Source organism: Melospiza melodia, unplaced genomic scaffold (assembly GCF_035770615.1).
Source record: "Melospiza melodia melodia isolate bMelMel2 unplaced genomic scaffold, bMelMel2.pri scaffold_35, whole genome shotgun sequence".
Taxonomy (NCBI): domain Eukaryota; kingdom Metazoa; phylum Chordata; class Aves; order Passeriformes; family Passerellidae; genus Melospiza; species Melospiza melodia.
This window is the reverse complement of record NW_026948670.1, coordinates 1,790,641-1,862,493: the sequence shown is the minus strand read 5'-3', so window position 1 is coordinate 1,862,493 and position 71,853 is coordinate 1,790,641. Positions and strand designations below refer to the sequence as shown.

Here is a 71,853-nt window from a genome sequence, read left to right as displayed (position 1 = left end):
AGTCACAGGTTTTTATTATTCATTCTTTTAAAGCCTTCTGATATCTCCTTTCTCTTTCTTTAGTGTAGTTTTAGTATATAATTTCTTTTAATATAATACTGAGGGAACCCAGGAAATTCCTCTGGCTGCCCTGGAGGGCTCCAGCCCCTGCATGGGGGGCTCAGAGACCTTGGCACAGAGCCCAAGACACCTGTGCCTTTGATTTAGCCCTTGGAAAAAACAATTACCAGCCTTTATAGGAAGGATTACAAGTCAAGAGAGTTTAGGTAGAATAATAGTTAGTTTGTCATGGGGCAAAAAATAGATTTTTGAGATTTTTAGAATGAGGGCTTGAAGTCCCAAGATAGAAGAATTTAAGCGTGCCTTGCTTTTCCTTCCTTCCTTCACTTCCTTTCCTTCCTTTCCTTCCTTTCCTTCTTCCTCCCTCTTTTAAGTGTTGTTGGCATATTTAGATTAGTTTAGAGTAAAAACTCACTGTCTAATATAGGTGATAAGCATTTAGAAGTTATTGTAAATATTTTACACGTAGTTTTTAGTATAAAAAGATAACACCACCTCAAGGACGGGCAATGTGCCTCAACCCAACCTGCCAGACAGACCTCAGTGAGTAAAAAAAAAATTATAGATAAAAAACCAATAAACAACCTTAAGAACAAGAATAGAAGAGTTCTGACTCCTTCTTCTAATGCCGGTCTGGGAAAAGAGACATTCTGACACATCTTAGGGTCCCTATGATCAGCAGAGATTCTGAGATAATATAATATAATATCATAAAATAATAAATCAGCCTTCTGAGGACATGGAGTCAAATTCAATGTAATGTTAACCCCTCCAGTGCCTCAGTCCTCTCTCAAGTGAGAAAAAAACCCCAAAATACAAACATGTAAAAGAACAGCATAAAGACATCAAAGGTGGTGTAGAAGAAGTCCCAAATAAGAAAGAAAAAGAAATTATTTGCTTTTATGAGCTAAAATCCTCTTAAAGGCTATAGAGAAAAGACTATTTTTCCTTACAGCACATAAAGCTATAAAGAAATAAGAGTGTATAAAGTTGATAGCAAACAAAAGCCTCCATACTAGAATAAACAAATGCTAAAATAGCTGTAATCCTAGAAAAAGTTAAACAGAAAAAATGCATATTCCTATGCTTCGGGAAAAAAAAAGAAAATTTCTATTCCTAAAAACAAAAATAATTTTAAAAATAGACAATAAAGAGAATTTTCACCTTGAAACAACACATCTTCAAAACAATACCCCCTAAATCAACATAACCCATTAACAAGCTATAAAAATGCTTATAACAATAAGAAAAACTTCATCATAGCAAAATTCCCCAAACAACTGCTGTTTGTAACAAATTAAGAACCACAAAAAAACTGTTTCCTTTGTCTCTTATAAAAAAGTCTCCATAACCTTAACAAAAAAGACTTCTCTCCCTCAATAAACTAAAGAAAAACTATTTTAAAAATTATAAACTAACTAAAAATCTTAAGTGTAATTTCTTCACATTATCAGTGAGGAAGAAAAGTTTTGAGAAGAAGAAAAGTGTTCTAAAAGGTTTGTTTTAGTTCTTACTACTTTTTTCCTTCTAATTACTTTTAATAACATTTTCTTTATACCCTCTTGAAGTTTTAAACCTGCTTTACCTTTCTCCTAGTCCTATCTCACAACAAAAAGTAAGTGTATCAGGAATCAGCCAACACCAAACTTACCACATTCTTTGGTACATCAGCAAAAAAAAAAAATTCAAATTAAAAAAATCTTAAATTAGCAAACCTAAACCACAACGCAAAATTGGTGTTTCCACCCAATTTCAAACTAAAACTACCACACACCCTGCACCCCAGGGGTCCTCCTGCACCTTCCCCTCACCTGGGGTTCTCCAGGGTGACATTCCGGGTGCTGTTGGATATCTGGATCTCCACGGTCCTCTCCAGGAAATTCCACATCTTGGCATGCGATTGGCTGCTCCAGGGGGACAGAATCTACTCCTCCCGTCTGGGGTTTCCTCAGCTCTGGGATCTTGGCCTTGGAGACAGAATTTTCTCAGCTCTGGAGTCTCCTTGAATCCGTGATCTTCTCACTCCAAGGTCTCCTCCTCAGCTCCAGAGTCTCTTTGTTCCAGAATCTTCTTCTTCGATCCAGGATCTTTTCCTCAGCTCTGGGGTCTCCTTGGGTTCAGAATCTTCTCAGCTCTGGAATCTTGCTCCTATCTCTGGAAATTTATTGGATCTGGAATCTCTCAGATTGGGTGTCTCTTTGGATCCAGGTCTCCTCAGCACTGAAATCTTCTCCTCTGCTCTGGGATTTCCTCAGTCCCAGGCTATCCTCAGTACTCCCTGGATCCAGAATCTCCACCTTGATCTCCTTTGATCCAGGTAGACCCTGGATCCAGCATCTCCAGCTCAGCCCCCAAATTTCCCTGTGATCTCCCCCTCTGAGCACCTTCTGGGTCTCCACGCTGCTGGGAATGTCCTGGGGCAGGCAAATCCCTCCCCTGTCTGAAAAAATCCTAGATTACAACTTCCTGGTGGTTAAATAGAACCAACTTCCTGGTGGTGAATCCGGGGCAAAGTCCCCCAAGGCCTGGCACCTTTAGCTGGGCTAACTGGTTTAATTGGCTGAATTGTCTAATTGATTTCTCTAATTTATGTAATTTAATTCAGCTCAGCTGGTTTAAATGTGTCACCGACATCTTTTCATAAAAATCCTTTCTTTCCGATTTTTTACCCTTCTGAGAAGCTGTGGCCTCAGCAACAAAATGTAAACAATGGTTATCTGCTGCTGTGGAATGCAACAGGTGGATCCATGATTGGTCTCATGTGGATGTTTGGATTTGCTGACCACTCACAGCAGAGCTGGGTCTCACTCCCTGCTGAGACACAGCCCTTTGTTATTCATTCCTTTTCTATTCTTAGCTTAGCTAGTCTTCTGAGAACTTTTCCTTCTATCCTATTAGTATAGTCATAATGTAATATATATCATAAAATAATAAATCAAGCCTTCTGAACATGAGGTCAACATTCTCGCGTCTCTCTCACCATGCAACCCTTTCAAGCCCTGTGACAATTGGTGAACCCTGAGTGAATGAGGAGGACAAAACCATCAATTGGTAACCCCAGAGGAGAAATTGCTGCACTGGGTAAACCCCGAATGTGTGACATTGATGGTTGCCTCACAAGTGACCACAGAAGTGGATTCTAGCCAGGAGCTGAAGAACTGAAGATCCAGATTTGGACAGAGTTCACAGCCAAGGCTGACCACAAAGAGAACCTCCTGAAAAGCCTCCAGGAAGATGTTCGGAAAATGCAGCAGCACAATGGAGCTGGCCAGAGCATGCTGGACTCTTTCAAAAGGTACTGTTGGCTTTTCCCTTCCTGACGATCCTGGCCTTCACAGGTTGTCATAGGAAGGGGACCAGGACACCAGGTGGTTCATCACAGGTCCAGTTTATTAAAGAAAGCATCAAACACTTATACAGCAATTAATAAGCTTATGAATATTCTGTAAGCCAAGCAATCTATTGGTTAAACTATACCATGAACTCTTCCTCATTCCTTAGGGGTTACATCTCTCTTTTCTCACGTCTCTTTCACTGTTTGTTATCCTACTGCAGCTAGGCCCAAGGACACGCTATCTCACAGGTGCAGGACTTGGAATTGGCCACAGCTTTGTATTTTTCCAGTCTCTAGCAGCTAAATTCCCAACACTTCCCCTGTTGTTATTTTTTAAAAAAAATCAAAGTTCTGTGGGCTAACTGTGTCACTCTCTTTGCAACACAAAAATAGGCAATCCTAATAACTAAACAATATTCTCAGCTAGTAAGGTTTCTCTCTTACAAGGGATCTAAGCTAGGAAAACAAACCAAAAAGGCTATCACTATTTATAGAATATGCTATATGACAGATACAAAAAGAATTCTATGTGCTACAAGGCTCAAACAAAACTCAGGTGTGCTAATACAACTTACAAAATTAAGCTAAAGGAGTAACATGTGCGCAGGTTTCACCTGTGTCAATTGTCTGGTCAGTTTGCTTTCTATTCTCAAACAGCAGATATACTTCAAACAGGAATGGCTCTACTTACAAATTCTTATGATTGTTTTTTTTAACTAAAGTTTCTCTGATGTTCACAACAACACTTTGCACACAAGTCATAAAATAAACGCCTATCATAAAAATATAAATTTATCTAACATCACTTAAACTTAATAGTACCTAGACTTAAAATACTTAAACTTAAAACATTTAAATTTAACAAAACTAAACCTCAACAGTATTTAACATTGAATGGCACTTAATAGATAATTTAACTTAAACTACTTAACAACAGATAAAACTTACTATAGAAATAAAATACAGCATTTACTATAACTTACTTACAGGCCTGATTCTAAAACACTAAGCTAAAACAAGTTTCTTCACGTATTTGCTGCAGCATTTTTATACTTGAATGCACTTAAACATAAGAAGTTTTTCAAGGTATACCTGTGGAAAAATTCTTTTAAATTCAGTGCTTGCTTTTACTTTTATCACATCTAAACAAATCTTAAAAATACAAAAAACACACTCATTGCATCTTGCTTCTACAACCACTTTAACACATTTTTAACATTTTTAAATTTTTTCAAAATATAATTTCAGAGTTTAATGTTCTACTGACTGAGTTAGTTGGGCTTCTGATATTTAAAGTCTCTTTTACAGTCTCTGCTAGGAAGAACAAAAAGTCCTTTTGAGTTAGGTGAAAAACGTCTTGACCGTAATGGTCCTCGGTGTCCTTTGTTTATTATCACTGGCTTCTTAATTGCAGTAGGAAGCTTTCTTTTGTTGACAAGAGTTACATTTATTAAGCTGTTAGGTCTCACACTGAAGCTTTTGCCAGCTGCGGGGCGGAGGGAGAGTGCTCCCGCTGGAAGAAGCGCTCCGGTCCCGCGGCGCTTGTGTCGGAGGGGGCGAACCCCCCCGAGGATGCCGCCGCTGCTGCCGCTGCGCCCATGCCGAGTTCGGAGCGGCACAGCCCTACAGCCGCCCTGAGCCACGGCTGCTGCTGTGCACTCAGAGATATGCTGAAGTGTATTGTATATCACCTGCCATGGCTTGCTCGGTTTCTTTGCTGACTTATCATCTTCTAACACTGCTTCCCACAGTATATCCCCAGATTTTCTCCATTCCGAAAGTTCATGTGGGTTAAGGAAAGTTTCTTCAGCATAAAGGTAGGCTAATAACAAATCTATCCCCTTTATCCCTCGCCATTCTAGATACGTGGCGAATAACTTATATGCTGCTTGCCATTTCATACCTCTTTCGTGAGCGCTCTTGCAGCTTTCCAGGCTTCTGGCAGCAAGTATGGCTCAGATCACCGATGTGAACCCCGAGGGTGCCTCAAAATTCTGGCACCTATGATTTAAAATATATTATGTTGTTCTCATTTACAGAATACACCCTGTGGGAAGAGGGATCGAAGTGTTTATTATGCTAATAGCAATGAGTATGTAAATAATGAGGCAAGGGCAGAATTGACAATCAACCATCTAGCTGGAGAAGGACAACACAGCCTACCAGATGATCAAGCAGCAGGTATCCTCAGAGAAGTATTGGATGATATCAAAGAGATGGCTTTGAAAGCTTTAATCCAGGTATTGGATGGCAGCACCCCCAATTTGGACTACCTTGGGTGGCTGCAGCTAAAGCTTTAGGACAATCAGACCATCTTGGGTGCCTGTTAAGTAAGTAAATGTGACCTCACTCACATTGCGTGGCCTGATCTCAGACATAGAGACCATCAGACATGCCACCTTGCAGAACAGCAATAGAATTTTTATTCTGGGCACATGGGCATGGCTGTGTAGACTCTGAGAGTATTTGTTGCATGAACCTCTCCAGCCACAGCGAGTCAATCCACAAGAGCATTCAAGTACTGAATGAAGAGTTCAAGAAGCTTCAAGTGGAAAACAAAGACTGGTTCAATAAACTCTTCCAATCCAAGGGATAAAAGGGTTGGATGATGTCTATCTAAAACAGGACATTTAATTTTCCTAGTTGTTGTTGTATTGTTAATTGTCTCATGTTTGTTTAGATGCTTTTAGAAAGTCTTACAAAATTCTTTCAGTTTTGTCTTTGTTGTAAAACAGAAAGCGGGAAGATACCCAACACAGGCTCCTCATGGACTCATTGGAGGAGAGAACTGGAGGTCAGGATGGCACAAAAACCTCTCAGACACTCAATTTTGGAAGGAAATTCCTTAAAAGTACCTAAAAGTATACCTAAATCCATAAAGTACCTTAAAAACCTTGAGTATCTAAAGCTATTAATGAGCCCCACTGAGTGTCAGTACAAAGCTCCCCAGGGACTCACTAAAGCAGATAATTGGGGCCATGATTGTAAAACCTCTCACAGAGTCAGTATCAAAAGGGAAACACCAAGTACCTTAAAATAACTTAAGTACCTTAAAGCATAAATGAGCCCCACTGAGTGTTGTTACTGAGAAAGCCTCTCCAGGGAATAATTACAGCAGATAATTGGAGGCCATGATTGCACAAACCTCTCAGAGACTCCAAGGCAAAAGCCAAACCCAAAGTTCTTTAAAAAACCTGCAGTCCCAGGGAGCATGAAGGAGCCCCCAGGGCCATTCCTGAGCAAGGCTCTCCAGGGACTCCTTCCAGCAGATCCTTGAGGCCACTGGTATGTGGGCTAGGGGGGGATGCTGAGGGCAGGACAAGGGGCTGACAGTGCCCAGCCTGGCTGGGGCTGTGCCAGGAGGCCCCAGGGCCTCAGGACAAGGTGTCTCCTCACAGCCCTTGGTGGCACAGACCCTGCTGCTGTGCCCCAGGGCACCAAGACTTGGCTTCTCTTTGTCCCCACCTGTCAGCACTGCCTCCAATTCTCTGCTCTGCCTGGGGCCTGGGGACACTTTCTCATTTGTGCTCCTCAGTGGGACCCATTAAAAGTCCAAGAAACTTTGGAGTTGGATTCTGCCTTGGAGTTCTGGAGAGGTTTCTTCAGCTCCCTCTCAGGGACTCATGTTCAGGGCCTCAGCACAAAGCCCCACAGGCTCATTAACGTTCTTGTGCTGTGTCTGTGCTGCTGAGCTGGGCTGGGCTCCTGGCACAGAGGCAGCTCCTGGTAACCAAGAAGAGCTTCAAAAGCACATTTCTCTTGATGAGAAGCTCTTCTGCCAGCCCAGCAGGGCTGGAGCACTGCCTGCAGCCACCCCGGGCACAGCACAGGGGCACAGAGAGCTTCAATCGGTCAGGGCTGGGAAGGTGCTGAGAAGTGCCTGGGGCAGAATCACTGCCAGGCCTTGGCACAGGAATCTCTGGCTGCAGGACAATGCAGCTGCAGCTCCTGGAGTGAATTCCTAAAGCTGGACCATCCCAATGCCTACAGACCCTGTGAGTACATTCTCTGATTGTCTCTTGTGCAGAGCAACCAGGGGTGCCCAGGGCTGTCCTGCAGAGCAGGGTCCTGCAGTCCAGGGCACTGTGCTGGGGCAGGGACTCTGCTGCCTGCCAGGGACAGCTCTCAGCCAGCCCTGGCAACTGCTCCCAGCACGGGGGGACAAGATCTAGGTGGAAGGAGACAGCTGGTGCTGCTTGGAAGTGTTCTCCTTGTGTCTGGAGGTTGCTGCATTGTTCAGGACTGCTCCCAGCAGGGCATTTAACTGCAGAGCATTTCCAAGTAGATTATACAGGGAGCACGGCAAGGCAGGGGCTGCATAAAAGGGAAAAAATTATTAATCTACTGCTTTGGGTTGCTGGGATGGAAAATTGCATGTAGATATTCATCTCTCAGTTCATGTTTAGAAAAAAATAAATAATTTTATCTCAGCTCTGAATAAATCAAGCAGTGACAGAAATCAGCACAGGACCCCTCACAGGCAGTGTCAATATCACTTCTCCAGCCTCCTCAGGGTTGCACAGATGTTGCCATCAGAGCCTGCAGAGCCAGAACTGCCCCTGGGCAGGGAGGGGTCTGCAGAGCAGAGCTGAGCCCCCAGGGCTGGGCTGGGCTTTGGCAGCACTGGCAGGTCATAGCCCTGGGCACAGGGAAGCAGCTGCTGGCAGGGACAGCTCCAGGCAGCAGAGCCCTGGGCAGGCAGAGGGGAGAAAGTGCCCCCAGGCTGTGCTGGGATATTTAAAGTCCTCTCCAAACACAACTATTCCATGGTTACTTTTCTTACAGATCCCCATGCCAAGACACAGCAAATGTCCAACAGCAGCTCCATCAGGCACTTCCTCCTGCTGGCATTGGCAGACATGCGGCAGCTGCAGCTCCTGCACTTCTGCCTCTTGCTGGGCATCTCCCTGGCTGCCCTCCTGGGCAACGGCCTCATCATCAGCGCCGTAGCCTGCGGCCACCACCTGCACACGCCCATGTTCTTCTTCCTGCTCAACCTGGCACTCACTGACATGGGCTGCATCTGCACCACTGTCCCCAAAGCCATGCACAATTCCCTCTGGGACACCAGCACAATCTCTTACACAGGATGTGCTGCTCAGCTCTTTTTCTTTATGTTCTTCATTGGATCAGAGCTTTCCCTCCTGACCATCATGTGCTATGACCGCTACGTGTCCATCTGCAAACCCCTGCACTACGGGACCCTCCTGGGCAGCAGAGCTTGTGCCCACATGGCAGCAGCTGCCTGGGCCAGTGCCTTTCTCAATGCTCTCATGCACACAGCCAATACATTTTCCCTACCCCTGTGCCATGGCAATGCCCTGGGCCAGTTCCTCTGTGAAATCCCACAGATCCTGAAGCTCTCCTGCTCCAAATCCTACCTCCGGGAACTTGAACTCATTGTGTTTTCCATTTCTTTACTATTTGGTTGTTTTGTGTTCATTGTTGCTACCTATGTGCAGATCTTCAGGGCTGTACTGAAGATCCCCTCTGAGCAGGGACGGCACAAAGCCTTTTCCACCTGCCTCCCTCACCTGGCTGTGCTCTCCCTGTTTCTCAGCACTGGGTTTTTTGCCTACCTGAAGCCCCCCTCCATGTCCTCCCCATCCCTGGATCTGGCCCTGTCAGTTCTGTACTCGGTGGTGCCACCAGTCCTGAACCCCCTCATCTACAGCCTGAGGAACCAGGAGCTCAAGGCTGCTGTGAGGAGACTGCTGACTGGATGGTTTTGGAAATATTAAAGAGCTGGCCTATTTCTGCCAATCATTTGTAAAAAAAGTAATTTTTTATACTTTTTGTTCATTTGGTTGTGGGTTTTTTCTTTTATTTACTTTTTTTAATCTTGTCCACAAAGAAAGGTCACTTTTTATGCCATTTCCCATTTTGTTTCTCTCTACCATCCTATGGTCACAGACTGTGTCAAAGAGGGGCTATGCCCTTGCTTCCTTTAAACGAACTAAAGGATGTACCAGCAAAGTTTTCCGCAGAGATGCCCTTTTGTTGCCTTCTCTGGAGCTGCAGCAGCAATGTCTGTGTGCAGAGCTGGGGCAGATCAGGGCTGGCACAGCAGCTGTGCCCAGCAGCAGCAGCACTTGGTGTTGCCAGTGCTGCTGCCATGGCCCTGCCCCGCTGCCCTGGTGGCCCTGGTGTTGCTGTAGGGCCTGAGTGCTCTCGGGGCCGGGCACAGCCCTGGGGGTGGCAGTGCCAGGGCTGCAGCAGGGACAGGCCATGGGCACTGCAGGGGCAGCGCTGACGCCTGAGCCCAGGCCCTGGGGGCTCCAGGCTCCTTGCCCAGGCTCTCACAAGAACATGGACAGGCCAATGCTGAGCACAGAAAACCCCCGTGAGCAGCCCCAGGCTGGCCATGGGCAGGCTGGGGAAAAACAGCATGGCTGGGGCTCTGCAAGGGCCCTGGGGCAGATGGGAAGGAGTAACAGAGCAGGGGCTGATCCATCCCCAGTGCGCTGGACAGCCCAGGGCAGCGTCCCAGAGCATCCTCATGGATCTGCCAACAACATCCCCCCTCTGCAGCCCTGGCCTCTCCCCCAGCTCACACAGGTGCCCCATCCTTGCAGGCACGGACATGGCAGCACTGGCTCAGCTGCCCCTGTTTGCATTGCACACAGCAGGGGGAGCACCCCCATGCTGTTGCTGTGGTGACATGAACCTGAAGGAGCACAAATGCCATCAGCCCTGGGGCCAGCAAGGGCTGGGGGATGCCAGGGAAACCACTCAGCTTTGTCCTGGCCTCTGCAGTCAGCCAGAAAGTTTGTTCCCATCAGCTGGGAATTTCCTGTCCCACTGCAGACACTGTTGCTCAGAGCCAGGGCTGGCTGGCATCCACCCCAAAAGTGCCCTGAGCATTTCCCTTACTTCACCTTTGCTTTCTGTACTCTTTGCTTGTAGAAATTTCTTCCTCTTGCTCATCCCTGTTCCCTCCCCTGCAAACAGCCAATCCCTGTTTGTCCTTTCCTCTCTGGCCCCACTCCTCATTGCAGTTCCTGACTTGCCACCATGGGAATGTCCCTCGGGCAGCAGGATCATCCTACAAGTGCTGCAGGAATTGTCTGCAGGCTCCTGCAGTGCCTCCTGCTGCTCCCTTGCCAGAGGCACCCCAGGCCAGGGGGGCACATCTGGGCTGCTGTGTCTGCCTCTGGGGCTCCCTGTTCTGGGTAATGAGGAGGAGCTGCAGAGGCTCTGCAGGACTGACAGGATGGGCTTTGGGGCTGGCAGGAGAAGCTGAGGGACCTGGGCTGCTGGAGCTGCTGAAGAGGAGGTCCAGGACTCATCCTGCAACTGCTCCAAGGGTGGTTTCAGAGAACCCCAGAGTCAGCAAGGCCGGATAAGGCCTTGGATTCATACAGTCCAACATGTGCCCTGGCACCGCCTTGTCTACCCTGAGCTTCCTCTTCTCCAGGACAAACAACCCCAGCTCTCTCAGCCACTCCTCACAGCACTTCTGCTGCAGCCCCCTCACCAGCCTCGTTGCCCTTCTCTGGACACGCTCCAGCCTCTCCGTGTCCTTCCTAAACTGGGGGGCCACAACTGTACACAGAACTCAAGGTGCTGCCCAAGCAGTGCTGAGCAGAGGGGAAGAATCCCTGCCCTGCTCCTGCTGGCCACACCCTTCCTGATGCAGGCAAGGAGCCATTGGCCTTCTTGGCCAACTGGGCACACTGCTGCTTCATGTCCAGCCTGCTGTCCATCAGTCCCTGCAGGTCCCTTTCTGCCTGGCTGCTCTCCAGCCACTCTGTCCCCAACCTGCAGCACTGCAGGGGTTGTTGTGGCCAAAGTTCAAGATCCGGCACTTGGACTTGTTCAACCTCACCTTGTTGGATTTGCGCCCTGGATCCGGCCTGTCCAGGTCCCTGTGCAGAGCCCTCCTACCCTCCAGCAGATCCACACTCACACCTAGCTTTGTGTCATCTGCAAATTTGCTGATGCTGGACTCAGTCCCCTCATGCAGATCATCAGTGCAGATATTGAAATCCACGCTGGCTGGCTCTGATCCCTCAGCCATCCTGTGGGTGCCCTGGGATGGCACTCAGCGTGATCTGTTCCATAACCTTGCCGGGCACCCAGGTCAGGCTGACAGGCCTGGAGTTCCCCAGATCCTCCTTCCAGCCCTTCTTGGGGATGGGCTCACATTGGCACCTCCAGCCCTCTGGGCCCTCCCTGCTGAGACAGCACTGATGGTAAATGATGGAGAGCAGCTTAGGGAGCTCATCCACAGCTCCCTCATCCCCCTGGGATGGATCCCATCTCCTCCCAGAGACACCTGTGAGCATCTGAGTGGCTCAGCAGGTCTCCAGCTGCTTCCTCCTGGATTACAGGGGGCTGTTCTGCTCCCTGTGCCCATCCACATGCTCAGGAGAACTCTTGTCCTGAGGACAACCTGTCTGATTTTTGAAAATTAGGACAAGGAAGCGGTTAGGTACCTCAGCCTTTCCCTCATATTTGGAAACCATATTTCCCCCAATAATGAATGGATATTTGCCTTGTACCTCCTTTTGCTATTAATGTATTTATAGAAACATTTTTATTATCCTTCACAGAAATGGCCTGGTTAAGCCTTAAGCTTTCACCTCTCTAACTTTCTTTCTGCATGACCTAATAACATCCTTAAACATTTCCTGAGTTACCTGCCTCTCTGTCCAAAGGTGATGCACCTTCTTTTTTTACCCCAAGTTCCTGCAAAAGGCCCATCACGTACAGAACGTCACCTCTTGCCTAAGGTACACCTCACACGAGAAAAATACAAGAGTCTATAAAGTAAAAGAGGGAAAGCAATCTAGTAAGGTAACAGAAGAAGAGGCTGAGAAGGCTGACAAAAACTGGGACCCCCTTGACCACTTACTTCCTCCTACCCTTGCAGTACCTCAAATCCTTCCTCCAATTCCTCTTGCTGTAGACGCAGTTCCTTCTCCTCTCCCAGTTGTCATTCCTTTACCACCTGCTAACCCAGTTATACCTCCACCACCTTCCCCTCAACCCTCTGCTCACTCTCTTTACCCTTCACTACTGTTCCCTTACCTCTACCATTTCATGCACCCCAATTCACCAGCAAGTTCCTGCTCTGCCTCCCACAGCACAAATGAGAAGCCAAACAACATCTCAGAATCTCATGCCCAAGAGTGAAGTTACCCAGTCAGCCTCCACAGCTGATGTTGTAACACCCGGTCCAAAGTGGGTAAAGTGGAAAAATTGTTCCCCCTCAGAGAAGTTCCCATGTGCAGGGTGGCCAGTGAGATTGGCCAGTAGGAATAGCAAATCAAATAATCCATTTTTAGCCCCCAATATTTATATATGGGGAGAATTGAACTCCACCTTTAACATCCTATTTTCCCCAGAAAGGACTCGATTAATAAGAACTGCAGGAATGAAAATTTGGGAGCAAGAAAACCAACCCAGGCCCCCAGGTGACAAAAAAAAAATGCCTTTAGTGGAGCCTAGCTGGGACTCTAATCAAGAAGAGGGGAGAAGGAACATGAGAGATTACAGGTCCCTGATGACCAGAGGGATAAAAGAATCAGTCCCTAGAGGGAATAATACCAGGTTAGCGTTGGACGGCACCCAGGAAAAAGATGAGACCCCAGCACCATGGCTTAATAGGCTAAAGCAAAACTTCCAGATTTACTCTAATGTTGACCCAGACAGCCCAGAAGGCCAATCTTGGGTTCCCTGCAGTCGGGGATGACCCCGAGAATACTTTTTTCTCAGCCTGATGTTTCCAAGAAGGAGTCTGAATTCTTCGGCTCTGGTTTCCAAGGTTGTTTATTGTTTCTTATCTATAACATTTTTTCTCTGGCCTGCCGAGATGTTTTTAGCAGGTCAGACAGAGGCACACTCCCCATCCCAGGGCTGGTGTCTACATTTTATACTATGAACTACGTGTAATTTATTTATCATTATTTCCCAATACCTATCACCTATGTTAGACAGTCTACTTCTACTCTAAACCAATCCTAAAATGCCACCATCACCAAGAACATGGAGACTAAGAAGAAGAAGGAAGAAGAATAGGACAACACCCAAGTCCCTCCATCTTGCCTCCTAGACCTCTATATAAAAATCCCCAAAATACCATTTTATACCCTGTGACAGATTCATTATCACTCTACTTAAATTTTGTGACTTGTAATTCTTCATACAAGGGTGGTAATTTGCTCCATGGGTTAAGATCAAAATCCCAGGTGTCTTTGGCTTCCTGCCAGGACTCCCCAGCCCCCTGCCAGGGATCCCCAGCCCCCTGCCAGGGGCACATGTCCTCCAGGGCACCCAGAGGTGTGTCCTGGGTTCCGACAGGCCAAGTCCTTCTCAAGGTAAAATTTGTCACTACATCCTGGCAAGATATCAGATGAAAGTTAGAAAGAATAGAGGACTGGCAGGAAAAAAGTATTAATGAACTGCTGTGAGAAGCCATAAGAGTATATATAAGAAGAGAAGAAGAAAAGACAAAAAATAAAAATTAAGATTATGGCAGCCATAGCCAGAGAAAGTGTGGGAGCCAACAAATACATGCCAGTAGAACCACTTAGAAGAGAAAAAGGTTTTATTGGACCAAAAGGGGCGAGGGCTCTACCCAGTGACAAATACTGTTATTACTGTGGAGAGAAAGGATACCTAAAGAGAAATTGTAAGAAACTCCAATTAGATGAAGCCATAGCCTGGGAGCAAGAAACTCTAGAGAAAAACTTAAAAAGAGATGAGAAGTATGTGGAATAGGTTCTATGCCCTGGAGAATTGAATGAATCATCTAGAAGAGCCCTTAGTAAATTTTGAGAATGGTCCCCAGAATGATGAATTTGAATTTTTAGTTGATACCAGAGCAGACAAGTCATGTGTGACTAAAATACCAACAGGAATCACAGTCGGTAAAAAGGTCGGCAAAGTACGAGGGGCCAAAGGAGAACCATTGGAGGCCCAGATTATAGAAGATGTAGAAATTACAGGAAATTTAAGAGAGTGTTGAGCTAATTTCATTTACATCTCCAAGTTAGGTTGTAATTTATTAGCACATGATTTACAAATCAAATTGGGAATTGAAGTATTACCAAAAGAAGGAAAAATGGTAGTACAAATAATGGTCTTAACTAAGGGAGACATGGATGAAATCAACCCAAACGTGTGGGTGGGGGAGGGAAAAATTGGTTGTTTGAATATTCCACCAATAGAAGTAGAGCTGCAGAAAGAAATCTCTGCCATTTGGGTAAGGCAGTATCCAATTTCCCCAGAGGGAAAGAAAGGACCAGCCCCAGTAACTGACCAGTTGTTAAAGGAAGGATTCAAGCACCATGCATGTCTCCACATAATACTCCCATACAAGCAGTGAGAAAAGCTGATGGAAGGTATCAATTACTACAAGATTCAAGGGAAGTTAATAAAAGAATGGTTGCGAGGCACCCAGTAGTACCAAACCTGTAAACCCTTTTAAGCCAAGTACCTGAGGAGCATGCATGGGTCTCTGTCATGGATTTAAAGGATGTCTTCTGGGTGTGTCCCCTGGCTGAAGAGTGTCGGAAGTGGTTTGCCTTTGAATGGGAGGACATTGAAAAGAAAACAGCAACAAAGGTGGACACATCTTCCCTAGGGGTTTAAAGAACCCCCAACCTCTTTGGCAAGCTCTAGAAGAAGTCCTAGAACAGTTTAAACCTGAGAACGGGGGACGTATTTTACAATACATTGATGATTTACTTGTATCTGGGCGAGAACAAGACAAAGTTAGAAGTTCCAGTGTACTAGCACCTAAATTTCTTATGGGAAAAAGGGCCTAAAAGTATCACAAAAGAAACTGCAATTTGTGGAACAAGAAGTAACATATCTAGGACATATCATGGGCCAAGGGTATAAAAAGTCAAGCCCCAAGAGATTTTTGGGAATTCTGTCCATCCCTGCCCCAAAGACCAAAAGAGACGTTAGAAAATTACTAGGTTTGTTTGGGTATGGCAGATTATGGCTTGATCAGTGTACTAAAAGTGTTAAATTTCCATATGACAAATTGATAGACTCAAAGCCTGAAATTTGGACCTCAAGTGACGATGAACAGCTTTGGAATCTGAAAATTAAATTGTCCTCTGCCCCTGTACTGAGCCTATCATACCTTATAAATAACTTTGACCTATTGGTAAATGTGGAAGAGGGGACAGTTTGCAGAGTCCTTACATGGGATTGTGGAGGATGCAGGAAGCCAGTCGCATCTCTCTCCAAGTTACCAGATCCAGTAGCCAGAGGGTGGCCAGCTTGTGTGCAAGTGATAGCAGCAACAGCCACCCCAATAGAAGACACACAGAAACTAATCTGAAAGGGGAAGATCCAGGTTCACACCCCACACAATGTAAAAGCTGTTTTAAGTCACAAGGCCCCTCAGTGGCTAACCGACTCCCAAATACTAAAGTATGAAGTCGTCCGAATAAGTACCAAGGGCCTTGAATGTGTCACTTCAAAATGTTTGAATCCAGCCCAGTTCCTCACGGGAAAGCTGTTAACAGACCTGGAGCATGATTGTTTAGAAATTATTGAAATGCAGACTAAAGTGAGAGAAGATTTTGAAAAAGGGAGAGAGAAGATTTAGAAAAATTGTCCCATATGGGACAATTTTATTTACAGATGGATCATCACAAATGGTAGCCAGTAAACAGGTCTCAGGGTATGCAATCATAGATGGGCAGAACATGCAAGTTGAGGAAATGGGAAAGCTACCCTCAAATTGGTGTGCCTGGTGCTGTGAAATCTGTGCCCTGAAGAGAGGGCTAGATTTACTAGAAAAAGACAAAAGAACAATCTATACTGACTCCCAGTATGCATTTGGGATTGCCCATACATTTGGAAAAACATGGGAAGAACAGGGGTACCTTAATTCTAAAGGCAAAAATTTAATACATTAAGAGCTAAAAGAATTCGTAATACAGTCCCTGAGGAAACCAACAGAGATAGCCAAAGTTCACATAGAAGGACATCAAAAAGGGGACATGCTTAAAATGAAAGGAAATTTATTAGCTGATCAAGTAGTGAAAGAAGTAGCCTTGGAAAAAGGTAGTCCAATTAAAATTCTTAAGATAGAAGGAACACCTAGTGGGGAAAGAACAGAGGAAAGACCCACCTTTGATGAGAAAGAATTAAGAGAGTTAGAAAAGATGAGAGGACAGCAAAAAGAAAATGGAGAATGGTGGACCCCTGATGGACAGCAAATTTTAAATAAAGCTCCAGCCCAAAAGGTGATGACATTGTATCAACTCCAAAAAGGAGTTGACCCATTGGGGAATACAAGGATTATGTGACCCCTTTCCAAGGGATCAAATGTGCATGGGAGTACGTACCATAAGAAAGGCAGTTACCAGGGGATGTTTATCTTGCCAACAAATTAATCAGAAACTAATGAGAAGAGTACTGTCTGATCTGGGGGAAGAGAGTTGGCCTTGCGGCCGTTCCAGAGGGTGCAGGTAGACATCACAGAAATGTCCCCTGTCCAGGGACACAGACACTTATTAGTGACCGTGGATCACCTCACCCATTGGGTAGAGGCGTTCCCGACCAAAACAGAGACAGCCCAAATAGGCACAAAAGCAATCCTAGAAAACATCATTCCCCAATATGGGTTGATAAATAATGTCGATTCTGACCAAGGTCCACATTTTGCTGCCAAAGTCTTACAACAAGTTGTTGAAGCCCTGGGAATGAAATGGAGGTTGCACAGCCCATTGGCATCCCCAGAGCCCCAGAAGAGTAGAAAGAATGAATAAAACCATCAAAAACACGTTAACTAAATTAGTTACAGAAACCCAGATGAATTGGCTTAAATGTCTACCCTTAGCACTGTTACAAATTACAACAAGGCCTCAAACAGGTATAAGAGTCTCACCTTATGAAATGATGTTAGGACTCCCCTTCTTGACAACCCCGTAAAGCATGGGAATTTATCCAGAAGGAGAGACAGCCACCCAAAAATAGGTAAAGGCCATCGGAAGGAGATTCAAAGATCTGAGGAAAAAGGGCTATGTCCTTCAAACCTCTCCCTTAGACACTAAGGGACATAACATCAATCCAGGAGACTGGGTGTTAGGTAAATCATGGAACTCTGCACCTTTTACATCTAAGTTTGAAGGCCCTTTTCAGGTCCTACTCACCACCAATACAGCCATACGACCCAAGAGAAGGGGTGGACACATATAACCCAGACTAAAGGACCTGCACCACCTCCCACTGAAGAGTCAAAACCAACCACATCCCCTACTAAGTCTTCTAATGAATGGACTTGACCAATCACTCAGACAATCTAAAGCTAACCCTCCAGAGGAGACCTAAAGACTATTAGAGTGTTTATAGTCAAAAACTTGTTAAGAACTGTTAAAATAATCAAAACTTGTTAAGAACTGTTAAAAATTGCAGTTAATGTTATTTATATTTTACTTTTGAGTTTGAAAAGTAGATACTTTCCTGTTGCATTTATTATTAGTTAGTGTTTATTAATGAATGTACAGTTTTTAGTTTGTGTTGGAGCCTTTGTTTTGGTGTCTATTGTGATTTTGTAGGATTAGAGATAAGAGTTAATACCTCGTTATTTGTTTGGAGTATTTTTTCTATCATTTTGGATACCGATAATTCTTAAAGTCGTCTGATCATTGAGTTCAAGGTTTTTAGATGAATGTTTTTGTGTGAAAAAGTTTAAATACCCCAGTTAACTCCAATCTTAGTGTACAAAGTAATCTCCTATAAAACATCCCTCAAGGCAAAAATAAATTAGTAAAGAAAAGTCAAATGTGTTGACACTGAGAGAATAAAAACTCTGTACTAAAACCAATGAGCTCTTCTGTAGGAGAAAAGCATAACCAGGAGGCAAGGCTGGGTGAGTCTACATTCTGCCTAAAAACAGCCACTCCAATCACTGGGTGCAGCTCAGTAGTTGTAGAGTTTAGGGGAATGCCTCATACCAGACTCCTGGGAATGCTCTTACTGATCTAACTTGTTTAACATCACACTGGGAAGTCAGAAGAGCCCATGTGCTAAATGTTACTACCCCCTTTACAGAGGGGAAGAAACCAGATCTTTTATATGAGTACATACAAATTTAAACTTAAACTGTGCCAACATTCCTCTGTTAGCATCCTGTCTAGGGGAAGGCAAGACTTACTGGATTTCACAAAATACAGCCACTTAGCAGCAAGGACTGCCTGGGGAGTGTCCTATAGCAGATGCTTGGCTTTGCTTTGAACGTAAGTCCAATCAAAAAGGCAGAGCAGACTTAATAAAAGAGAAAGAAGTAACAACATCAGTAAATGAGAAAGAAGACCTAGAAACATCTCGTGGGAAAAACTTGTTCATAGATTTAGTGGAAAAGATCAGTAAAGAGTTAAATGTTACTAATTGCTGGATCTGTGTGATGCTGAATTTTGCCCCAAAAGGCGAGAATAACTGCTTAAGAGACTCAGCTTAAGTCAGATAAGCAGGAGGTATTTTATTGCGACGCATCGGAGAAATCACAAAGTGGATTTCTGAGTTTCTCGTAACAAAGCAAGCCTTTTATACAATTTTGAATATAGGATTACATCAGTTCATATACATAATCATTTCTTTGCATTGCATATTCATAGGGGGCGTGGTGTAGGCGGAGCGTGGGCGGGGACACCTCTTTTGAGGATCATCTTGGTGGTCGTTCTGGTTGCCTTCATCATGGGCTGGGGTCTCCTGATGAGTCTTCCTCCTTAAACTTTTGAACTCCTCTCCCAATTTGGTCAATTCCCAGTCTCTATGGCTTAGCAAAGTCTTTAGAGTCAGTTTGACATTGTTAGCTCTGAACATGCTTAGCCCATCAGTTCTTCTTATCCCTATCTCTTTCCTGTCATTGTGTTCCATGTTTAGCTGATTAATTGCTCTATGTGTTTCCTAATACTATGCTTTCTTCAAATGCCTCACATTCTATGTTTTAACTCATTATTTCTTGAAGACTATCTGTTTTGGAGCTTCAAGGTCAATCACTGAGAACCATTTAAACTCCTCCGATACAGATGTTAACAAGGTATAAGGATTAGCAACAACTGGATGTATGTCTTTCACTATTTCATTAATAGCACTTAAGTCCTGTACCAAACGGTACTTACCATTAGGTTTCTTTACTGGAAAAATTGGAGTATTATACTCCGATTCACATTCCTGTAATATTCCTTGAGCTAAAAATTGTTTCATTAACGGGGCTACTCCCCTCCTTGCCTCAAGCTTCAACGGGTATTGCTTTATCCTCACTGGTCGGGCTCCTTCCTTTAGTTCTACCTTTACTGGCTGCGCAGCTTTAGATTTTCCGGGGACCCCTGACTCCCATACCCAGGGTACTACAGCCTGCTCAATTTCTTCTGGAATAGGAGAGGCATCCACTTCCTTGGTCACAAAAATGCCTGCTATTTGTTCCTCAGGTATTTCCAATTTCACCCTTCCCCCTTCAAATATTATTTTCACATTAAGTCGGGACAACAGGTCTCTGCCAAGAAGGGGTGTGGGGCAGTTTGGCATATACAAAAATTGGTGATCTAATTCCTTCCCCCAAACCTAAGATTTAAAGGTTGTAAAACTGGTTGTTCCTCTAGCTTCTCTGTTGCCCCCACCACCTGTACCGTTGTGTCACTCAAAGGTCCCAATCGTCTATTGAGTACAGAATAAGTAGCTCCAGTGTCTACCATAAATTCTTGATCTTTTCCATCTATTTCTAAAACTACCCTTAAATCCTTTTCTAGTCAGCTTTGATTCTGATAGTTTCCTAAAACTAGTGCTTGAGCGACTTCTGCTGGTCTTCCCGTGAATTTTCCCACAGGAGCATTCCCCATTGGACCTGTCCTTAATCCCATGTTTCCCATGCCCATACCTCCTCTTACCCGGCATTCATTTTTCCAGTGTCCCAATTGTTGACAAAACGCACACTGGTTTGGATCCAACCTCCCCATGTTAGGTGCAAACCCAAATCCTCCCCGACCTCTTGCCAACCCCCTTTGTCCGCGATTAGCTCCTCCCCGACCTCGACCCCTAATGGGTCTTCCTCCTGCCCTTGTCTGTTGCATTACAGCTAGAATACTAGCTTGTTGTCTTTTTGCAGTTTCTTTTTCTCTGTTGCATACCTTCTACACTACCTCCAGCATTTTATCCAAACTCCTAGTATCCTCTCTTTCCAGCTTTTGTAACTTTTTCCTAATATCTTCTTGTGATTGCCCCATAAACAACAATGCCAACTGAAGTTTTCCTGATTGATCCTCTACATCTAAATTAGTAAACTTCTGAGCTATGTCTTTTAATCATTCTAAAAATGCAGACGGAGACTCATTCTTGTCCTGCTTGACTGAATACAACTTAGACCAGCTCATAGTCTTAGGTATTCCTGTCCTAATTCCTTCTACCAACAATTCCTGATATCGTTTTACAGCCCTTATTCCTCTCGTAGAGTTTGGGTCTCACTTAGGTTCCTCACTTGGTACCAATTCATCAACTGTCTCATTTAGTTGTCTCAACCGAATTTCTTCACGAGCCTTTTCTCTAGTGGCTCTAATAACCATTTCCTTTTTCGTGGAATCTATTATAGTATCTAATAATACCTGTAAATCATTCCAGTCCGTATTCTGAGTCTTTATTATCATTTTAACCACCCTTGCCACCCTTTCAGGATCTTCCCGATAACTCTCCGCTGATTGCTTCTATATTACTAAATCCCCGGGGGAGAAAGGCACCTTTATAAGTATCCTTTCTCCCTGTGGTCCCACAGCTTCCCTCAACGGTGCAATTAACTGTGGACCCTTCTGCCCCTTCCTTCCCGTGTGAGTCCGCCCTGCTAACGGAGTTCTTTTAACACTCTCATTCTTTTCACCATCACCACCATCACTATCACTCTCACTAGATCCTGTTTTTATAGCTATATCCGCAGGGGGAGCAGGGGGCACATTAGGAGCAACCGGAACCCTCGGAGGTGCTATGCAATAAGACAAATCTTCCTCGACTGAAGGGTACAAATTACGCTCCTTTCTTTCTTTACATCTCACACACTCCCTTTCATCATTCACTTCTAAAACCAAGATACCACATTCCTTTTGCCATTCCTCTTTCCGATATAAAACGAAAAACAAATCCAAATATGGTATTTCATCTCATTTCTCATTTCTCTTTAAAAATTGCATCAAAGATTCCATTATCCCCAATTCCAGTGTACCATTCAACGGCCATCCCGCTTCCCCAATCTCATATTCAGGCCACCAATGATTACAATAATCTATCATTTTGCTTTTATCCAATTCTTGATAATACCCTTCATTTTTCTACCGTTTCAATATACAACCTAATGGTGTATTTCCAGGTATTTTACCATTGGCTTGCACTAAGGTTTTAAAAGTTTTAAAAGACATCATATTACAACCTTTAATTCCACCCTTAATCCCAATAAACCAATATACCTTAAACCAATATACCTTCTCGCTGTCCTTCCCTAAAACCAACAGGAGGCGAGTTCCGGTCCTGCGTCCTTAGACGTCTTATGGCCGGAGCCTAGGCTTTTTACTAACCACCAAATCCAAATCTAATTATCACCTTTTTCCAATATAAATCACCTTTGGGCTTACCTTGGCAGTTGTCCAACAGGCGCGGGGTGTCGGGCACGACCGATTACTCCCCGAGAAGTGCTCGGTGCCGGCTTGGAGTGGATCGGGATGCGAATCGCCCCAGCAGCCCTTGGAGTCCTGCCGCGGTCGCCAGAAAACTGTTGCCCGATTGATAAATGACACAAAACTTGGATAAGTTTTGTAGGTGCTTTATTAAGGGCCCGGAGAGCTTGGGGACTCACGTCCCAAAGTCCGAGCCCCCAAATTCAGGTATGGGTGCTTCCCTCTTATACATGCGATTCACAACAAAGTCTCCAAGAAACAGTTTCTCGTTCCCCTTGCCTAGTCACAGACCCCTTGTGATACATTCCTTAGTTCACAAACAAAGTCATTAATCCTCTGCTTATCTTATTCTAAGAGCATTGTATGCTGCCTCCAGACAAGTTAGCATTCTTACTTTCCTGCACTAGTTTAATTATTTATTAAATCCCTAAGACTACCTGCTAAGTTACACACAAACCCAACACACACTTTCAACGGCTACAAAACTACTTTTTAACAAACCAGTTCACACACAACTCACTATAATTAAATATTTTGCTAAATTTCATTTCTTTTCCAACATTACAATGGCCCTTTGGCTCCATGAGGCCCTGAAATGCAGCAATGGCCTCTTGGTTCCACAAAGCCCTTCTTCTTCACTCTGGCCCCTTGGGAAAATGCAGCCCAACAGACCCACAAAGATATCCTTGGTTCCACAAGGCCCCACGTGTCACACCGGCCCTTGGGATCCACCATACCCTGCAGGGTCACAATGTTCCTCTTGGTTCCTTAAGGGCCTACAGTGTAACAGGTTCCACAAGGGCCTGCAGTGTCACCATGGTCCATTGTTTCCACAATGCTCCGCAGTGTCACAATGGTCTCCATAGGAAGGAAACAAGTGAGCCCTAGTGGTGCAGGGGCAGTCACCAGAGAGGCAGTCACCAGAGGCCAAGCCTAGCCAGACTTGTGTCATCCTGTTTTTTCAAGATTTTCTAAGCCTTCTGATGTTGACATTCTTGTAGTGAACTTTCTCACACACTTTCTAGAAATTATTCATTGTTTTGCATTCCTTTATGGAGGAGGAGAGAGTTGAAGGGCTGTTGGTTTGACCAGTATCATTGGAGAGGTGTCACTGTCACCTTCCAATCCGCTGTCACTTTTGGAAAACTATAAATGTTGGAGTCAGAATATAAACTTCCCTTTTTTCTTTCACCTTGAGAACAGCCATGTGTGCTTCTGTTCTTTCCTGTCCTCTAGTGACATCTAGTGACTGCCAAAGTGTACTGCAGCCTAGGCTGAGACAGAGTCCAGATTGCCGGTATTGTCCCCCCTCTTTGGTGCTTTGCCTGCTGTTCTTGTGGTGATGGCAACCACTGTGGGTTTCGAGAAGGATTCCCTCATTTTGGACCTCTGGAGGGGGTCCTGGAGTGGAAACAGGTTTCTATTTCCTGGAATGATTTTGAGCGATTGTTTCTGTGGGCCCGAGAGCGAGGGCTCTTTTCGGACTCTGGGAAGGTGTTCTCCAAGGATGAGTGGTCTCTTGTGGGGGTCCGCCGCCTGGAGGCCCTCTTTGATGATTGCACTGTAGACGTGGGATTGCTGCTGGTGCAGTGGCAAAAATGTGAGGATCTTTGGCAGGGGTCTGGCTCTTGTACCCCTCGGAGTTCCCAGTGGAGCCCTTCTGTCTCAGACATGGAAGAGGGGGAGTTTGAGTTTCTGTGCAATGTGGAGCTCTCTCCCCACCCTGGGACGGTGTTCTAGGGGACAGGTCCAACTCGGGGCATGGCAATGGTTCCCCCGGGGTGGATTTGGCTGTGCCAGGCTCCCTTGTGCCGCTCTGCAGTGATGCGGCTCCACGGGCTGCACCTCTCTCGGCACCCCTCCCCTCCTCCATGTTGGGGACAGGGCCCCGTGCCGGTCTCGTCCTGTCGCAAACATCTTTTCATTAAAATCCTTTCATTAGGATTTTTCCTGCTGAAGCTGAGACCTTTCAGCAACAAAGTGTAAACAATGGTTATCTGCTGCTGTGCAATGCAACAGGTGCATCCGTGATTGGTCTCCTGTGGATGTTTGGATTTACTCACCACTCACGGCAGAGCTGCTCTTGCTCTCTGACAAGACACAGATCTTTGTTATTCATTCTTTTCAATTCTATTTTTAGCTTAGCCTCCTGAGAAACCTTTTCCTTTCTATTTCTTTTTAGTTTAGTTACAATGTAGTGTATATATAATAAAATAAACAATTAAGCCTTTTGATCATTTAGTCAACATTCTTGTCTCTCTCTCATCCTGAAAATCCCTGTGACCACAGTCACATGTACCAGCCCACATAGGGTTTGCAGGCAGTGCTGGCACCTGTGCCCTGCCGGGGCTGCAGCGCGACAGGGCACTGTGGTATTTACCTTTAGCGTGAGTGCCGACACAGCCAGTGGGAGGCCGGTGAGTTCCCAGGGCCGTGGCATCTCCTCATTGAATTTGTGGACGCTTCTGTCATGCCAGGTGACTCTCTGTGTCCGAGGGACCCCGTGCGTTTCTGGCAAGAAGCCAAAACTAAGACTAATGAGATGTCTGAGCCTGCCTCCTCGCGGCATCTGCTGGGTCATGGAGCAGGCTCCTCTGGCTCTGCCAGAGCTGCAGGGGGTAGGGGGGGCGAGTGGTGTTGACCTGGCTCCTAGTCAGTCATCCCCTCTTGTTCCTGTGGGGCCCAAGTAGCAGAACACAGCAGGTGCTGTGGCTTTGGCAGGGGGTTCCCAGGCTTTCCCTATGCTCAGGGGTTTTACTCACAACACTCATGAACCGCTTTTGTATAAGCTGGAGAGGGAAGTCCATGATGCGGTTGCTCAGCATGGTTTGGGGTCTGCTGAAGTTTTGCAGACTCTCCAGAGGGTTGCTACGGACATGCTGATGCCTCATGACCTCGATCGTGTGGCACATTCTCTTTTTGACCATGTGCAATTTGGTGTTTTTGAGACCAAGTGGGCTCGTCTGGCGGCCTAAGCGGTGGTGCAGAATGCTGCGCTGGTGCCACAGGACCCCAGGCATGGGGTTGTCACTGACATGCTGTTGGGCACGGGGCTTTATGCCAATGTTCAGGCGCAGGCTGGATTCAATCCCCTTGTGCTTGACCAGTGCCACATGCTGGGCACGGCAGCGATTGTTCAGACCCTGGAAATGGCTGCTCTGAGGCAGCCGTTTGCGACCATTGTCCAGGGGGTTGATTTGATGAGTCTTTCATGGCATTTGCGGCAAGGCTGACTGCGTCTGTGGAGAGGTAGGTGTCTTATCCTGTGGCAAAGAAGATTGTGATTGCAAACCTTGCGAGGCGCAATTGCAAGGATGCTTGTAGGAGGGTCATAGTGGCTCTGCCTGGTTTTCCTACTGTCTCCCATATGGTGGAGGCCTGTGCAGATATCATCCCCTCGGGTTGGAAGTTGGCTGCCATGGCTGCCGCTGTGCAGCCAGTCTGGGCAGCACCGCAGGGCAGGCAGCCACAGCAGGGGACTGCGCAGGCTGGCAAGAAGTGGGGTAAGAAAGTACAGGTCAAATTCCCCATGTTCTTATGTGGTCAGTGTGGTAGGCCGAATCACATGTCCAATGTCTCCAAGGGGACTCTTCATGTTAATAGCCAGGCTTTACTGGGCTTGGGAAACATGAAGCGGAGCATGCAGCAGGGACGTGCCCAGACACAAGCTTCTCTCCAGACCCTGGAGCCGATGGAGGTCTCCTTTGCCGGCTTGCAGCTAGCACCCACAGATCAGCAGGTGTGGATGTCTGCACCACAGCAACAGTTGTCTTAGAATCTTGTAAAATACACAAGGTTCCCCTGGATTCCTTTGATCCCTTGGGTGGGGGCATGAGTGCTCTCCTGATGGGGAGGTCTTGTGCCACCCTTCAGGGCATCATTGTGCCCCTGGGGCTCATTGATGCAGATTTCACAGGGCAGATTTGTGCCATGGTCTCCACACCCACCTCCTCCCGTCACGATCCGGAAAGGGACGCGACTTGCTCAACTTGTGCCTTTTAAGTCCTCTGTTGGCAGGACAGCTGACCGGTTGCGTGTAGCTGGTGGCATTGGATCCACTGGGCCACCTCAAGTTTGCTTGACTGCTGTCCTGACCAAGGACCATCCTGAGATGCTGTGTACCCTGTCTGTTCCTGGTGCGACGCCATCGGAAATCCACCTCCGCGGGCTTCTTGACAGCGGTGCTGACATCATGGTTCTCTCCCTTTCAGCCTGGCCCCCATAGTGGCCCCTGGATCCGGTGGGGACGTCTGTCGCGTGCCTGGGAGGGACAGTGCAATGCTACATGAGCCAGCGGCCCATGCTGGTTGCGAACCCAGAGGGACAGACAGCCTGGGTTAGGCCTCATGTTACTTCAACTCCTCCCAACCTCTGGGGGAGGGATCTTCTTCTGTTTGGGGGTTGTGCATAGGGATGGATTTTTGATGGGGGCCACTGCAGTGAAGGGCTCAGAGTGTCTTACGCCTCCTATTCGGTGTCTGGTGGACAAATCTGTCTGGGAGAAGCAGTGGCCCCTCCCTCAAGATAAATTGGTCGCCCTTCAGGACCTGGTGTAGGAGCAGTTGGACCAGGGTGAAGCCGGCAGGGGGGCTTTGTACAAACCACGAACCAGACAGGGCTGCTGTAGAACGTGCCTCGAACTGCTTTAATTTTCAGCATCAGTCTCATTATATGGTTATGACAATGGGAAGATGCCAGCAGCTCACATTCCAGGCAGCAGACCAGGAACTTAATGTTACAACTTACTTTATAAGTTTTTTGACCAATCACACAAAGCAAAAGCACACTGACAGCAGTTCTATCCAACCACTATAAGCACAAGTACCTTTGGTAAAAACAATACTTGCTTATTTCTTATACAATACTTGCTTGTAAACCTTAAAACACAATGCACAGAGCTCCATTATTAAGCTTTAATCTTCCTAATATCTTGCTAGATAAACTTTGTGTAGCTTACAAAGCTATTCCAGACAAGTGTTAATGCACACACCATTGTTCTATTTTCCCTTGCTTTTCTACAGTTTAAATAATTTTTCTGCTGACCTATCTCATGGCTGCTGCATAGCTCTGCTCACAGTTCTGCTGTGTCTGAGGCCTGCATCTTAAAGCTTTCCCAAAATCCTCTAATTTTGTGGATTCCCACACAAGGTCATCTGGAGCCTTCTACCAGTCTCTGGAACACTCCTGTCTTCTGCATCAAAAAGAAATCTGGGAAGTGGAGGTTGTTGCAAGACCGCCAAAAGGTTAATGCCGTGATGGAAAGCATGGGGACATTGCAGATGGGCATGCCATTGCCTACCATCCTTCCCCCAGACTGGTCGGTCCTCATTGTGGATCTGAAGGATTGTTTCTTTACGATTCCTTTGCATCCCGATGACAGACTGAAGTTTGTCTTCTCAGTGCCAGCGATTATCGAGGCTGAGCCCGCGCAGAGATATCAATGGAAGACATTGCCCGAGGCATGCAGAATTCTCCTGCCTTGTCTGGAGTTGGCAAGCAGATTCCTGATGCACGTCTGTATCATTATATGGACAACATTCTGGTGGCTATGCCCACCCAGGATGAGCTGCTGAGGATTCAGCCTCAGTTGCTCGATGCTTTGCATGCTCATGGGCTGCAGGTGGCTCCAGAAAAGGTTCAACAACAACCACCTTGGAAGTACTTGGGGGTCAAAATTCTGGAAGGGACAATCCGTCACCAGGAGGTGCAATTTGTGCATTCTGTGAAGACACTGAATGATGCTCAGAAATTGGTAGGTGTCATCACTTGGTTACATCCGTACTTGGGGCTAACCGACTCACAGCTGTCTCCTCTGTATGATCTGTTGAAAACAGACTCTGATCTAAAGTCACCTCACACACTGACCCCTGAGGGGCTTAAGGCGTTGGAGGTGGTTCAGCAAGCTGCTTCGGCTTGCCAAGTTTATTGCATTGATCCCTCCGTTCATGTCACTGTGTTCATCAGCACTCCAGATTTGTATCCCACGGGCATCATTGGCCAATGGAGTGACAAATGGTCCAATTCCTTGCATGTGTTGGAATGGGTTTTCCTGCCCCATCTGCTGCAGAAGATGGCAACTGCATTGTTTGAGCTGATTGCTCGCATGATAATCAAATGCCGGCAACGGTGTTTGCAATTGATGGGTGTGGATCCCACAAAGATCATACTCCCGGTGCAACGGGGGATTTTTACTGGAGCTTTGCAAACAGCGTGCCCCTGCAGAGTGCTCTGGAAAATTTTTCAGGGCAGATCATTTATCATCTGCCCAGTCATAGGTTACTGCATATGGCAAAATTCGCACAAATCCCTTTGCAGCCAAAAAATACCCAGGAACCTGTGCAAGGACCCACCGTCTTCACTGACAGTTCAGGGAAAACAAGAAAGGCCATTGTTACCTGGAGGGATGGATCTGAGTGGCAGGTTCTGGAAGCTCATGAGGATGGGTCAGCCCAATTGGTTGTAACTGAGGGCTGCTGTCATGGCATTTGAGAAATTTTCCCAGGAATCTTTCAACTTGGTCACGGATTCCGCCTATGTGGCCAATACCGCACAGAGCTTGGGTCATTCGGTTTTGAAGGAGGTCAGTAATCCTGCCTTGTTTCATTTACTGAAGACCTTGTGGTGTGCCATTCAGGCCCGGGTTCATCCATTCTATGTTCTGCATGTGAGGAGTCACACCAATTTGCCGGGCTTTATAGTGGAAGGTAACACGAGGGCTGACAAGTTGGCTAACCCAGTGTGGAGAGCGCCTCAGCCTGATACACTCACGCAGGCGGAGGCATTGCATGGGTTTTTCCACCAAAACGCACATACCCTGCAGAAGCAGTTTCAGCTGACGCCCACTAAGGCTCGTGACATTGTTGAGTCATGTGATGACTGCCATGCACTTGCTCCGCCTTTGCCGGCAGGGGTAAACCCCAGAGGCCTTAGGGCCTTGGAGCTTTGGCAGACCGATTGTCACGGTTTGGGCCTGGCACAGAGCCAGTGCCCCCATGAGAATACCCTCTCTCTGGTGTCTGCTGTGACATGTGACCAGGAATAAGCAAAGCAGGCTCCAGCTTAAACATAAAGAAAACATTATTACCTAAACTACAAGAAAAGAAGAAAAAACTGTAAGGGAAAATTGAAAACCTTACAAAAAGCACTTTCCTCCTCTCCACCACCAAAATTTCCCAATCCGATACATTCCCCCAAATCACCAACTGCCCAATCTGGCACCATCCTTTAAAATACTCAAATTTCAGTCCATGAAGAGGAGAGGAGTCCTTCTTGCACCATAGGCTTCCCCTGGAAACATGCTGAAACCTCGTGTGCTTCCATGTCACTCAGCACCGTCCGGAAAGTCCTTTGCCATTGCGACATCTTCCTTCCATGCCCAGTGCTCTCACCACTGTGCATGGACCAGAGCTGCTTTTGGGGTTGTCTTTTAAGGATGCCTTGTCTCACTCCAAAAAAGGCACACTCTCTCCTTTGGGACATCTGTCCCCCCATTTTTTTTTCCCATCCCCTGGGGCCGAGGGGTACCCACAATGAACCCTCCTGGTTCTGAGGCACTGCCTCCCCCTAAATGCAGTGTCTGTGTCACAGGAATAAAACTGGTTCAGTCTATTGAAGCCCCAAAACAGATAGCCTTCAAGAAATCATGAGTTAAAACATAGAATGTGAGGCATTTGAGGGAGGCATAATGTTAGGAAACACATAGAGTAATTAATCAGCTAGAGCATGGAACACTATGACAAGAAAGAGATAGGAGTAGTAAGAACTGATGGGCTAAGCATGTTCAGAGCCAACAGTGTCAAACTGACCCTAAGGACTTTGCCAAGCCATAGAGACCAAGCCAAGTATACCGGAAATTGACCAAATTAGGAGAGGAGTTCAAAAGTTTAAAGAGGAAGACTCATCAGGAGACCCTAGCCCATGATGAAGGCAACTGGAACAACCACCAAGATGATCCTCAAAAGAAGTGTCCCCGCCCACGCTCCGCCTACACCACACCCCCTATGAATATGCATGCAAAGAAATGATGATGTATATGAACTGATGTAATCCTATATTCAAACCTGTATAAAAAGCTTGTTTTGTTACCGGAAACTCAGAAATCCATTTTGTGATTTCTCCGACGCGTCGCAATAAAATACCTCCTGCTTATCTGACTTAAACTGAGTCTCTTAAGCAGTTATTCTCGCCTTTTGAAGCAAAATTCGGCATCATTTTCTGGCGACCCAGATGGGACCAGACAGGAGATCCGGGCCTTGAGAGGTCCTCCCGGGCCGAGTCCGGGGTCAGGACTCTCCAGGCGCCCTGACAAATTTTTGTCAGAAGAGACTCCCCCCCCCGGACCAGCGTTTTCAGAAGACGAAGAGTTCCCTGCATCTCCTGCTCCAATTAAGAGGTATTTTAATTGTTTATTGGTTTTAAGATAAAGCGCTTTGTTGGGAAACGGGGGTCAGACGTGACTGCCCGACGAGAAAGCTGAGAGATGCTCCGGTAAAGAATCCCTACTGGGTTAGAGTCCCAGAAATATAAATGCAAGTTAAAGTCCTGCTACTAGACTGGGTTAGAGTCCCAGAAATATAAACGCAGGTTAAAGTCCTGCTATTGGACTGGGTTAGATTCCCAGAAATATAAACACAAGTTAAAGTCCTGCTGGAAGGAGTATTTGTTTATCTTACATCTGTTTTTTACTGTGTGAGAAACTGTTTTAAACATTGTGCATTGTGTTATAACACTGTAGATTAAAGGTTAAGAGCAATCTATAACACTGTGGATTAAGGGTTAAGAGCTAAAATTGCTCTCTGAGAGGTCTGTCAGCCAGTGATCTTTTGTGTCTGTTCTATGTGTCTGTTGCGAAATCTTACAAGAAACATCTTTATCCTGTCTACGGTTGCGATTGCATGAATCTAGCAAACCAGTATCTCACGGTCTGTAGGCAACCTCTCGTGACCAAACCTGGTAAAACAGTCTGTTCTGATATAGACCATAAGGTAGGAACTATTTCATAAAGGTGTGCAGGTGTGGGTGAGAGTGAATGAAACGCAGCATTGCTGCGAAGTGAGCAGGAGTCCCACTCTGAACTAGCATATAGTATCTGCGAGAAAGAGACTGATCCGATTAAATGGGCACAGAGAATAGCCATGGGAAGTCAACAGAGTAAGGACGTAAATATGAAAACCCCCTTAGGATGTATCTTAAAGCACTGGAAGGACTTGGGAAGGATTCCAGGGGGAAACATAAGTAAAAAGACACTCTTTAAATATTGCACACAGTGGTGGCCGTTGTATAAGTTAGATGACAATGAGAAATGGCCACTGGAGAGAACAACTAATTATAACACTATTTTGCAATTGATGCTCTTTCTCCGTCGACTTAATAAATGGGACGAAGTGATGTATGCTGACATGTTCTTTACCCTAAAGAACAAACCAGAGTGGCAAAGAGAGTGCGAGGTAAACGTAGCACCTCAAGACCCCCTGGTACTAGCCCTGGAAAAAGATAAGAAAAGTTCAAAGCCTAAAGAACGTTGCTGTGATGCATGTAGCATTGGGCAACAATGTCTTAAATTAACAAGAAGAGATAGTGGAAAGGAGAGCGAAATAAGCCTGTGAGAATACCATCCATTCGCCCCAGGACGGGAAGGGCCTCTTCCCAGGCCAAAAGAAGAACAAGGAGATCCTAGCCCATTAAAGGAACTAGAACGATGGTAGAAATCTAAGTTTGGGCACGGCCCCCAGAAATTAGACAACAATTAAGAAGAAGATAGCCCATTAAGATCGGAGATTGAAAAGAAGAAAAGCAGTCCGCAAGGACCAGATAGTACACAGGGATCGGGGAGCTACAGAGATGCTGACAGCCCACCCAGACTAGAAGCCGAGAGGGAAGAAAGCAGTCCACATGAAACAGAGAGCCGAGAGGAGACACGCAGCCTGCCCGAACTAAGCCCATGTAGAGATAGTAGCACACCTAGGAATGGAAGTTTAAGGAAATCAGGTTCCTGTAGAATAGAAACGAGCACACCAAAGACAGGAGACAGAAGTAACTCACTGGCAAAGTTGAAATATAGTGAGAAGAATGACAGTGAGACATGCGAGAGGGAGGCAGAGAACAACTCACAGAAGCTGAATATAGTAATTCAGATAGAGGATAAGAGAGATAGAAGAAGAACAGAAGATGAGAGGGACAGTAGCCCGGAACAAAATAGGCGCCGGCAGATGCGAGAAGAGAGGCGACAGATGCAGAGCAAGAGGCAGTTAGACTGTGTTAACCATGCTAGGAGAGTAGTAGAAAAAGAGTTAACAGAAATAGAAGAAGAAAATGAAGAACGAGAAAAAAGAAAGAGAAAGGAGAAGAAAAAGAATAGAAGAGACATTGAGGTGCAAGAAGAAGATCCCCGAGAGGGGACCAGCCATTCGTATTATACCAGATCTGTAGCATGGAAGGACGCACAGCAAAGAGAGGAGGGGAACCTTACCATAGCTACTCTCTGACAACTTATGCCAATGGTAGGGGAAAAGACTAGGATAAAGGTGCCGTTCTCCACGAGTGACCTGAACAATTGGAGAGAGGAGGCAAGAAACTTCAGGAGAAATCCAGAGGGGGTAGCAAAAAAGTTTGAACTAATAGCAAAGAATTTAGACATTGATTGAGAAGATATAGAAGTGATGCTGTCAGAATTGACAGATACAGAAAGAGAACTTGTATTAGAGACAAGAAAACGACATGCTCAAGTATTATCAGAGAGACTAGAAGATAATTTCCCCAGCAGTAAACCAGAATGGGACCCGGGCAACGAAGAGCATTATCGGCGACTAGTGCAGTATAGAAAACTAATAGCGATGGGCTTGCGTAATGCAATCCCTAAGGCTATCAATTGGTCAATGTTATATGACATCAGACAGGGAAAAGATGAGACCCCATCAGAGTTTTTAGATAGACTTAAGGCAGCTATGAGACAATACACACCTCTGGACCCAGCAACGGAAGAAGAGAAAAAACACTTGTTAAGATTAATGATGGGACAGAGTAACCCAGACATCAAGAAGAAATTACAAAAGCTTGAACATCCAGAAAATAAAAACCTGGAGGTGTTGCTGAATGAGGCATAGAAGGTATATAATAATAGAGAAGTTGAAGAAAAGAAAAAAAACGACAAGAAGATAGCTCAAGTAGTGACTGTGGCAGTGGCAGCTCAGAAGACAGGTTACTTGGAACCTAGAACTAAGAGAAGAGGTAGAAGCAACCCAGTAGGAGAGAGAAAGAGACTCCAACCCCACCCAACTAGAGTAGGGCCAAATCAATGTGCGCACTGCCTACAGATGGGACACTAGAAGCGAGAATGCCCCCAACTAAGGGAAAGGCTAATGGCCACTACTACTAGCACACATCAAGATAGTGAATGAGGGAGACCGGTAGGCCGTACCCTAGAAGACCCACTAGTTAAAATAGAGCTAGGGGAAGGTAAAAAGGAATTAGACTTTTTGATTGATACGAGAGCAACTTTTTCAGTCTTAAATCAAGAATTGGTACCTAAAAGTGATGAATTTGTACAAGTTGTGAGAGCAACAGGCCAACCAGAAAAGGCTTACTTTTTGAAACCCATTAAATACAAAATTAGGAAACAAATGAGAATTCATCAGTTCTTATATTTACCAAATTCACCAAAGCCCTTATTGAGAAGAGACTTATTGGAGAACTTGGGAGCCATAATAAAGTTCAACAAAGACAAATTAGAATTTCAATAAACGAAGAACGACTGATCACGGCCCTAAGCCTAACAATCAGTTGTGTAGAACCTAAACCTGAGAATCACAATTTCGAGTGAATCCTGAGCGAGGCATACCCATTAGTGTGGGCTACTAATATACCTAGAAAATCAAAACAAGCAGCACCGATTGTTGTTGAACTTAAAGACGGGACAAGACCGATGGTAAGAAAACAATATCCTTTGAAGATAGAAGACAAGAAGGGGATTAAGCCCATAATCAAAAAGTTTCTAGAACTGGGGTTATTGGTAGAATGTGAATCAGATTTTAATACACCAATCCTGCCAGTAAAGAAACCTAATGGAGCTTATAGACTAGTTCAAGATTTGAGAGCAGTAAATGAAATAACTAAGACATTACATCCATTAGTTGCTAATCCATACACGCTTTTAACTAGACTGAAGGATAATTTAGCCTGGTTCACCGTATTAGATTTAAAAGACGCATTCTTCTGCCTTCCCTTGGCTCCCGAGAGTCAAAAGATTTTTGCTTTTGAGTGGGAATCTGTAGATAAAGGAAGAAAGACCCAGCTTACCTAGACGGTATTGCCTCAAGAATGGGTTAACTCCCCTATGATTTTTGGAAACCAGTTAGCCAAAGAATTAGAACAGTGGGAAAGGCCGCCGAGAAACGGCACCCTTCTGCAGTACGTAGACACCCTCCTAATAGCAACAGCAACAGAAGAAGAATGCATTGAATGGACTATTTCCTTGTTAAATTTCCTAAGTTTAAGTAGATATCGAGTTTCTCAACAGAAAGCACAGCTGGTGCAAAAAGAAGTGGTGTACCTAAGATACGAAGTCTCCAGAGGACAGCGATCCCTGGGAGCAGCTAGAAAAGAGGCCATCTGTCAGATGCCTAAACCAGAGAGAGTGAGAGATCTGCGCGCCTTTCTGGAGATGATAAGTTGGGGTCAGCTATGGATCTACCAGTACGAGATACTTGCTAAACCACTGTATGATTTATTGAAGGAAGCTAAGGACGTTCTAGTCTAGACCCCAGAGGCAGAAAAGGCCTTCAAGAAGTTGAAGCTGGAGCTAATGAGAGCACCGGCCTTAGGCCTCCCAGATGTATCAAAACCATTCTGGCTGTTCTCCCATGAACGACAAGAGATGGCCCTAGGAGTCCTAGCGCAGCAGTTGAGACCACACAAGAGAGCTGTAGCCTACTTCTCCAAGCGATTAGATGAAGTAAGTAAAGGATGGCCAGGCTGTCTGAGGGCAGTGGCCGCAGTGATAATCAACATAGAGGAGGCCAAGAAGCTCACGTTAGGCCAAAAGGTGACTGTGTTAGTATCTCACACTGTGTCGACTGTGCTAGAACAGAAAGGCAACCATTAGTTGTCGCCTTCCAAATTCCTAAAATACCAGGCCATCCTGGCTGAATCAGATGACGTAACCATTCAAGTAACTAACATTGTGAACCCAGCTTCATTTCTAGAAAGGAGACCCCCAGCAGAACCCATCGAACATGACTGCCTAGAAACAATTGAAGCCGTCTACTCCAGTCGCCCAGATCTCAAAGAAGAGCCGCTCGAAGATGCAGACAACTAGTTCTCAGATAGCAGCAGCTTCGTGAAGCGAGGAGTAAGAATGGCTAGCTATGCAGTCACTACTACAGAAAGGGTAATTGAATCTAACCCCTTGCCTGCAGGGACTTCAGCCCAAAAGGCAGAGCTGATAGCTCTGACTCGAGCCCTAGAATTGGTAGAAAACATGCAAATTAATATATGGACAGACTCTAAATATGCCTTTTCCGTTGTACATGCTCATGGGGCCATCTAGAAAGAAAGAGGACTATTGACTACACAAAGAAAAATAATCAAACATGCAGAAGAGGTTCTGCGACTGCTAGATGCAGTCCAACTCCCAGCACAAGTGGCCATAATGCATTGTAAGGGACATCTGAAAGGTAACACTATTCCAGAAATAGGAAACAAGAAGGCAAATACAGAGGCTAAATTGGCTGCCACAAGAACTAAGGAAGTAGAAATAGTGGCCCTAATACCAAGAGAGCTGGATACCAATACCCAGCCAGATTACCAAGAATCAGATCATAGATAGATTCAAAGAAATAAGGGCAAAATGTTAGAAAATAGTTGAGGTCAATTAGAAACAGGACAGTTAGTAATATCAAGAAACGTGATGTGGCAGTTTGTAAAAGCAGAACATGAAAAGGCCCATTGGGGTCTAGACCCACTTTACCAATATTTGCAGACCAAGATAGCAAGACCGAAATTATTTACCACTGTAAAACACGTTACGTCCCAGTGCGAGCGGTGTCTGAAAAACAACCTGAATACGAGAACCAAAGTACACCAAGGAGCCATAAACCGAGGTAAATTCCCAAGTGAAATATGGCAGATTGATTTTTCTGAACTCCCAAGAAAAGGGGGGTTTCAGTATTTGTTGGTGTTAACTGATACATTTTCTGGGTGGCCTGAAGCATTCCCTTGCAGGACAAATAAAGAAAGAGAGGTAACTAAAGTATTGTTGAATGAGATTATTCCACAGTTCGAGATACCAAAGAGCATTTCTTCGGATAGAGGTACACATTTTTGTGCAAAAGTAGTGAGAGCAATAAGTAAAGCATTACAAATCAAATGGCAATTACACACACCTTATCGTCCACAGGCCAGTGGGCAAGTAGAAAAGATGAATCACCTTATCAAACAGAAAATTGCCAAAATATGCCAGGAGACTAATTTACAGTAGTATCAAGCTTTACCTATTGCTCTGCTAAGGCTGAGAGTCAAACCAAGATCAAAGGAAAAGTTAAGCCCATTTGAAATTTTGTATAGTAGACTTTATGCTACGCAAGTTGTAAATAGAGAAGCCATAGACCAAATCGGAAATCAATACATTTATGATTATGTAATTACAGTAGAGAAACAGTTTGATAAAAATGCTACTGTGATGATAGAGCACCAACCTAAACAACCTGACTGTAAATTGCATCCATTTAATCCCGGTGATTAGGTGTATGTTAAGAATCTTTTAAGAAAACCCCTACAAGAAAAGTGAGAAGGACCTTTCCAAGTGCTGCTGACCACCTTCACCGCGGTGCGGATCAAAGAGCGACCTACGTAGATCCATTATTCACGAGTCAAGAAAGCTCCGGAGAACAAACAAGAGGAAAAGAACAAACAAGAAGAAGAGAACAAACAAGAGGAGCAGACGTCATGATCCTGACTCCACCTCAAACCTTTGCAACTTTGATCATTAGACTCTTGATAAGTATAGCTCTTCCCCAAGACTCTTCCCCAATAGACCCATGGTCTCATGCACACCAGTGTATCCACCCAGAGTTAAGAATGAGCAGACCCTATTTCGAGGTTTATGCCTTACGTAATAATCAGCCATACGCAAGTGAAGTATGAGATCAGCCCTCCATGATAGCATACAAGGGAGACCAAATCCAAATTGAGTGTCGAGAGCTTGACCCAGTAGAAGGAAGAGAAGAAAAAACAAGGCGACTAGTATTAACAATTCAACCCTCGATGCCAGCCTCTGAACATAACCTTATTACCTTTAGTCCCGTGAGAATGGGTAAGCCCACTACTTAGATTCAGCAAAAGGGCCCAATTTCATGTCAATGGAGTGACTTCAGGGAAGATCCACCCGGATCACAACCCCGAACCTCAGTGATTTATAGAGAAGATTCGCTTAGAGAATTACATCCTCAAAAGATAACCTATAACCCTCACCCCCTTCTCTATCCTGCAAGAAAGATTGTAGCATCTAGTGGTCCTGAAGAAGAGAAAGCACAGTGTGAGATGGCATTTAGATTAGATCAGTCGATGACGTTCACATGTGAAAGGGAGTTGAAAACGCAAGAACAGAGTTTTAGCTTCCCCGGGCGTGCCGTCCAATATAGGGTAGAATTACCGAGAGACGTGATCCCATTGTATCCAGATCTAGACTTGCCCCAAGAAACCACCCTACCAGTAGAATGTAAAGCAGTACATAACCTAATCTTTATAAGGCCTCAGGTGATAAGAAAATCTAACGAACTAAAATTATTGTTAGACCCCACTTATTCCCTGAAAAAGGTGCAGATGAACATTCACACCAATATTACTTATTTGCAAAAAGATTGCCGACAATTTATACAGCAAAGCCTCAAGGGATGGAATGCATGGCTAGCGACAAGGTCTCATCACAGAAGAACAAAAAGAGATCTAAGTGAGTGGATTGGCACCTGATTTGGCATAGTAAACACAATAGATCAAGAGGTATTAGTAAACAAATTAAGTACCGTCACGTCGAGCTTCAGAAAGCTTAAGATGTCCCTCAGTTCATCCATGCTTACATTAGCTGAAACACAATCGCTAGTAGTGAAATTACTAACCATGGTAGCAAACCATACTGCAGAGGATTTTGTAAAGCTTGCTGACTACACAGGAGAACTTAGCAGAGACATTGCACTCGCTATCCAATGCTCTCAAACGCAACAATGAGTACAATCAGTAGCGGCAAGAATAATGAGAGAAGGAACGTCAAGTATATTACCTCAAGAAATAAGGGAAACGATATTAAAGGACAATCATACTACACAATTTGAGAGGGACCACCAGGCTTGGTGGCAATTAGCGAACTTCACTTATGAACCTCAACAAGAACACATTGAAGCTTATGTCCTCACCATTAGTGCAGCAGAAGAGAGAGCTATCTTTCCCATCCTCACTCTAGGGACAATACATCAAGATGTCATTGTCAAGCCAATAGACCATAACGTCTAGGCCAGTTATGATTACACCAAAAAGAAGTGGCAATCAGTTAGCACAGAAGCATGTATTCCCAAAGGACAATTAGGCTATGTTTGCGAAAATGCTGTAGTAGAAGCTGAAGATTTATGCTTAGATGCTGAAAATAGTGTATGTACCTTAGAAATGCTTCCGCATGATAGAACACAATCACAAGTTTACTATATAGGAAATGGGTGTGCTTGTGTAAGGACAGCTTGTGACAACGTCACTATAGATAATTGCCAAGAAGAGACTAACAATACTAACTTCTGTGTATGTAACTTTACCAAAATCGTAGGTTGTGATTTTCATTGCACTGTCCCAATAACTACCCAACAGCTAATTAACGCAGATTTCAACCTATATCAAGAGGTACCGAAATTACAAATAGGGATAGACGTCAAGATTCTTAAAGCAATGCTCGCACATCGCAAAGTAAAAGAATTAGTGCAAAAAGTAAATCAAACAACTAAACGAATGGTATGGCAAGTAGAACATAATTCAGAAAAGATAAAAAATGTCCTGACCAAAGTAGAACAAGTGAGCCAGCATCATTAGTGAGATATCTTTACAAGATACTCCCCAACAGCTACACAAGTCTTCCACTACCTAGTGCACCCAATGCTAATAGTCATAGTAGTTTTGTTACTATTAACTCTCACAAATATTTGTATGTGGTGGAAACTAAGAGTCATAATGAAAAAGACCCAAATGGTTTGAGCTATAATACGAGCATATCAGCGCCCTATAGAGCCAGAACTTGACGAAAGAATTCGTAAGTTATAAGAAAAAGGGGGGAATGAAGCCCCAAAACAGATAGCCTTCAAGAAATCATGAGTTAAAACATAGAATGTGAGGCATTTGAGGGAGGCATAATGTTAGGAAACACATAGAGTAATTAATCAGCTAGAGCATGGAACACTATGACAAGAAAGAGATAGGAGTAGTAAGAACTGATGGGCTAAGCATGTTCAGAGCCAACAGTGTCAAACTGACCCTAAGGACTTTGCCAAGCCATAGAGACCAAGCCAAGTATACCGGAAATTGACCAAATTAGGAGAGGAGTTCAAAAGTTTAAAGAGGAAGACTCATCAGGAGACCCTAGCCCATGATGAAGGCAACTGGAACAACCACCAAGATGATCCTCAAAAGAAGTGTCCCCGCCCACGCTCCGCCTACACCACACCCCCTATGAATATGCATGCAAAGAAATGATGATGTATATGATCTGATGTAATCCTATATTCAAACCTGTATAAAAAGCTTGTTTTGTTACCGGAAACTCAGAAATCCATTTTGTGATTTCTCCGACGCGTCGCAATAAAATACCTCCTGCTTATCTGACTTAAACTGAGTCTCTTAAGCAGTTATTCTCGCCTTTTGAAGCAAAATTCGGCATCACTATGGCCACACAAGAAAAGTCCAGCCAAAAGGCCACTCCAATCATCTCTCTCCCCACTCAGCCAGTCTTCTCCACTTCCCTCGGGCCTGGTGCTTGTTATCTCATCTCTTATCTCTCTTCTAATTCAGCTCTGAGGAGGATCAGCATTTTTTCAAGGTCCCAATCATGCAAGAAAAGGGTTAAAAATTTCAGTCTCTGCCTGTCCCAGAGCTCTGGCACTCCCATGCTGCTGCTGGGCACCTTCTCGCCACACTCCCCTCTTCTCCTCCTCGGCCGGCTGCTATGACGTTCCGTTGCTGGCTCTCCCCTCTCCCTCTCTCTCTCTTCTGGGGGGGTGGGGGGGGGGAGGGTGGCTACCCAATGTCTCTTGGAGCTCTTCCACCCTTCCATCCTCAAGGGCCTCCTCACCCCCCATCTCTGTCCAGCCCCCAGCAGCAGCAGCAGCTGGACAGGGGAGGGAGATTGGAGCTCTTTCCCTCGAAGTTCCAAGAGAGCCTCCCAGGGCCAAAGCTCTGGTTTTTAACCCCCGTGTGTTCTCGGAGGTGTGTCCAAACCCCCGGCCATATCAGGTGCCAATATCAAGATCTCAGCACCCATTGGTTTGACCACAACCCAGCACACCGATGTCACCACAAAACCAAACCAAATCCAGGCAATCAAACCAGAAATCAGCCAAGAACTCTTCCTGGGTATGTGTGAGACACAAAGACAGTGAGGGCAAAGATAAAAGGAATATGGGCCAAAAGCTTAACAGAGCTCAAACTTAACAGGACTTAACCTATAACTTAACTTTAACTGATACCTTCAACTCCCCAATTTAGCAAAACAACAGCACTTAACACTATTTAACCTAACTTAAAACCTATGAGTTAGAAATTTAAAAGAGGAATTACACTTCACAATCTTTAACTTAGCTAATAAATTAAATTTAACAACTTAGAAAAAGAACAACTCTTAGCAGCATTTAACTTTGTTTAGACCTCGTGACTTATACTTGCTTACTGATAACTGGATATCTGACTGACTCAGCTATCCAAGGCACTCCAACCCCTCAGAGAGCAGCATTTTTGCCACACTTCCCCAGCACAGGCACTTCTGTGTGCACACAGACGCAAAGAGTCAGTGCAAGGCACCTGTGAGAAATTCCCCTGAGGGCAGGGAATGCTCCCTGTGGATCCTTTGGCATCTCCCCAGTGAGTGAAGGGCTGAGCCTGGAAGGAGGGGGGGATCGGCCCAGGCTCCATCGTTGTTCGGGATCCCCGAGTGCAGCAAACGGGAGAGGCCCCACTCAGAGGGAGTCGCTGGCCCAGGAGAGCTCCAAGGGCTCCTTTTGGAGTGCTGTTTGTAGGGCCCCAAGAGAGGGGCTTCAGTCCCAGCAATGGCTCATCCTGGCTGCCCTTGGCACCAACAGCTTTCTTTGGCAGTGTGAGAAGAGGGATGTTGTGCCACAGAGGGAACAAAAACAGTTCCCAGGGCTGATCCTACAGAAAGCAGGAGCTGGCTGGGCAGCAGCAGTGGCTGGAGCAGACAGTGTTTGTGATGAGCTGCAGAGGAGCTGAGCCCAGGGGCTGCTGGCCAAGGCCGAGGCCCAAGGAGCATTTCTCAGCTGGCAGGGCGGCCTGAGAAGGGGAGGGGGGAATGCAGCAGCACAGGGCCTATGGAACCAAGGGACCATTGTGACACTGTGGGGCGCTGTGAGACCAAGGGACCACTGTGACACTGTGGGGCCCTGTGAGACCAAGGGATCATTGTGGCAATGTGAGGCCTCATGGAGTCATGGAGAGCACTGTGACGTTGCTGGGCCTCATGGAACTAAGGGGACCGAATTGATGCTGTGTGACTCCATGGAATGTAGGGATCATTGTGACACTGAGAGGCTCCATCAAACCAAGAGACCACTGTGACACCGCGGGGCCTCATGGAAGCATGGAGGGCATTGTGACCCTTTGGGGTGTCATGGAACCAAGGGACCATTGTGACACTGCAAGACTCCACGGAGCCAAAGGTCCATTGTGACATTGCAAGGCCTCCTAGAACCATGCAGACACCATTAAGAGACTTCACAGCCTCATGGAACCAAACATCCATTGTGACATTGCAGGGCCTGATGTCATCAATGGTCCATTGTGACACTGTGGAGCCAAAGGAGACCATTGTGACACTGCAAACCCCCAGGGTCCAAAAGTCCATTGTGACATCGCAGGGCTCATGGAACAGAGGAGTCACATGACATTGTGGGGGCCTGGGGAACCACAGAGACCATTGTGACACTGCAAGGCCTCATGGAATCATTTGCACCATTGTGACACTGCAGAGCCTTCTGGAACCCAGGGACCATTTGACACTACAGGACTTCTTGTAATCAAAGGACCATTGGGACACTGTGGGACTCTATGGAAACAAGGCACCATTTTGGCACTGTGGGGCCGCATGAATCCATTTTGGCTCTATGGGGCCTCACAAAACTAAGGGAACACAGAACAGGTTTGGCTGGTTTGGCCTCCCAGGGGCCACCTGACTGGTCCAGCTGACATTGGCATGTTGAGGGTCACTTCTCATCTGCTGCTGAAACACTGGGATTCCATGCTTTTCTTGCCATGGAAAAGAACTCTCCTCCTCCTCCAGGAACCCGTGGCCAAAATTGGGATTTCACCTCCATATTTCCTTATATCCAGAGATTGTTCCCATAGGAATATGGCCAGGACAAGTCTGGCTGGCAATGGTTTCACAAGGATCACCTCTCATTGGTCCTTGAAACACTGGGGAAGGCAGCGTGCTTTCCTTCCTATGGGAAAGAACTGTCCTGCTTCTCCAGGCACTCATGGCCAAGACTGGGCTTCCACATCTAAAATTCCCTATCTTCAAAGAATGCTTCCAGACAAAATCTGCCATTCATGACAAGTCTGGCTGGCCTAGGCCTAGTGAGGCTCTCACCTGCCTTCCAAACACTGGGGCTTGATGCTATGGAATAGAACTGTCCTTCTCATCCATGTGCCCATGCCCAGAATTGGGATTTTACCTCCAACAGTGCCTGTTGTGACAGACTGGAGGAGATTGTTGGCTCAAGACATTTCATGTGTGGGGGAGGAAGAAGGGGTAGGTCCCGCCTTACCCTGCCCTGTGACCCCAGAGCTGCCCTGCCCTGGAACCCCAATCCCCCCAGAGCCTCTATGCCAGCCCAGCAGTGGCTGCCAGTCCCTGGCACAGCACAGGCAATGCTCCACAGCCACCTCTGCAGCCCCCAGCCCAGCTCCTGAAGGACCAAATGAGCCCAAGGCCCACCTGGGGGAAGGGCCCAGGAAAACCAAGGTGTATTTAAGGCTGACCACAAGGCATGCACACCTCTGCATCCTAACTCCTCTTGGAATTTCCATCTGAACACTGCTGGAATCCAGGAGTTGATAGCTATGTGTGTGCTCCTCTAAATATTTTATGTTTTTCTCTCTTTCTGTGTCTTCTTCTTCTGTTTCTGTGCTCCTGCAAATTTTGATTAACATTCAATTAAACAGGCTTAGAGTTTGTGAAGTTGAATGGGCCAAGTCAATGCCTTGAGAAGTGTTTTATGTTGATTCAAAGTCTGTTATAGTTTGACATGAGAAGAATTTTAAAAAGTAATACAAAACTTTTTGTGTAACTGACAACCTGTTAAACCACTAAGATACTGAACACACCTCTGTGAAACACAAATGTTAAAGATGAAAAAACCCAGGAACCTCCTCTTTCTTTTCCAGTCAACAAAGAAGTAGTGAGCCCCAGCCCCAGCCCCCATCTCAACTAAAGCAAAGCAAAGCAAAGCAAACCAAACCAAGCCAAGCAACCCTGCCGTGGGCTGAGCCCCTTCCCCCCTCACCAGGCTGTCCCCTCCCCATCAGCCCCACTCTAACCAAACCTAACCCCAACAACTACCAAACAAGAAAACAAAAGAGGCTACAAAACCCCAACCAGAACAAAGCTAGCCACAGCTACTAGAATCTTACCATCAAGTCCCCTCTCCCCAAGACAATTAAAATAAAAAACCCCTACAACCGACAACACATACAAAAAAACCCTGCAACTAAAATTAAACACAAAACCTCACAAAAATGGACCATAAAACCAATCCTAACCCAACCACAACTTCTACCACAAGATACTGACAGGTCAGATGTTAACCCTTTCAATACTTCAATCCTCCCTCGAGTAAAAGAAAAACAAAATGCAAGCATATAAAAAAACAACACAAAGCCATCAAAGTCAGTAAAGAAGAAATTAAATCTCAAAAAATCTATTTTTCATTAAAACACATAAAACTATTGAAAAAATTCAAATTAATATCAAAGAAAAACCTCCATGCTAAAAGACAAGAACTGTTAAAATAACTGTAATTACATAAAAAGTTTAAACAGGGGAAAAAAGAAGTAATCCAGAATTCCCAAGAGAAGACACATATTCCCAGAGATAAAAATAATTTTAAAAGTAAATTAAGAAAACTTTTACCTTTAAAGAACTATTTTTAAAACAATACCCCATAAGTCAACATGGCCCATCAACAAGCTGTACAAAAGCTTGTAGGAATAAAAACAACTTCACCATAACAATTTCCCAGAAAACTGTTATCCATGACAAAATTAGGTACCACAAAAAAATTTTTTCCTCCTGTAAAAAAATCTCCATAAATTTACCAAGAAAAACATCCCTCCCAAAGTAATCTAAAAAAAAAGACTAGTCTAGAAAGAGTAAAGCAACGAGAAATTTTAAGTTTAGTTTCTTTACATTGTCAGTAAAAAAAAAAGTTGTAAACAAAAATAAGTGTTCTAAAGTGTTTTATTCTTACTACCTTTTTCCTTGTAGTTACTTTTAATAAAATTTTCTTCATACCCTATTAAAATTTTAAGGCTACTTTACCTTTCTCCTAATCATATCTCACAAAAAAAGAAATACATAAATAATTAATTGACACTAAAACCCACCACACTCATCTATACATTACTTCAAAAATCCCAGGAACTCAAACATCTTTACAAACCAAAATCACTACAGTGCCATGAAAAATTTTTGCCAAAGTTTCTCTGATTTTCTAAAGTTCTTCTGAGCTCCTGAGAAATTCTTGTTGGTATTTCTCCAGTGAGTCAAAGTCACAATACTCAAATAATTTTAAATCTTTTTAAATGTCTCCTTGAGAGAGTTGTCTGGGAGATGGGGTTTCAGGGCTTGTGTGTCCTGCTTGGCACAGCCCAGGCAGGGCTTTCCCAGCCACATTCCACACTCCATTTCCCAGCTGGAGCCGCTGCTGCCTCTGAGATGTGCTGCCCCGGCCCCAGGGACGCTCTCCTTGTCTGCCGATTCCCCCACGGTCTCTGGGCAGGGATGGCCTCAGTGGGGGCTGCTGACATCCTCAGCACCTTGGAGGCTGCTGCTGAATTTTCCTGCTCCAGAGGCTTGTTCAGCCTTCAGCTCTTCAATGCAGGAATTCAGTGTCCCAGGGCTCATTAACATTGAGAACACCTTAATAAGGCAAGCCCCTGGGAGTAATTTGATTTTAATTTTCAAATCTTTTGTGGTTAATTAGATGAATTCCAGTAGTCTATACAAGTTGAATAGATTCTATTTTAAAAGACAGTGAGAAACGATTACTTAGGTCAAATTTAGGGTTTTTTCCCTGTCAATTAATTGATACGTCCTATCTCCAGCTGACACTGAATCCAAGTACCTCCTCATGCAGTTTACATAGATATGAAAATCAAGACCCTTCATGGCAGACAATCAATCAGACTCTGTCCCTACCCCCACCCCACCATTACCTCCATCCAAGCCCTGGCACTCAGAGCAGCCTTGTGCAAATCTGAGCTCCCTCCAGCCCAGGCTGCACCTGCAGCTTTCAGCTCCTTGGCTCCAACTCCCACCTGCTTTCCTTGGAGAAGGAGCTGCCTGACACACAGAGGGCTGTTCATTTGTTGTCAGCCAACAAAGCCAAGGCAAGTCACAGCTCCATCAAATGCAAAAGTCGTTCTTCTCCCTGGCTCTGCCCTGTCCCTGATCCCCACAGCCTGTCCTGTTTCCTTCATCCCTGCATTGCCAGGGACTTTCTGGGACAAGGGAGCTCTATTCTGCATGTGGAGGGATGTCCAAGTGCCACCACTGGAGAGGGAGCCACAACTCATCAGGTTTTTGTCTTTTGAGGGATCAGGAACTGGTGAGACTCAGAGGCACAGAAATATTCTCTTCATGGCCAACAGACCACAGTGGAACAGGACAGAATTTACTAACAATCACGCTCTTCCCTGAGCTATGCATAGTGTCTCAGCAGTACCTGATCAGTCCACCATCCATAAGTGATTTCCATACTAAAAAGTAATTTTAGACAAATGTGGTTCTGTGATAGATATAAACACAATTAAGTTCTTGTTCAAAAAAGTTCTATCAGGATGCTCATCCTGGAGTGCGGGAAAAACAGCTCAAACTATTCTTGATTTGCAAAGTTCTCAGTGGTGGATGGAGATGGGAGGTCAGGCTGCTCTTGGTATTGAGGAAAAGCTGAAACCAGCCTGACTCATTTCATCTCCTCATGCCCTGGCTGATCTCCCCTCTTTCCTCTGTCACCCATTGGCTTTTGTCTCCCCCCAGCCCCCTGTGAAGAGCCTGGCTCTGTGTTCTCCATCCCCTCCTCGCTGGCACTGCCAGGCTGGGATGAGGAGCCCCTCAGCCTTCCCTGCTCTGGGCTGGACAAGCCCAGCTCCCTCAGCCTCTGCTCAAAGCCCAAGGGCTCCAGCTCCATCTTGGAGGCCCTTCCCAGACCCTGCTCCAGCTGCCAGACATCTTTCCTGTCCTGGGGAGCCAAAACTAGGCCACAGTGACCTGGATAATCCCCGTCCTTGATGTCCTGGTCACACAGCCTTGATGTCCTGGCCCCTTGTCCCCTGTCAGGCTCTGGGGTGGATCCTGTGGAACATCCTTTGGTGGAGGCTGTGGCTCCAGGTGGGCCGGGGGGATCCCGGGGGACAGGGAACCTGCCGGGCATGAACAGCATTGGACTTGTTGGGAGAAAATGTGAGGGGGAGCTGGGGCAGAGTGACCAACCCAGTGACCTGACACAGCCCTGCTGGGATGTCACACAGCTGGTCTCTGACGTCACAGCCAAATCTGTGATGTCACAGCCCATTCTCCAATGTCACACAGCTGATCTCTGATGGTTGGTCACAGCTGGTCACAGCCAACTCTGTGATGTCACAGTCTCCTCTGTGATGTCAGACCTCTGCCCTCTGATGTCACAGATGGCTCTGTGATGTCACAGAGGCAGTATATGATGTCATAGCTGCTCAAACACCTCACATAACCCGCTCTGTGATGTCAAAGCCCACTCTGTTACCTCATGTTACCAGATGATAAATTGTCTCCACCAGGTGAGCTGACACCCGGACCTTGTTCTCCAAAACCCCAGGCCTGTGGAAACCACACAATGCCCATTGTGTGAGAAGGGGAACTGGAAGTTCAGCAGCCTCAGTGTCCTGCCAGCTCAGCCAGGCCCACGGGAACATTGGGGTCCACGACCACCAGGGACCACCAGAGAGACCCCAAGACAGAACAACACATGGGTGAAGGGGAGGGGAAATATGTGAATGATTTTGGGGTAACCATTATCATATTTATGTTTAGTCTGGGAAAATCAATGAATATGTGTGCAATATACAGAATATAAAGAGAAATTTTCCTTTACTCAGCCTGCATGGCTTTGGGAGGAGCTGTCCCCTGTGCATTCCCCTGAATAAATAATGCTGCTTTTTAATGCTGCATTGGTGTTAAGGAGTTTTCTGTTTTTCCAAATTTTTGGTAACACTCCCACTGCCAAGGAAAGTTCTGTCTGCTACTGTTCACAAACAGAGAAGGGCTGGTGGCAGATGTTGGGCTCAGAGGTTGCCTGGGGCACAGTGACCATGAAATAATCAAGTTTTCAATGTTCTGGGAAAGAAGGAGGGGCAGCAACAAAACTTCTACACTGGAATTTGGAAGGGCAGACTTTAACCTGTTATGGATTTTGATTTTGGGAGCACCAAATCAGGTCCCGATTTTTTGAAGGAAAACATCCCTTAAAAACAAAGGGGTCCAGGAAGGATGGACATATTTCAAGGAAGTAATCTTAAGGGGAAGGAGCAGCCTGTCCCAGTGTGGCAAAAAATGAGCTAGTGCAGAAAATGACTGGCCCGGCTGGCCATGGAGATTTTGTGGGAACTCAAGGGTAACAAGAGGTGCATCAACTTTGGACAGAAGGTCAAGCAGCTTAGGAAATGTTTAAGGATGTTGTGAAGTTGTGCAGAAAAAAAGTCAAGAGGTGAAAGCTCAATTAGAGTTTAACCTGACCATTTCTGTGAAAAAAAAATAGACAATGTTTCCACAATTAAATTAATAGCAAAACATGGGGTATGGAAAACCTCTACTCTTTATTGGATGCAGTGGGGAATATAGAAACTAAAGATAAGGAGAAGGCAGAGCTACTTAACATCTTGTTTCTCTCAATTTTCGATATTAGGGCAGGCTGTCCTCAGGACAAGTGCTCTGCTGAGCTGGTAGATGGGCACAGGGAGGAGAACAGCCCCTGGAATCCAAGAGGAAGCAGTTGGTGACCTGCTGAGCCACTCAGATGCTCACAGGTGTATGGGATTGGACGGAATCCATCCCAGGGGGATGAGGGAGCTGTGAATGAACTCCCCAAGCTACTCTCCGTCATTTACCATCAGTGCTGGCTCAGCAGGGAGGTCCCAGAGGACTGGAGGTGCCAGTGTGAGCCCATCCCCAAGAAGGGCTGGAAGGAGGAGCTGGGGAACTCCAGGCCTGTCAGCCTGACCTGGGTGCCCGGCAAGGTTATGAAACAGATCACCCTGAGTGCCATCACAGGGCACCCACAGGATGGCTGAAGGGTCAGAGCAAGGAAGCATGGATTCCAATGTCTGAATGGAATGGTCTGGATGAGGGGATTGTGTCCAACATCAGCAAATCTGCAGATGACACCAAACTGGGCGTGAGTTTGGATCTGCTGGAGGATGGAGGTAGGAGGGCTCTGCACAGGGCCCTGGACAGGCTGGATCCAGGGCCCAAATCCAACAAGGTGAGGTTTAACAAGTCCAAGTGCTGGGTCCTGCACTTTGGCCACAACAACACCTGCAGCACTACAGGCTGGGGACAGAGTGGCTGGACAGCAGCCAGGCAGAAAGGGACCTGCAGGGACTGATGGACAGCAGGCTGTACATGAGCCAGCAGAGTGCCCACGTGGGCAAGGAGGCCAATGGCTCCTGGGCTGGATCTGTAATGGTGTGGCCAGCAGCAGCAGGGCAGGGATTATTTCCCTGTGCTCAGCACTGGTTGGGCAGCACCTCGAGTGCTGTGTCTAGTTCTGGGTCCCCTGGGGTGGGGAATTAGAAGGAATTTGTATCAGGAAGAGTAAAGAAAGCCAAGGTGAAGCAGAGGAAATGCTCAGGGCATTTTGGGAGTGGCTGCCAGGCTGCGCTGGCTCTGAGCAACAGCGTCTGCAGTGGGACAGGAAACTCCCAGCTGACGGGAACAAACTTTCTGGCTGACTGCAGAGGCCAGGACAAAGCTGAGTGGTTTCCCTGGTGTCCCCCAGCCCTTGCTGGCCGCAGGGGCTGATGGCATTTGTGCTCCCTCAGGTTCATGTCCCCACACCAACAGCATGGGGGTGCTCCCCGTGCTGTGTGCAATGCAAACAGGGGCTGCTGAGCCAGTGCTGCCGTGTGTGTGCCTGCAAGGATGGGGCACCTGTGTGAGCTGGGGGAGAGGCCAGGGCTGCAGAGGGGGGATGTTGTTGGCAGCTCCATGAGGACACTCTGGGACACTGCCCTGGGCTGTGCAGCGCACAGGGGATGGATCAGCCCCTGCTCTGCTGCTCCTTCCCATCTCCTCCAGGGCCCTTGCAGAGCCCCAGCCATGCTGTTTGCCACCAGCCTGCCCACGGCCAGCCTGGGGCTGCTCACGGGGGTTTTCAGTGCTGAGAATTGGCCTGGGTGTGTTCCTGAGAGAGCCTGGGAAAGGAGCCTGGAGCCCCCAGGCCCTGGGCTGAGGCGTCAGCGCTGCCCCAGCAGTGCCCATGGCCTGTCCCTGCTGCAGCCCCGGGACTGCCACCCCCAGGGCTGTGCCCGGCCCCGAGAGCACTCAGGCCCTGCAGCAACACCAGGGCCACCAGGGCAGCGGGGCAAGGCCATGGCAGCAGCACTGGCAAAACCAAATTGGCGCAAACAATGACATCACTTTTTAGAAAATATTTAAAATTTTAAACAAGGACAAAGAACCTCCAAAATGAAACTAACAAGAAGTATTAAAGGTTATGTTAATTACACATGATTTGCAAATACTGGCCAGCAGTTTAATGTTCCTGAAACCATCCAGTCCTCAGTCTCCACACTGCAGCCTTGAGCTCCCGGTTCCTCAGGCTGTAGATGAGGGGGTTCAGGGCTGGAGGCAGCACTGAGTACAGAACTGACAGGGCCAGATCCAGGGATGGGGAGGACATGGAGGGGGGCTTCAGGTAGGCAAATGTGCCAGTGCTATAGAAAAGAGAGACCACGGCCAGGTGAGGGAGGCAGGTGGAAAAGGCTTTGTGCCGTCCCTGCTCAGAGGGGATCCTCAGAACAGCTCTGAAGATCTGCACATAGGAGAAAACAACGAACACAAAACAACCAAATGATAAACAGACACTGACAGAAAGCAGCCCAAATTCCCTAAGGTAGGATTTGGAGCAGGAGAGTTTGAGGATCTGTGGGATTTCACAGAAGAACTGGCCCAGGGCATTGCCATTGCACAGGGGCAGGGAAAATGTATTGGCTGTGTGCACCAGAGCATTGAGAAAGCCACTGGCCCAGGCAGCTGCTGCCATGTGGGCACAAGCTCTGCTGCCCAGGAGGGTCCCGTAGTGCAGGGGTTTGCAGATGGACACATAGCGGTCGTAGCACATGATGGTTAGGAGGCAAATCTCTGTTGCAAGAAAAAAAAAAATCAGAAAGACTTGGGCAGCACATCCAGTGTAGGAGATGTCCCTGGTGTCCCAGAGGGAATTGTGCATGGCTTTGGGGACAGTGGTGCAGATGCAGCCCAGGTCGCTGAGGGCCAGGTTGAGCAGGAAGAAGAACATGGGCGTGTGCAGGTGGTGGTCACAGGCTACAGCGCTGATGATGAGGCCGTTGCCCAGGAGGGCAGCCAGGGAGATGCCCAGCAAGAGGCAGAAGTGCAGGACCTGCAGCTGCCGTGTGTCTGCCAGTGCCAGCAGGAGGAAGTGGCTGATGGAGCTGCTGTTGGACATTTGCTGCTGCTGGCCATGGGGACCTTTTCATGAAGAAAGGACAGCAAATATTTAGAGGAGATACTTGTCACCAAAATAAAAGCCATTTTCCATATACCCTCCTCTGGAATAGACACACACACTCTTTTTTTTTTTTTTTTTGGAGTTCTGGGGTTCTTTTCAAAAGCTTCTCCCTTTCTCTGCTGCTATTCTTGGATATCAGAAAGCCTCAGAATTTCTGTTCCCCCCAGGGAAACAGAGTGCATTCTGTGAGGTAAAGTGATGAATGGAAAGTGATGGTAGATGGTCTCTCATTCTGACCTTTTCAGAGATTCTCTGGGCTTTAACCTTTCTCAGGTGGAGGGGGGTCACATTCCAATGATTCCCCTGTAATGTCACCAGGTCCCGGTGAGAGCAGATGGATCCACCACAGCCCAGCTCCACATTTGAAGCCAAAACCTCATATTGCTCATTTCTCCAACCCAGCAGCATTTTCTGTGTCACAACACCTCTGCCTTTCCCCATCAATCTCATAACTCAGAGATGCTCTAGGACAGGTTTGCACCCTGGATGGAATCTCCCCGCTTGGATTGAAATCTCAGGGAGATTTCCAAGTGTCCTTATGCTGACATTGGATGAAGGGAGATGTAGCTCCTTCCCTGGCTGCACTGACAGCATTGCCCAGAGCCGGGCACTGGGGACAGCGTCACCCTGAGCCAGCTGTGCCTCCTGCCAGAGCCCCCAGGGCCGGGCAGCTGCTCCCAGCCCTGTGCTCTGCAGAGGGAACTGGGCCCGGGGCTGCAGAGCTGCTCCACGGCTCTGCTGCAGCTCTGCCTGCACAGGAGGGGCTGCATGCCTTGGAGCCCCAGCCCTGAGAGCAGAGGCTTGGCTGGGGCACAGGAGGGAGGGGGCTTGTTCAGAGGGAGGGGCTGCACTGGAGGGGGTCCTGTGGGCATCTCTAAACTCTCCCTGCCACAGCATTTCTGGGTTTTGCTTTCTCTCCTTGCCTGATCTTCTCTCTGCTTCCTGCAGATTTTCCTCCTGCAAGTGTTTCCCTGTGCCTGATCTTTCCATGCCAACACTCACAGACCCCAAATCTCTGTGCACTCTCCTTGCCCTGACAGAACCCTGCCTGTTTGCAGGGCACTGGCTGGAGGCAGGTTCTGTTTGCAGCTTGGAGAAAAGACAGCTCAGACTGAGTCTGTTGGCTCCAGCAAAGGTGACGCTGGTGCTGTCCATGGGCAGAGTGACTGAAAGCACATTAGGGATCTCCTGTGACCCTATAATCACCAAAAGTAACAGTTCAGATGTCTCAGACACTTGTCAAAATTCATAATTAATAATTCATAACCTACCTTTAATATTTATCCCCCCTCCCTGCCATTCTCCAAAAGCAGGAAACTGATTTCAAAGTCTTAGGAAATTTTCTCATTTTTGTTAAAATCCTTGACTTGGAATTATTCCATGACTGATTAGAACCCCTCAGCATATCAGAGTTTCATGACGATTTCACCTCTCCTGCACCAAAAATACTCAGAGTTGTACTCACAGAGTCTGTAGGCAGTGGGATGTTCCAGCTTCAGGATGTGGCTCCAGGAGCTGCAGCTGCATTGTCCTGCAGCCAGAGGTTCCTGTGCCAAGGGCTGGCAGTGATTCTTCCCCAGGCACTTCTCAGCACCTTCCCAGCCCTGACTGATTGAAGCTCTCTGTGCTTCTGTGCTGTGCCCAGGGTGGCTGCAGGCAGTGCCCCAGCCCTGCTGGGCTGGCAGAAGAGCTGCTCATCAAGAGAAATGTGCTTTTGAAGCTCTTCTTGGTTACCAGGAGCTGCCTCTGGGCCAGGAGCCAAGCCCAGCTCAGCAGCACAGACACAGCACCAGGACTTTAATTAGCCTCTGGGGCTTTGTGCTCAGGCCCTGAACATCATTCCCTGAGAGGGAGCTGAAGAAACCTCTCCAGAACTCCAAGTCAGAATCCAACTGCAAGGTTTCTTGGACTTTTAATGGGTCCCACTGAGGGACATGACTGAAAAAGTGTCCCCAGGCCCCAGGCGGAGCAGAGAACTGGAGGCAGTGCTGAGAGGTGGGGACAAAGAGAAGCCAAGTCTTGGTGCCCTGGGGCACAGCAGGGTCTGTGCCACCAAGGGCTGGGAGGAGACACCTTGTCCTGCGGCCCTGGGGCCTCCTGGCACAGCCTCAGCCAGGCTGGGCACTGTCAGCCTCTTGTCCTGCCCTCAGCATCCCCCCCTAGCCCACATCTCAGGGGCTTCAAGGATCTGCTGGAAGGAGTCCCTGGGGAGCCTCGCTCAGTAATGCCCTTGGGGGCTCCTTAATTCTCCCTGTAGGGACTGCAGGTTTTTCAAAGGACTTTGGGTTTGGCTTTTGCCTTTGAGTCTCTGAGAGATTTGTGCAATCATGGCCTCCAATTATTTGCTGTAATGAGTCCCTGGAGAGCCTTTGTCAGTAACAACATTCAGTGGGCTCATTTATGCTTTAAGGTACTTAAGTTATTTTAAGGTACTTGGTGTTTCCCTTTTGATACAGACTCTGTGAGAGGTTTCTGCAATCATGGCCCTAATTATCTGCTTTTATTATTCCCTTGAGAGCTTTGCACTGACATGTAGTGGGGCTCATTAATACTTTGAGATACTCAAGATTTTTAAGGTACTCTGCATTTTCCTTTCCACACTGAATCTCTGAGAAGTTATTGTGCCATCCTGGCCTCCAGATCTCTCCTCCAAGGAGTCCATGAGGAGCCTGTCTAGCGGATGGACCTTAGTGGGATGCATCCATGATTTGAGACACTTTGGGGTTTTCTTCTGACTTTGACTCCTAGAAATGTTTCTGCAATCTCCTCTCAGACCCTGAGGTTCCAGGGCTCAGCTCCAAATTCACCACGGGGCTCATTAGGATCAAACAAGTCCTGATAAACCATGGCTCTGCCTTGATTTCCCTCTGCTCTAGTGCAGTTCATCAGAAATATTTCTGTAGTGATTTTGGTTCACCAATTTGTGATTTCTTGGAGAATGCAGCAATTATTGTGGTGGCTTAGGTGTTGGCTGATTACCGGTGCACTCACTAGAATATACTTACTCATTTACTCCTGTGTGATAAGATTAGGAGAATGGTAAAGCAGGCTCAAAACTTTAAGAGGGTATAAGGAAAAGTTCATTAATAGCAACTAAAAGAAAGAGTAATAAGAACACAACTTTCAGAAAACTTCTCCTCTTCCTACAACCTTTTCTTTCTTACTGACAATATAAAGAGACAAACCTAGAATTTTCAGTCAGTTTACCCCAACTAGAATAGTCTTTCTTGAGTTCTCTTAGGGAGAGGAGTCTGTCTCTCATGCTATGGAGACTTTTCCAGAAGAGACACTTCTCTTGTCACTCTCAATTTCCATGAATAGCAACTGCCCAGAAAAATCTGCAATTGTGACATCCCTCCCAGTTGTTCAAAGCTCTTTTACAGTTGTGTTTATGGGCCATGTCAACTTATGGGGTTTTAGTTAAAAGATGAGCTGTGTAAGAGCAAAGATTCTCCTCATCTATTTCTGAAATCATCTTCATCTCTGAGGACATCTTTTTCTTCTCCCTGTGAAGGCACAGGATCTCATCACACTTCCCTTTTTCCATGTTCAAACTTCTCATGGGATCACAGCTACTTTGACATTTGCTACTTTAGCATGGAGGCCTTTGCTGAACAAGTCATGTCCCCATACTTTTCAATGCAATACAGGGAAAAAAAGAGTCTGATGTATTAGTTACATCGTTCTCCATAGCTTTACAAGAGGATTTCAGCCCCAAGATCAGGACATCTCCTCATCCCTCCCATCTGGGACTCAACTTCCTTTTCACTGACCTTGGTGTCTTCATGTTGCTCCTCTATGTGCCTGCACTTTGTCCTTTTCTCTCACTTGAGGGAGGATGGAAGCACTGAAAGAGTTCATATATCACCTGGGGCCTGCAGATGGTTCCGTGACCCCGGCTGGGCTCAGTGCTTGCAGCCAGATCTGCTCCCTGTTCCCTTGGTTCCATGGGGCCCCACAGTGTCCCAATGGTCCCTTGCTTCCATGAGGACCTGAGATGTCATAATGCCCCCTTGATGACATGAGGCCCTGAAGGGTCACAATGGTCTCCATGGTTCCATCAGGCCCCACAGAGTCATAATGGTCTCTGGGTTCCATGAAGCCCCGCTGTGTTACAATGGCCCCTTGGTTCCATGGGCTCCAGTGGTGCCACAATAATCCCCTTGGTTCCATGGGCTCCAGTGGTGCCACAATGATCCCCTTGGATCCATGGTCTCCAGTGGTGCCACAATGATCCCCTTGGCTCCATGGGCTCCAGTGGTACCACAAGGATCCCCTTGGTTCCATGAGGTCCCAACAGTGTCCCAGTGATCTCCATGGGAAGGAAGGAACCCAACCCCAGTGTTGCAGGGGCAGCCACCAGAGGCCAAGGCCAGCCAGACTTGACGGTACTGAACGATTTACCTAGAAGCGACCCTTGGTATAGGAAATTTTGGAGGTGGAATCCCAATTTCAGACATGGACACCTGGAGGAGAAGGACGGTTCTTTTACATAGGAAGGAAAGCAGGGAACACTGATATTTGAGGGGCAAATGAAAGGTGGCCATCAGAGGCCTGAGTCAGCCAGACCTCTCTGTTCTAGTTGCTTTTGTATGAAAGCAACCCTTGGATATAGGGAATTTGCGAGGTGGAATCCCAATTTTGGCCATTTCTTTGTAGATAAGAATGACAGTTCTTTTTCATAGGAAGGAAAGCATGGAGCCCAAGTGTTTCAAAGGCAAAAGAGGAGACAGGTGGCTCCTGTCCTGGCTCCCAAGCCAGCCAGGCCTGATTGTCATGGCAACTTTTGTCATGGAGGGTCCTTGGATATCAGAGGAGAAATCTCACTTTTGACCTTGGACTCCTTGAGAAGAAGGATGGTTCTTTTCCATAGGAAGGAAAGCATCAAGCCCCAGTGTTTTGAGGCAGGTGAGGGACAGCTCCCAAGTGGCAAGGGCAGCTAGACCTGTCTGGCTTTCATTTGGGAGCAATCCTTGGATGTACAGAGATTTGGAGGTAGAATTCCAGGTTTGGCCGTGGGCACCGGGTCAGGATGGATGGTTCTTGCCAATAGGAAAGAAAAATGCCAAGTGTAAGTGTTTTTGAAGAAGATGAGAGGTGGCCACCCTTAGGCCAACAAGGCCACCACACCTGTCTGTCCTGGCACCTTTCATCTAGGGACTCTCCTTGGACATAGGGCATTTTGGAGGTGGAACATCAATTTTGGTCGTGGGTGCCTGGACAGAAAGAAGAGTTCTTTTCATTAGGAAGGAAAGTACAGAGCCCCAGTGTTTCAGAGGCAGAAGAGTGCCAGCCCTCAGGAAGCCAAGGCCAGCCAGACTTGTCAGTCCTGGCAGCTTTTGTCTGGGAGCTATCCTTGGATATTGGGAATTCTGGAGGCAGATTCTCAATTTTGGCCATGAGCACCTGGTCGAGATAGATGTTATTTTCCCCTAAGCAAGAAAAGCACATGGTCCCAGGGTTTCAAAGGCAGATGAGAGGTGGCCCCTGGGTGGCCAAGGCAGGCGGACCTGTCTCTTCTGGCAGATTTCATCTGAGAACAATCTGTGCATATATGGAAATTTGGAGGAGGAATTCAAATTTTGGCCATGCTCCCCTGGAGGAGAAGGACAGTTCTCTCCCATAGGAAGGAAAGCCAAGAGCCCCAGTGCTTCAGGGGCTGATGAGAAGCAGCCCTCGACATGGCTTCCTGGTTCCACAAACCTCTGATGTGTCACCATGGCCCCTCGGCTCCATGCGCCCTCGCCGTGTCACAGGGGCTCCTCTGTGACACTATGGGCTGCACAAGGTCACCATGGACCCTTGGTTCCTTGGGGCCCCCAAGTTTCACAATGGTCTCCTTGATTCCATGAGGCACCACAGTGTCACCATGGCCCCTTATTTCCACGAGGTTCCGTAGTGTCACTGTGGTGTCCTTGGACATGCATTGTCACAAATGACCCTTGGTTCCATGAGGTTCCATACTGTCACCGTGGTCACTGTCAGAGACTGCATGAGAACAATGTCCCAAGACACCTTGGGATGCTCGGAATGCCCATGTGGGGCCAGGGCCGGGTCAGGTTTGTGGTGGGACAGAGCCCCGCCCCCAGCCCTGGTCTGGCAGAGCTGTCAATCACACAGCAGGGACTGTGCTAACCCAGCTCTGATTAGCCCAGATGTTAATCAATCAATCACACACTAGCAGCTGGTGCCTACCCTGGCTCTGATTGGACATGCAACTGGCATTCCCACCCCAGGGGTGGGCCCATGAAGGAAATATGTAGTCCTATTTTAAAGGGTGTCTGTTATTGCTGTTCCTATTACACAAGAGGTGATTGCAGCATTCAGTGACTGATATTGATGCAGGGACTCTCCTAAGGAGGTCTGGCCTGCTCAGAGAAGCGGTGCCTTGAGCTCTGAGCCAGTGTGGACAACCTTGCTCCACTTTCCCCAAGCCCATTGTGTCTCTCCTCACTCACCTGGAACCTGCTTTGCTTGGAGAAGTGGCTGCACACAGCCAAAGAGGGATTTGCCTTCTTTGATTTTTGCAGCAATCTAAAACTCCTGAGTTTCCCCATTGCAAACAGACATCCTCCTCAAGTGTGTGCCAAGCCCAAGCTGCCACCAGGAGCACTCCAGACCTGCCCTGGGCCAGCTGTGAGGGTGGATCATCATCCCAACATGCAGTGGTGCCATTGCAAGGGACTGTTGCCATGGACACTGCAATGACCCCACTGCTGGGTTTGGGTCCCATGGCAACCCCTATCAGTTCAGGTTTCCTTGGAAACCAGCCCAAGGAGCCATTTCTGAAACCAGGTTCCATGACCACTTGCCTGCAGAGCTGGTGCTGCCCTTGGCTGCCATGGCAACCCTGGGACAAAGTGGTGCCAGGGCTGTTCCAGGTACAATTCCAGTGACAATTGTACCTGGAATTGGTGCCACCAGGTGCCATGGCAATGGCCACGGGGACCCGGTCCTTGGTTTGGTGCCATGGCAACCAATGCTCGGCCCCGTTGTGATGGTTGGTGGCCATGGGAAGCTGCCCTGGCCCCTTGCTCAGGGCTGGTATCAGTGCCCAGAGCCAGAGGGGATCCCTTGCTGCCATGGCCACCTGCCCTGTGCCGCGCTGGCCGCTCTGGCACCAGGAACCAGCAGCCACGGGCACTGCCAGGGCCAAAGGCCAGGTCAGCCAGACAGAAAGGGGCAGGGCTGGGCACTTTTGCCATGGCAACCGGCACTGGGGGGACACCTGGGTCACCTGGCCTGGCAGTTGCCATGGAAACCCCTGGCAGGGACTGAGGGCACAGCCCCTGGCACTGAGACACTGCTGGGCCGGGTGCTGAGCACAGGGCTGGGCACACAGAGATGGTTTTGTTCTTGCTGAGCTGCAGCACAGCCAAGGCCTGTCCTGCCCCTCATCCAGCCACGCTGGGGAGGGGCTGAGGCTGCGGGGGAGCTGGGCAGGGGACACAGCCAGGACAGGGAACCCCAACTGACTCTGGGGTACCCCAGACCAGAGGACATCATGCTCAGGGTGTGAAGGGGGGGAACAGGGAGGAAGGAGGGAATTTTGGAGGGAGGGCTTTTGCCTTCCCAGGTAACACTTAGGCAAGAGGGGGCCCTGTTTCACCAGTGGGCAGGGTCACTACCAAAGACACAGACACCAACTGAAGGAATTGTGTCATTTATATCATGCACAGCTGCAGAGATTTACAAAAGGATAAGCTCAGCAAAGCACATCATCATTAGCAAAGAATTACAAAAGAAGCTCAGCAATCCATCATAACCTATCATGACATTTTGATGACCAATTCCTTGGTGAAACACTAGAGGTGTTTGTGGCAGACAAAGATTCTGGCTGACTATCAAGGTACACCTTACAGACATCAGCAGTACTTTAGTGACACTGTTCTTCATTCTTTTTTTTTCAATCTCATTCGAGTTAGGAACAAGAATTCTGTTGTGCATGGAGCTGGCACCTTTTTAATTCCAGAATAATGCCCCCAGGCCCTTTGCTGTTCAGCTTTACCATGCTGTCTGTTGCTAACAAGGCCTGGGGGCCCCTTTCCCCTCTGGCTGGAAGGGGCCGGGTCCCAGTCCCTGAGGGGCACCCAGGCTCCTGGATGGAATTCCTGTGCACGTCCCTCAGTGTCACAGCAGCCTTCCCATGGAGCCCCGTGGATCAGAGCATGTTCCAAAGGAGCCCTTGGGGCAAACAGGGAGATCTGGTCTGGCAGGATGTGTAAAACAATATCCTGGCAGATCTACTTGTTCTCACACAGAATCCTTGGCTGCAGGGACACATTCCCATTGTTCCTGCCCAGGTTTCAGGACTCAGAGTTGTCTTTCCTAGGAGATGCTCCTTCAGCTGCCTCGGGAGGGACATTTGGCCTCCAGACCCACATTCTGGCTCCATTATTAGAGCTGCTGGATCCAAAACCTTTTTCTCGAACAAAGGTGGTGACTGGAGCTGGATCTCCTTTTTTCATCAATTGCTCTTAAAGTTGCAATATCAATAATTGTGCTACCCTGTCATGGGGTTGAAAAATCCAATAATCCAATCCAAGCCAATTTCCTCCCTTTCTCCCTTTTACATTGTATACAATCTCAAAAGTTGACCACTGACATGAGGGTCCTGGCCAATTCTGTTCTGTAGGGTATTTAGTGTTACATCCCTGAGCAGCCAAAGCTACAAAATTAGTATTATCAACACTATTTGACATTATTATTATTTTAAATATAGATACACATATTGATATACATATAGACAGATAGATACAAACATATATATATATAAATATATATATAAAGACATATATATTAATGCCTTCTTATTCTATAAATACATATATTGTTATTTATTATATTGATATTTCACTTGTACAAATGTGTTGTGGTGTGCTGTAATGTCCCATTTTGGCCTTCCAGGTCATTTCCCCAAGTGTGCCTATACCTCTCTCCCTTCCCCCTTGCCCCCATGCTGAGTGAGTCCTGTCAATCAGGCTTAACATTCCAGCAAGGCGTCATGTGGTTGGTCAAGTTCAAAGGATGCCCCTGTGCCCAGAGGTCATTGGCCTTTCTGGGTGTCATCTTCCCCTGAGACCCTGCCCCTCTCACCTGGTTGGTGGCTCACCTGTACCTCCCCTCCCCCTGTCCCTGAGCTTAAAAAGGTGAATGAGACCATGCGATCTGGATTCTGTTGGAGCAGTTCCTCACGTTCAAACCTCTGTAACCATGGAATAAACCTCTGGACATTAAACCCTCCAGCAGAATCCTCTCCTTTTTCTCTTCACCATCGCCTGAAACTTTTCCTCCTGAGGTAAATGGGGTTCCTAACAAGCCTGGACTTTCTCAGTGCCCAGCTGCAACCACCAGCAAGCCAAGGTATCTCTGGGGTGATACACCGCAGTTGCTGCCTTTGGCCCAGCAGCGAGGGTCAGACTGGCCCAGGCACAATCTAACTGGTAATACTGGGAGCCTTTTTCCAATACAAATGCATCTGAGCTCAGGATTGAAACCTTTTTCTGTTGCTCCATGTGGGAGTATTCCAACAATAATTGTTCCTTCTGAAGGTGCTGTTTCCTATGTACTCCTAACAAATTCATCTTTATCTGCCCAAACCCACAAGGTCTTTTCCTTTTCCATTTGCAATTTTTGGGTGCATTTGAAGCCATCCAGGGGTGCAGCTTCTTTTACCCGACTCCGCCACTACTCACACAGGGCTGCGACCTCAGCCCACTCCAGAGCCAGGGAACTCCAGGGAAGGGCTTCCCACCTGGGAATTTCTGATGGGACTGATTCCTCACACTGACACTGAACAAGTGACATTTTGTTGGGATCTGGCCAGACTGTGCCAGTTTTGTTTTACCAGTGGGCAAAGTCAGCACCAAAGACACAGACTCCAACTGAAGGAATCAGTGTCATTTCCTGCAGCTCAGAGCAGCAAAGAATCACAAAAGGAGCAGCTCAGCAATGCACCCAACCATCCCCACCAAAGATTGCCTGCAGTGATTAAGAAAGATCCAGCAGCATTTACCCTCAGCCTTTACCATCCCCCAGACCCACACAGCAGCTGGGGAAGCTGTCACAGCCAAGGGCTGCACAGCCACTCCTGGGCACTGGGAATTCCTGCAGGTGCTTCCAGCCCCAGGTGGGGCTCCAACCCCGCTGGGAGAGGGCCCAGCTCTGACAGTGCTGAATGAACAAACTGACAGCACTGCTAGTGTGGCAACATCTGCTTTCATCCTCCTCTTGAGTCCCTCCCAAAGCCTGGCCAGGGCTCAAGGAGGAACCAAGGGAGCTGACTTTGATCCTTCAGCCCCAAACAAGGCCAGATGTCAGATTTCATGGCCTTGTCTGGCTTCTAAATACACAAAGGTCAATACATGTTGTTGCCTTCTAGATCAAGGCAGGCGACATGGTTCTGAGGTACAGCTCAACAGCCCACTCTCCAGGGCCATTCGGGCCAATGATATACGCAGACACCAATGTGGTGGACGGTCAAATGGTGTTTATTACTTCTTCTCCTGGGGTTTTATAGTCTTAGGGGTCTCTACATCAAAAGGGGTTTGTCTTTCTCATCTATGGTTAGTAGGGAATGGAAAAGTACTGAGTAAGGGGTAGAAAGTTGCTGACTTCAGTGGGGCAACATTCCTATTGTTAGTGGGGCCACATTCCTATGTTAGTTTCTTATCTATGAGTAACTGAGGGTCTTATCTACAGGAAACAGAGGGTCCTGGCTTTCCGTGACATCGCGACAATCTTCCGCAGCGCCTCTTCCCTAGCTACCACAACATGTTTCACTAATGAGTGGCTACATCTATCACACTGCTAATGACCATGCATCTCTCATCAGGGAGCAGATACAAAGATAACCTTTGCTTGGAAGGTTCATCCAGAGGCCACCTTTGGCTCAGGGCCTGCTGTCCAGGCCTCACTCAGGGCTGGTGTCCAGGCCTTGGCACTTCAGGGACGTGGTTTAGTGCTGGGCTTGGCACTGCTGGGTGAGTGGCTGCACTGGGTGAGCTCAGAGGGCTTTTCCAACAGAAAGGATTCTGTGATTCCATGATTCTATCCACTGCATGCAGCTGGGGCTATTTTAGCAGCATTCCTTTGCTCCAAAAGTTCCCTCTTGCCCAGCTCCTGTGGCCTGAGGCTTCAGCTCCTTCAGCTCCTGGTGCTGAGCTGCTCATGCTGAACGAGTCAGCTTGGAGAGAAGAACACAGTCCATGCAATTCCTTCTGGGACACGGAGAGGGGAGGCTGTGCAAACAGGAGCATTGTTTGCTGTGGCCTCCTCTCTGCCCTTCACGCCTTTCACTGCTTTGAACCAGCCAAGAGCTTTCTCCAAGAGTGCAATGGAGCAGCTGTTCCTGCTCCCAGGCCTGGCTCTTCCCAGTCTCTGCCCTTGCCTGCTTCTGTCCCTCTTGCTGTGCCCTCTGTTCCCCCAGGGCTCGCTGGCTGCTGCCCAGGACTGTGGCACTGGCACAGATCCAGCGCTCCAGAGCCTCCTTTCTGTGCCCTTGCAGCTGCCTGGGCACAGCAGCCTTTTCCATCTGGAAGCTCCCCATGGACAGGGAGTGCCCAGCTCCATTCCTTGCACAGCCTCCAGGAGCCCAGGGCTGCCATCTCCAGTCCCTGCTGGCACTGGGGGCTCCCAGGTGCCTCAGGCTGCTGTGACACCGCTGCACACGGGAGGGAAGAGGGGCAGGGGCTGTGTTCAAAGTCAGCTCCATCTGCTGCTGCTGCTGCTGCTGCTGCTGTGGGGTCATTTGTGCAGCCCTGGCCCAGAGTCACGGATCAGATCCTGCGAGTCTCTTCCAGCCCTTGCTGCTCAGAGTTTGGGCCTTGGAGCCTCATGTGGCCAAAGGCAGCTGCTGCTGGTCCCTCTGTGTGCCCGTGTTCAGCAGTGCTGCTCCATCAGTCTGTGCCCAGCAATGGGGAAAAGCCTCAGCCCTGCAGGGCCAGGAGCTGTTGGGCTCTGCCTGAGCAGCTCAGCCAGCAGGAAGGGAGCTGCTCCACACAGGAACCAGGAGCAAAGGACATTTCTTCTGTAGGACATGTTTTCTATTGAAAGGGAAAAAAAAGGAAAAAGGAAAAAAATAGGTAAATTGTAAAAGATAAGAATAAAATCCAAGTGCTAGTGAAAAAACATAACACAATATTAGTGAAAAAACCAAAACATAAATGCAAAGATACATTCTTTGCATTAAGAGGTAAATGATCTTTTTCAAAAGAGAACTCAGTTCTTTACATTGTAAATGTGCTGATGGCATGGATCCATTTTACTGACCTCAGCAGCCTCTTAAAAGATTTTGGGCTTTGTTCCCAACACTGGTATTTGAAATTGTGGTCGAAGCAAGAGGAAATTGCTTTGTGCCCTTCCAGCTCCAAGCAGGACTGGGAATGGAAACTCTGTCAAAGCCCAAATCCTTTACAAGATGACCTTCCTTCTCAGCCTGGGAATGAGCTACACATTCCCTTTGAAACTGCCAGGAGTTTCTTAGAGTCACAAAGTCCCACTTACGGCTTTTTGCTCTGGCTTGGCACTGCAGAAGGGCAATTCTCCATCCACCAGCTCCAGACTGCACTGCCTCAGGAACATGGCCCACTCGCCAGCTTTGGCCCACTCGTGGCACTGCTAGAGGAAGAACAAAGTGCAATTGCACAATTCCAGCCAGTCAAGAAGGAAGAATGGGACAGACAAAACACCCGATGCAGATCCAGGTGTTCAGCCGGGACTGTGGAGAGTTTGGGTCCTTGCCAGTTGGATGTGTGTCCCCAGCTGCAATCTCTGGGCCTGCAGCAGAGTCTCACTCACCTGCCAAAGCAGAAAGCTCAGGCGCTGTGCTCGCAAGGGGCTCGTCTGATGCAGAGCTGTCAGAGCAATGTGAGGGCAGAGCCAGCCCAGCTGGGCCCAGGGCTGAGCCCAGCAGAGCCCTGGCAGAGCCCAGAGCAGCCTCAGCACCCGCGGAGCCCGGCTGCAAGGAGAGAAAGCAGAAACCGCCCGTCAGTTGAGGGCTCCTGTGCCCTTGTGCCAAGGCCTGTGGTGCCCAGGCCATGCTGGCTGTGCCCAGAGCTGTGCCCAGAGCTGCCCATCACTGCTGCCTTTGGCACAGAGCAGGAGGGCAGGACATGTGCCCAGCCTGCAGCCAGCCACGGCACATCCAGCCCTCAGCAGCTGCCCAGAGCAGGATGCTCCTGTGCTCGCTGCCAGCTCCCAAAAGCTCTGATCCCACCATGCCAAGCACACACGGACCCACCTCACGCCAGCCACGGCTGCAAGAAAAGCTGCTCCCAAACCATGGCCTCAGCCTTCTCCAAGGGCATGGCCCATCCACGCCACAGCTGCTCCCAGGCACTTCCCCATCCACACTGGACCACCTCAAATGCTTCCTGTGGAATACCAAACAACACATTATTGAAAAGAGTTTAGAGACAAAAAGGGAAAACAAGAAAAACGGTAAAAATTCTTATCTCTGTCAGGGCCTTGAGGAAGGCCCAACCCCTACATGGTAGGGAAAAACCCAACTATGGCTGTGAGAAACCCACATTTTCTCTCTTCCCCCCTGCACTGCCCCCCAAAATCACGGTGACCCCGAAGCAAACAAGGGCAGTGGAGCAGCCCAGCCCCTCCTTGCCTGCACAGCAAAGCAGCTGTGCACAGGTTCTGGAGCCCCACCTCTGCTCCCACCATGGAGGTTTGTTTGTATCGGGCTGGCTGCCCCCGCCCCAGCCCCAGCCCGGGGCACGGTGGGTGCTTGGGGCTGTTGGCAGGGCCAGGAGCCCACTCCCATTTCGTACCCACCCCAGCCCATCCTCCCAGCCCTGCCAAAAGCAGTTGGGCAGCGACTGAAGAATGAGCTGCATCTGCCCCAGCAAAGGGGGAGCCTTTGGTTCCCCGCCACCCTGGGTCATGCCCAAATCTGGCAGAATTTCCTCGGGTGGGGACTCATCTGCAAATTCCCTGTGGAGTTCGGCTTTGAAGAAGGTGCCAGAATCAAAGTGCATCACCTTCAGCCTCCCGTGGCCAGGCTGAGGAAGAGCTTCTAATCCTTGGTGTCATCCTCACTCTCTCCAGCAGCAGCAGCAGCAGCAGCAGCATCCCCACCTGGTACAGCTTCTCCAGGGGCTCCTTCTCCTTCCCTGGGGGCAGACCAGGCTCTCAGGGCTCTGCCCAGGGCCCCAGCTGTCAGGGAACCAGGACAAGCAAAACCAGCTGGGATGGCGGCCACCAGTGCTGGGCAGAGAAGCTCAGCTCCAGCACAAGGGCTGTGTGTTCCCATCCCATGACCCCGGTGCAGTGACACTGGCAGCACAAAAAGCTCTGGGTTCCTTTGCTTCTCATTGCCAAGGCATATGTGGAGCTGGAATTTACCAGGGCTCAGGATCAAAGTGTGCCTGTGGCTCTCTCCCTTCTTCTATGGCAGAGGAATATCCCACATCCAAGGATCACAGAACAGGTCTTCCAGTGTGGGTCTGTCCAAGGAGTTCACAGATAAACACCACCTGATCAGGTCTTTGCACTCTGGGCAGAGAAACCAGAAAGTGGCGGTCAGCCAGAGAAGGCTCCTGTCTGCTTTACCCCACTATTCCCGTGCCCAGGCCGTGCTGGATGTGCTCAGAGCTGGGCCTAAACTTTCCCATCAATTCCCTGTTTTGGAGGAGAGCAGGACATGTGCCACCTCCTCAGCAGCTGCCAGAGTGGGATGCCCATGACCCCGCTGCTGGCTCCCAGCACTGGGATTCCCCCCATGCCCAGAGAAGAGGATCCACCTTGAGAGAGCCATTGTGGCAGCGGGAGCTGGCCCCAGCTGAGGTTCTGGCCCCTCCTGAAAGGGTGCTCCCCGCAGACCATCTGGTGCAGCAGGATGCCCAGGGACCAGACCGTTGCTGCCTCGCCATGGTACCAGCCAAAGTCGTTCCATTCTGGGGGGCTGTAGGACAGTGTTCCTATGGAATACAGATGGAGTTCATCAGGGGGATGCTGCTGCTCCCAGAGCCTGGCCCTAGCATCCCTGCGCCTGCGGGGGCTGCATCAGGGACACACAGGGTGACCACTGCCCTCTCACCAGCACCTGGGACTTGTGCACAAAGTTAGGGTTGGAAAAGAAGCCTCTGGTGTTGGAAGAGGGCAGCCCTGGCTAGGCCCGACCATGACATGCAAAGGAAAAACCCCCTCCATGCTGGGGAAAAAAACTGCCCTTATCCTCCCTGCCTGCATTGCCCCAAAAATATTATGAAGCCAAGGCAAACAGGGCGAGTGGAGCAGTCCAAGCCCTTCCTCTCATCTGCACACCAAAGTGGCTGGGGCACAGGTTCCAGCCCTCCTCTCTGCTACCCCCACCCACGGGGGTTTTGGTTGGGCTGGCTGCCCCAACACAGCCCTAGTCCTGGGCAGAGTGGCTGGCAAAGGCTGCCAGCAGGGCTGGAAGATGGCTGCCCACCCAGCCCCGCTCTAAAGCAACTCAGCTGAAGATTCAGTGCCCTGACTGGCAGCAAAAGGGAGAATCCCCGCTGCCACAGCCAGCTAGGGCTCGGAGATGTTGGGCCATGAGATGTCAGCAGCGGGAGCACAGCCCTGGGTAGGCTCACCTGCAAAGTGAGTGTAGACTGTGTCCTGCAGGTAGGTGCCACAGCCAAAGTCAATCAGTTTGGCCTGCCCGGTGTCCAGGTCAACCAGGATGTTCTCTGGCTTGATGTCCCTGTGCAGGACCCCGCAGCTGGTGCAGTGCCGCACAGCCTCCAGCACCTGGCGGAACAGCTCCCGCGCCTCCTCCTCGGGCAGGAACCGCCGTGCCCGAATGAAACGCTGCAGGTCCTGACACTGCTCTGGCCGCTCCAGCACCATCACGATGCAGTTGGGGAGCTCGAGCCACTCCAGCAGCTGGACCACACCGGGGAAGCCAGTGGACACCTTGGCCAGCAGCACAACCTCCAGGGGTGCGCTGGTGCCATCGGGCTGTGGGAGGAGCACGATGCCGTCAGTGGGGCTGATGCCGTGCCAGGCCTGGGGAAGCCCTCAGCCAGGCCGGGGTGCTCTGAGCCCTGTGCTAGCCCCACGCCCGCTCTCCCTCGGGGCGTCCTGGCGGCTCCCACCGTGCCGGGCCCCGGCTCATCCCTGGCCGGCAGCCCTGGCTGCTGGCCCCGCTCACTCACCAGCTCGCCCCAGTGCCGGACGCGGTTCCGTGGCACCCTTTTGATGGCCACCTGAAAGCCAAGGACAGCAGCGGGGTGAGCTCGCCGCCCGCACTGCGAGCCCCATCCTCCGCCCTCTGCCCTCCTCCTCCTCCATCCCCTCCTCCTGCGCCCGCCGCCGGCCCCGCCGCTCACCGGGGCGCTGTCCGAGAGCCGCGTGGCCGCGAAGACTCTGCCGAAGCCGCCGCGCCCCAGCAGCGAGCCCAGCCGGTACCGCTCCTGCAGGGCCTCCTGCGCCGTCCCTGCGGGCGGGACGCGGCTGTCAGCGCTCGGCCCGGGGCCAGCGACGGTCCCCGAGCGCCCCTCACCCGCCCCGGGCCGGCCATGCCCAGGCGTTCGCTCCCGGGAACGCGGCACGGGAGGCTCGGGGCCGGCGGCCGCGCTGCCGAGCAGCGGAGCTCGGGCCGGGGAAGCCGCAGCGGAGGCGGCGGGAGCGGCCGCGCCGCGTGTGTGCTCCGCTGGCCCCGGGAGGAGCCGGGGCCGGGGCCGGGGCCGAGGCCGGGGTCGGGACCGGACCCTGCGTCGGGTCTGGGGCCGGGCTCGGGCCAGGCGGAGGCAAAGGGCGGCGATGCCGCCCCCGCCCCAGGCACTGATGCCCGCCCGGCAGCGCCACCGCCAGCACGGCCAGAGCCGGGCGGAGGCGAGACCGCGGCGGGACGGCCGGGGCCGGGGGCGGGCCGGGGGCATGGCCCAGCCCTGCAGGGGAGAGGGAGGCGGGGAGAGGAGAGGGACGCCGGGCAAGGGACCCCGAGAGAAGGGTGCCCGACAGCGGGAAAGGGAGAGAAAGAGAAAGAGCGAGAGAAAGAATGATTTTTCTAGTCTATCTGCTTTTGCTGCTGCTGCCGCCGCTGCTGCTGCTGCCGCCGCTGCTGCTGCCGCCGCTGCAACTGAAGCACCGGGGCCGTTCGTCCCCGTGTCCGTTCCCCGCTCGCCCCACGAGCCCCACGTTCGAGCCCCGCGCGCCCCGGGGACAGCCCCTCCGTCTGCCCAAACACGGGAACTTTGCAGTGCTGAGCCCGGATGCAGAGCCCTGACTCCTGCACACTGGCACAGCGATCCCCTTGCTTGCTGCTGGGCATTGTCCTTGCTGAGGGGCAAACACTGTCGGGCCACCTTCCCTTGGGGTAGGATTCCTACCTGACCCGAGCACTGCACTGACACCTCCAGTGTTGCTTTCCTGTAAAAACTCAGGAATTTTAGTGGCTAAAAATCACTAAGTCACAGATCTTAGAGGTGCAGTGCATCTGGAATTACTGGGATGGAGAAGTAGTGCAACATAGAAAAGGGGAGCATAGAAATAAATAGAGGAAAGCATCTTGGATTGTTTCTTTCATTTTTATTTCACTTCTGGAAAGCTGTTTCAATTTTCCAGGAATCTTCTCCTGTCTGCTCTTCCCAAGAATCTCTCATGGAGAATAGGGTCAATTTTCTGTCACAAGATTTGCCACCAGGAAATGATGCCACTGGTGGAATTTTCATTATGACTGTTTGTGCTGGCTTAGGGCAAATTTTGGGAGGAAATCTCCAAAAGGGGTCTGTCTAGAAAGCAAGTTCAAGTGGCCCCTCTCCCTACTAGTTCAGGAAAAGACTTCCCTTGAGAAAAGTGAAAAAACCCCAGTTTATTTAACAAGTAAAGTATTCACAAGCATGAAAAAAGAATAATACTAAATAAAACCTCTGACAGTGGTGAAGAGATGGCAAATTCAGAAAGTCCTTTTTGTGGGTTGCAGTTGGCTCCCTCAGTCTCTTCTAAGTCCCTCTGGTTCTGGAATGCAGCGTCCCAGAGCTCGGTGGGCCACAGGTGTGAGCTGCTGCCGGTGTTTGTCTGGGTTTTCAGTCCAGAGCAGGTTTAAACAGTTCCAAGAAAAAGGAAAGTCACAGACTTCTCTGCCTAAGCTAGCTAAAAACAAATTGATAGACCTGGGCTGTGAAGGCATCGGGAAATTTCCAAATCTGGGCACTGGCCATCCCAGCAACCACCAGATCTGGATAGTGCTGGTGCCAGAACCTGCAGATTTCCAAACTTTGGCTTTCTGTGCCTGCAAATCACTGGACTTGGGCTGTGCCAGCACCAGGAAGTTTTCAGATCTGGGTGCTGGCGCTGCCAGCAAACACCAGATGTGGGTGATGTCATTGCCGGCAACAGAAATCTGCCAGACTTGGGCTCTGCTGGCACTGGGAAATTTCCATATCTGGGTTCAGGTTACATGAAACACAAGATGTGGGTGGTGCCAGACCCAGTAGCAGGAAGCTGCCACAGGTTTTGGATTTCTGTGCCAGCAAATTGCTGCACTTGGGCTGTGCCAGAATAGGGAAATTTCCAGATCTGGGCACTGGCAGTGCCAGCAAACAGCCCATTTCAGGCTCCAGGCTCCAGGAAGGACTGGATCTGGATGCCTTCCTCTTTTCTTTCCTTCTTTCCTTCCTTCCTTCCTGGGATCCTGCTGCCAACAAACTCCAGATTGGGCAGTGCTGGCAAGGGGAAATTGCCAGGTTTTAACTTTCTTTGCCAGCAAATTGCTGGACATGGGTGGTGCCAGAAAAGGGAAATTGCCAGATGTGGGCACTGACAGTGCCAGCGCACACCAGATCTGGGTGGGGAATGTGCCGGCACAGAGAAATTTCCTGATGGTAATTTTCTGTGCCAGCAAATTGCTGGAATTGTGCTGTGCAGGCATCTGAAAAATTCCGGATCTCGGTACTGGCAGTGTCAGCAAACACGAGATCGGGTTGCTGTAGGTACCAGGTATTTGCTTGGTTTTGGATTTCTTTGCCAGAAAATTGCTGCACTTGAGCTGTGCCAGAATATGGAAATACCAAGATGTGGGAACTGGCAGTGCCAGCAAACATCACATTTCAGGAAGGAATGGATCTGGACCTGTTCCCTTCCTGCCTCCCTCCCTCAACAAGGTGCCAAGAGGGGCTGGAGAGCAGCCAGGCAGAAAGGGACCTGCAGGGACTGATGGACAGCAGGCTGGACAGGAGCCAGCAGTGTGCCCAGGTGGCCAAGCAGGCCAATGGCTCCTGGCCTGGATCAGGAATGGTGTGGCCAGTAGGAGCAGGGCAGGGATTCTTCCCCTGTGCTCAGCACTGCTTGGGCAGCGCCTCGAGTGCTGTTTGCAGTTCTGGTGCCCCCAATTTAGGAAGGTCATGGAAGGGCTGGAGCGTGTCCAGAGAAGGGCAACAAGGCTGGGGAGGGGTCTGGAGCACAAGTCCTGTGAGGAGCGGCTGAGAGAGCTGGGGTTGTTTATCCTGGAGAAGAGGAGGCTCAGGGGAGACAAGGCGGTGTCAGGGCACAGGTTGGACTTGATGATCTCCATGGCCTGTTCCACCCTTGCTGATTCTGGGATTGTCTGAAACCACACTTGGAGCAGTTGCAGGAGGAGCCCTGGGCCTCCTCTTCAGCAGCTCCAGCAGCCCAGGTCCTTCAGCTTCTCCTGCCACCCTCAAAGCCCATCCTGTCAGTCCTGCAGAGCCTCTGCAGCTCCTCCTCATTGCCCAGAACAGGGAGCCCCAGAGGCAGACACAGCAGCCCAGATGTGCCCCCCTGGCCTGGGGTGCCTCTGGCAAGGGAGCAGCACCAGGCACTGCAGGAGCCTACAGACAATTGGTCTGAAGGCCAAAGCTCCTTAGCTCCTTCTGAAAGAGCAGGAACAGTTCCTCATTCCAATGTGGTGGAATGCTGGGCACCACAGCTCCAGGCGAGGACTGGACACAAGTTTGCTCCCACTGAGTGCTGGGATGGGTTCTGCAGGAGCTCTGGGCTCCTGTGCTTGCCAGGCACAATGAGGAGAGAAGGAGCCAAGTGCGCTGATGTGGGAAATGGATATCTAGAAAGCTTTTAGGGCCTAGTAGAATGCCCACAGAGTATGAATCTGTATATAAACGTTGAGACAAGAAATACTAACTTAAAAATGCCATGGAATAGGACAGATATTGTTGAGAGAGAAATGGAGGTGGAAAAATGTTCCAAAAGATGGCCTTGCAAATAAGATTTTGGAAAAACAGAGCTATGAAAGATGCATTGTAGTAGGACCCACGAGGGGCAGTTTTAATAATTGGCTTTAAGGCATTCACAACGTGGCATGGCAAAAGGCTGATAGACCAAAAAAACTAATTATAATGTATTATAATTAGGAAATAGTTGGCTTCTGATTGTGATGGCGTGAATTATAACATCTGTATTGTCTCACCCTTCTCATAAGACTGAAAATTGAATAAAAGTTTTTAAAACACCTCTCAGTGTCCCCATCTCTAGGTCAAGTAAAGAGTATTATCCAACACACTGAAACACATTTGCCTCGAGCATAACCCAGCCTGGACCAAACACACTGCAAGGTTTCCCCCGTGGCCCATGTCTCGAAACATCAGGTCTGCTGTTTGACAACTCAGGTTGGTTTGGT

At 48.2% G+C, this 71,853-nt stretch overlaps 1 protein-coding gene across 1 annotated transcript; it reads right to left on the bottom strand.

Moving 5' to 3' along the window:
* Positions 1 to 26,867: 26,867 nt before the first annotated feature.
* On the bottom strand, positions 26,868 to 51,101 carry LOC134434350 (olfactory receptor 14A16-like; the record flags this gene model as incomplete). The annotated part of the gene is made up of 2 exons (XM_063183020.1): positions 26,868 to 26,897; positions 50,325 to 51,101. Coding segments are annotated over 2 exons (807 nt in total), but the record flags the coding sequence as incomplete, so codon positions are not given.
* Positions 51,102 to 71,853: the final 20,752 nt, after the last annotated feature.